The sequence below is a fragment of the Alosa pseudoharengus genome, unplaced genomic scaffold (assembly GCF_046254945.1).
Source record: "Alosa pseudoharengus isolate Yale_2024_CS ecotype anadromous, Long Island Sound unplaced genomic scaffold, YU_APseudo_1.1 YU_APseudo_1.1_scf_2, whole genome shotgun sequence".
In the NCBI taxonomy this organism is placed as follows: domain Eukaryota; kingdom Metazoa; phylum Chordata; class Actinopteri; order Clupeiformes; family Clupeidae; genus Alosa; species Alosa pseudoharengus.
This window is the reverse complement of record NW_027468663.1, coordinates 32,961,566-33,033,040: the sequence shown is the minus strand read 5'-3', so window position 1 is coordinate 33,033,040 and position 71,475 is coordinate 32,961,566. Positions and strand designations below refer to the sequence as shown.

At 40.5% G+C, this 71,475-nt stretch overlaps 4 protein-coding genes across 8 annotated transcripts; 3 read left to right on the top strand and 1 right to left on the bottom strand.

Moving 5' to 3' along the window:
- Window positions 1-8,609: 8,609 nt before the first annotated feature.
- Window positions 8,610-27,992, top strand: osbp (oxysterol binding protein). Of its 4 annotated transcripts, none has more exons than XM_076294665.1 (17): window positions 8,610-8,708; window positions 9,817-9,987; window positions 11,865-12,073; window positions 13,914-14,076; window positions 14,753-14,864; window positions 15,392-15,590; window positions 16,632-16,746; window positions 17,006-17,060; window positions 17,161-17,328; window positions 18,239-18,484; window positions 18,830-18,950; window positions 19,481-19,584; window positions 20,060-20,155; window positions 20,458-20,645; window positions 21,522-21,751; window positions 21,928-21,966; window positions 25,700-27,992. In XM_076294665.1, exons 2-17 carry the CDS (start codon window positions 9,854-9,856, stop codon window positions 25,840-25,842), a joined length of 2,322 nt encoding a protein of 773 aa, XP_076150780.1. In that variant the 5' UTR covers window positions 8,610-8,708; window positions 9,817-9,853; the 3' UTR covers window positions 25,843-27,992. The 4 variants fall into 4 exon arrangements, with proteins under 4 accessions (XP_076150780.1, XP_076150779.1, XP_076150782.1 ...); XM_076294664.1 differs by having other exon boundaries at window positions 17,003-17,060; XM_076294667.1 differs by lacking the exon at window positions 21,928-21,966.
- A 5,763-nt stretch (window positions 27,993-33,755) lies between these two features.
- On the top strand, window positions 33,756-41,399 carry cldnd1b (claudin domain containing 1b). Its single transcript, XM_076294662.1, has 5 exons — window positions 33,756-33,898; window positions 34,603-34,967; window positions 35,227-35,334; window positions 35,680-35,817; window positions 38,571-41,399. The coding sequence occupies exons 2-5, from the start codon at window positions 34,673-34,675 to the stop codon at window positions 38,789-38,791; spliced, it is 762 nt and encodes a 253-aa protein (XP_076150777.1). The 5' UTR covers window positions 33,756-33,898; window positions 34,603-34,672; the 3' UTR covers window positions 38,792-41,399.
- Window positions 41,400-41,595: 196 nt separating this feature from the next.
- On the bottom strand, window positions 41,596-51,022 carry LOC143134336 (N-acyl-aromatic-L-amino acid amidohydrolase (carboxylate-forming) B-like). Of its 2 annotated transcripts, none has more exons than XM_076294661.1 (7): window positions 50,938-51,022; window positions 43,713-43,948; window positions 43,245-43,440; window positions 42,963-43,056; window positions 42,749-42,856; window positions 42,462-42,574; window positions 41,596-42,035 (listed from the first exon to the last, which is right to left on the bottom strand). In XM_076294661.1, exons 2-7 carry the CDS (start codon window positions 43,946-43,948, stop codon window positions 41,820-41,822), a joined length of 963 nt encoding a protein of 320 aa, XP_076150776.1. In that variant the 5' UTR covers window positions 50,938-51,022; the 3' UTR covers window positions 41,596-41,819. The 2 variants fall into 2 exon arrangements, with proteins under 2 accessions (XP_076150776.1, XP_076150775.1); XM_076294660.1 differs by lacking the exon at window positions 50,938-51,022 and adding an exon at window positions 48,731-48,807.
- Window positions 51,023-63,265: 12,243 nt separating this feature from the next.
- tacr3l (tachykinin receptor 3-like) lies at window positions 63,266-71,206 on the top strand. Its single transcript, XM_076294659.1, has 5 exons — window positions 63,266-64,019; window positions 64,384-64,572; window positions 65,047-65,197; window positions 69,104-69,300; window positions 69,811-71,206. The coding sequence occupies exons 1-5, from the start codon at window positions 63,652-63,654 to the stop codon at window positions 70,106-70,108; spliced, it is 1,203 nt and encodes a 400-aa protein (XP_076150774.1). The 5' UTR covers window positions 63,266-63,651; the 3' UTR covers window positions 70,109-71,206.
- The last annotated feature ends 269 nt before the right edge of the window (window positions 71,207-71,475 follow it).

The window sequence follows — 71,475 nt, the reverse complement described above, 5'->3', positions numbered from 1 at the left end:
CCTTATCATGTTACTAACGCTTTTAAAACAGTTCCACAACACTGAACTACCCCTGACTATAACAAATAAAAATGCTACCGTTTTATAGTCTGTTCTTTTACTTTTGTTTTGTAAATCATATTTCTAAAATGGCGTTGCTTCACTGTCATATCTGTAGACTATACAGTTTTAACTGAAAGGCAGGAGTTGTACTTTTATACTCACCTCTTAAGATACATCCAACCATGTATAAAATATGCCTTCAAAATATGCATTAAGTCTTCATTTCAATGGTAAGGCATCAAAATAGTTCCTCAAACAGTCAGACTTAACTGACCTCTTTCTCTCAATAAAGCCCTCCCTTCTTCCGCACTGTTGCCTACCTAAGGCGTAACAAACTGTAAATTATTGACAAGACTTAGTTGTAATTCACATCACTATAAAGTGACCATAAACAAAAATGAAAGTAAAATGTATCAGTGAAAGATACGGTACTGTCCAAAGGAAAATAAAAAAAAAATTGTACTGCCATATCGCATGCCACTTAAAATATATTTTGTATATTATACAGAATGTAGGTCTAGCATTTTAGGTTTGTATAAAATGTAGGCATTTCAAAACTACAATACTTTCCCAGTTATGATGGATAAACAAGTCAGCCAAGATTTCTTTGTAAATATTGTGTTCTTCAATTACATGTATGTGAGCACAGATACCTCCACCAGAGAGACATTTCTGTCTGATGCACCATTGGGCCAGTTGCAGGGTGGTCATCTGGGGGCCACTGATGTTTCGTTCCTTTAATCCTGAAACATCTCAAGGTGGTGGAGCAGTAACAGGGACGTCTCTCTCCTGACCCCTGCTGCTCACCCCCAGGATCCATGATGTTCCCAGGCCTTCTTCTGAATTAAATCTTGAAGCTGTGCTGTCTCCTCTGCCAGATCTTTAAGTTTGGTGACAGTGACTAAAGGTTTGGTTCTGCAACTCTCCTCTACTGGGTAGGTTTGTGGTGTCCATCCTGCTTGGGTGCACACAGATGCCAGTGCTGAGTGCTTGTCTGTCTTCAATGAGAAGGCAGTCTGATTCCCTCCTCCAAAGCAGCAGTCAACTCGTCCATAATCACTGTTCTATGAGAGCGTGTGATGTTTTTGCCAGTTGATAGCCTAGCCAAATAGCTCTTCATTCCATATGAGTTATCAAATGGACCCAATATGTGTCCTTCAGCTCAAAGACTGGATAACACCAGATTCGCAATTGAGAATGGGTCTGGATTCAGTCAGTTCATTTTCATTTTTCAAGGGGCATAACCAGTGTTCATTAAAGGGCAATTTTTCACATGATCTCCATTTCTGTAGGTCACAGAGTACTTTTGGTACAGAAAAAAGCAATCGGTTTTATCTAGCTTGAGTTGCTGCAGCCAACAGCTAAAGCAGCCAGGCAGCTACAGTGCTACACTCTGTAGTGGAGTATTCTAGTTAGCTGTAGTGTATACTGTGTAATGTAGTCTTGTTAGCTGTTGTGGGTACTGTGGTCAACCCCAAATGTTAATACGTATCCTTGCCTAATTTTTAGTGGGTATACTGAGATGGCGATGCTTTTTAAGAAGGTATACTGAGATGGTGATGCTTTTTAAGTGGGTATACTGAGATAGTGATGCTTTTAAAGTAGGTTCATGAGCCCCCATGTTCATCACCAGAATTCTCCTTTAAACCAACTGATTCATTAAAAACCTATCATGTTGTCCCTCTATAATGTTTGGCCATAGGATAATTATTTTTTTCCATTCATTTTCTCATTCTTTATTAACTATAATACCACCCAAGTTGTATACCATTGCATGCATTTCTGGCTGTTACTGTAGGCCACACTAAATGATAGATAGATAGATAGATAGATAGATAGATAGATAGATACTTTATTGATCCTCAAGAGGAAATTCAAGGGTCTCAGTAGCATACAGACATAACACACAACATGCACTTACAGCAGAAATGGTAAACATAAGTATAAGTATAAACATATAACTAAACTCCACTGTACAATAAAGACAGTATAGATAAGAAAGATAAGAAAACTAACAAAACTAAATACTAAATACACTATATAAATTAAATTAAGAAAGTCCAATGTGCTTGAGGGTGATCAAGCATAAGACGCTTGTAGTGACAGGGCCGGGACTGGTGAGGTGCTAAAGGGAGTGAGTGTCATGGTGAAGGTGCAAACAATAGTCCAACCATAGTCCTTAGTTATGTGTGCCTGGCAAGGTGCTCAAGAGAGGGAGTGTCATGGTGAAGGTGCAAAAAGTAGTCCAACATTAGTCCAACAGTGCAACAGTGCAAGAGTAAGGTCTAGAGACCAGCATAAATAATATAGACAAATAGGAGAGTAAAGTATAATGTAGACAAGGTAAAATAAAAAACTATTTCAGTGCAAGAACAGGTTGAGGTAATAGGGTTATAGCCATTCATTCATTCAGTATTGTATCAGAAGCCTGACTGTAGCCATTGATTATGTGTGCTAATATAGCATGAAAAACAGTGTAGCAGAAAAACAGTAGTGAAAACATTAGGCTGTGTACATTAGTAAAACAGTAGTAAAACAGTAGTAAGCAGTAGTGGGCAGTCAGTACTAAAAAAAACATGGACATGGAGAGGGTGGAGAGGCAGACAGGCTAAGCAGAGAAGTCTATCTCTCCTCTTCCCTTTAGTGAGGCATTGAACAGTTCAATGGCCCTAGGAACAAATTACTTCCTCAGCCTTTCAGTTGTGCATGGCAGTGAGCGAAGTCTCCAGCTGATCAAGCTCTTTTGGTTTATGATAGTGCTGTAGAGCGGATGACATTCATTGTCCAAGATGTTGATCAGTTTGTTTAGGGTCCTTTTGTCAGATATTGAAGTGATGCACTCCAGTTTGGCTCCCACTACAGAGCCAGCCTTCCTTACCAGCCTGTCAAGTCGCCCAGCATCCTTCTTCTTTGTGCTTCCTCCCCAGCATACCACTGCATAGAAGAGGGCGCTGGCCACAACAGACTGATAGAACATCCTGAGGAGCTTGCTGCACACATTGAAGGACCGCAGCCTCCTCAGGAAGTACAGCCTGCTCTGTCCTTTCTTGTAGAGTGCATCAGTGTTGGCTGACCTGATATGGAGGCTAAGAGACAGAGAAGTTGAACATAGGTATGCCATTCAAACTGGAAATATGAATTATCCTGTGGCCAAACATTATAGAGGTATAACATGGGGGGGTTGCCTTTCACCTGTAGAAACAAACATGTGCGTTCCTAAGGCATTTCTAGAGACATAGAAAACAACATTGAGCTAATGGTAACTTGGGGACAAAACACAAGTTTTACGTGATGTTGACTTTTTGTAGAACATTATTACGAAATTAATTTCAAAGTATCTGCATTGTTCTGAACATTTCAACCCTCTGGAAAAATTGGTCTTTTATACCTATATATAGACTATATCTATTATTAGAGCTCCAGTCCAGAGATATGCATATCAATTTCCCAGTGCTACCCTGTATTAAATTCAGTGTTGCACTGTCAGGCCATTTTAATTCCACAAGAGGGTGCCAGAGCAGTACTGAAAACACTGACCGCTCCCTATAGTTTGTGACTTTTGAGGATGACATTACTGTATTGACATGGAATGGTGGCTGGAATATGGAGCTAGGAAATCTGTGATGTATTCTGCCGCTGCTCTGACAAGGGATTTAAAACCAAAAATATAAAACATTTTTTAAATGAATTCTGCATTTGACTGGCAGCCAATGCAAATGAGCTAGGAGTAATGTGCTCTGTTCATTTGGTTTCCTGAAGTCTGGCCACTGCATCATAAACAACTGTCACATTGGAGTGGGTAGACCACATGCACATAACACAATATAGGCCTTCATTTCAGCAATGAACTTTAGCAGTGATGTTAAAGAGAAACTATGCAGTTTTCGCTTTTTGCTTGCAGGTTTCTCTGCAGAGCTCCCACAGCTTCAGAGTATATATTTTATGACACTACTCAATCGTTCAGTCTGCTGTTTCCTCTTTCCCTGTTCCTCTGACAACGGTCTCAGACAATGTCTGAGAAACTCACCTTGTTCTAGCCGGTGCCTGGTGTGTATGTGTGTAGTGCAGTAAAGCAATTCGTTACATCGGGAGGCTGCAAGACTTTCTGTCTCTGAGTCTGTCAGTCCGCCGGCCCAAAGTTGCAAGGGTGGTTTTTCTGCTCATACTAGGGGAAACGAGACGGACACCATTCGCCCCAGAAAAACTCATATAACCATTCCAATGACTCCAGAGCTGTGAAGTTAAGGTAAATTATGCAAAACAAACTGCACAGGTCCCACAAATACTGTTCATGGTGTAGTGACAAACCTGGGACAACAAGTACCAAAACATGATTAGTTCATAGATTTCACATGTAATATACATTTTATACAACCCCACCCCCATCTTGCCTGAAATTCTTGAATTGTGTGCATGTGTGCGTGTACATGTTTATGTTTATGTGTGTGTGGGTGGGTGTGTGTGCGTGCATGTATGTGGTTGCCTGTTTATGTGCCTGTGTGTGTGCATGTGCATGCATGCGTATATATGTCTACTGTGTGAGTATGTGTCATACGTAGGATTACTGTTAATGTATGTATGTGCGTGTGTATCTGTTTATGCACATGTGTGCATATGGAATGGGTTTACATGACCCCTGGAGGCAAACATACGCAAAAAATTGGTCATCCTAGGCCCTACGGTTCTCAAGATATTCACAGAAAACTGTGTCTGCCCTACCCTCCTTTCGGGGGGTCCAGTCCAGCGGGGGGGCTACAGATCAAAACGAAAAGCGATGGTTCCATGCTATCCATGTGGGGTTACATGCCCACCAAGTTTCGTGTACCCCGGTCTTTCAGTGTCCCGGGAATCCTTGTTGGTGTACGGTCACTAAATGTACACATAAATTATTTTATTGTAAGGCCCCCCATGAACGAAAGTCCACGAAACTTGGCATGCATTCGGAGGGTGTCATAATGATCCTACACTTTCAATTTCGTGCAGTTTTGACCATGTCAGCCAGAGATATTGTGATGAAAACACCTAATGTTTTGCTTTTTAATTTTTAACTAGGTGGCGCTATACATGAAATAAGTGGTAATGGGATAGGTTGACATGCCCCCTTAAGACCAACATACAAAAAAAGGTGGACCTCCTAGGCCCTACGGTTCTCGAGATATTCACAGAAAACTGTCTCCGGCCACCTACAGGCCAGTTGGTGTATAGTAACATAAATTAATTTATTGTGTGGCCCCCCGTGAACGGAATTCCACGAAACTTGGCGTGCATTCAGAGGGTGTCATTATGATCCTACACTTCCAATTTCGTGCAGTTTTGACTATGTTAGGTCACAGATACCTGCGATTACAACACCTCATTTTTACTTTTTTGTGTTTAACTAGGTGGCGCTATACATGAAATGAGTGGTTATGGAATGGGTTGACATGGCCCTTTGAGATCAACATACAAAAAAAAATGGTCCTCCTAAACCCTACAGTTCTCGAGATATTTACAGAAAACTGTGTCTGCCCTACCCTCCTTTCGGGGTGTCCAGTCCAGCGGGGGGGCTACAGATCAAAACGAAAACAAGAGGTTCCATGCTATCCATGTGGGATTACATGCCCACCAAGTTTCGTGTACCCCGGTCTTACAGTGTCCCGGGAATTCTTGACGGAAATCTGAACATGCGAAAAAGAAAAAGAAAAAAAAAATACAAAAAAAAATCAAGACTAAACCTATATGACCGCCGCTTCGCTGCGCGGCGGTCATAATAAAAAGAACAAAGGCAAAAGTAGTAAAAAAGTCATAAAAGACAAGGTAGAATAATTATCAAGGCAGATTCAGAATTTGTAACTCAGCGCAGTTAGCAGAAAGCATCTGAGAACAGTTAAGTCTAGATTTAAAACTGGCTACAGTTGGGGCCTTTTTGATGTCATCCGGAAGTTGGTTCCAGAGCTGAGCCGCATAGCAGCTAAAAGCTGCTTCACCATGTTTAGTTCTAACAGTAGGTTTTACTAACAGGTTTTTCACCTGGGACCTTAGAGAACGAGAAGGTGTGTACTGCTGAAGCATGTCTGATAGGTATTTAGGTCCTGCTCCGTTTACTGATTTATAAACAAGCAATAGTGCTTTAAAGTCAATTCTGTGACTTACTGGAAGCCAGTGCAGGGACTTAAGAATTGGAGTAATGTGGTCAGTTCTTTTAGTTTTTGTTAGAATCCTAGCTGCTGCATTTTGTATCACCTGAAGCTGTTTAATAGTCTTTTTAAGAAGGCCTGTGAACAGTCCATTGCAGTAATCAACCCTGCTGGAGATAAATGCATGAATGAGTTTGAATCGCTTTCATGTGGCTGTTGAAATTTAGATCACTGTCAATTAATACACCAAGATTTTTAACAGTATCCTTTGCCTTCTACCCTTTTGTGTCAAGGAGAGTGGCAACCCTAAGTCTTTCCTCCTTTTTACCGAATATAATTACTTCAGTGTTTTCTTTGTTCAGCTTGAGACATCCAGGTGTTGATTTGTTCTATACACTGACACATAGATTCAAGAGGACCATAGTCGTTTAGTGACAGAGCTAAGTAAATTTGTGTGTCATCTGCATAGCTATGGTATGAAATCAAATTATTTTGGATGATTTGTCCAAGTGGGAGCATATAGAGGTTGAATAATAGTGGCCCCAAGATCAACCCTTGGGGAACACCACAGGTCAAGGACATTGGTGTTGAGGTACAGTTTCCGATGGCAACAAAGAAGCTCCTTTCTTGTAGATATGATTTTAGCCAGCTGATAACTATGCCTGTAAATCCAACCCAGTGTTCTAGTCTGTGTAGTAAAATATTGTGATCAAAAGTGTCAAATGCTGCACTAAGGTCCAGTAGCACTAGGACTGATGTTTTACCTGAATCTGTGTTGAGGCGTATGTCATTGAAAACTTTAATGAGAGCTGTTTCAGTGCTGTGATTTGCCCGAAAACCAGACTGAAAGTAATCAAAATATCCATTTGATGTTAGGAAGGTGGTTAATTGATTAAAGACTACTTTTTTTTAATAATTTTGCCAATAAAAGGTAGATTGGATAGGGCCTGTAATTGTTCAGCAAGGAGGCATCCAGGTTATTCTTTTTGAGAAGTGGCTTTAGTTGAATTGCTGCTGGTTGCTGGGAACCTCCTCTTTTTTTTTCTCAAAAATGGCTGACATTGAAACAAGCACATTTTATGGAAGGAGATAAGGAAAGAGAAGCCAATATTGTCTATTTATTATGAGATATATGTTCTTGTTAATAAAAATGTCAGGAATCATATGATTAAAGTTGAAAGAAGTGAAATTATTTACATTTATAAATGATAGTGCCTTAATGAACGTCCATTATAATGGACACCAGGACAAAAATCATAGGATTTTTTGGAACATTTAGGAGAGAATTAGGCTATGGAGGAGGAGATTTGGAGCTCTCATGTGATAACAGAGATGAGGACTATCAACCTATGCCTCAAGAAGTTGGGGAAGAAGAGTAGGACTAAAAAAAAAGAATGATCACAGATGAAAGAAAAACATGAAATAATTGATGAATGAATGAATAAATAGCCTAGCCTTTAGGTTTCTCCAAGTTTACCACTCTAAGCGATGTCATACGTTTTTTAGGCTAACTCATTTTTGCCACTTACAGCAAACATCACCTTACCATCTGCTAGCTGCCTGTGTCCTGTAAAAAAAAAAAACACGATCTCTGTGGACAACCCAGGCTCCAAAAATGGCCACAAAACAACTTTGGCAAACCTTGCCCATAAAAACATAACAAACTGTTCCAGCAAATCACCTAAGAGATGCTGTTTAGGAGAGTTTTGATTGCTGGAGGGGGAGGAAGTAGCAAGTTAGCTTTCTGTTTTGTTTGAACGTCAACAGAAGTGACGTTACCCAGCTTAGACTGTCTTTAATTTAATACCACTACAAACATGATTTGTTCATTTTTGTCTATTTTTGTGGTTACCTTTTCACACTAAAACGGTCCTTTTGTCTATAAAATTACAAATAAAAATTAAATAAATATATTGTAAGATGTTTTTAAATCCTAAATAGATAGATAGATAGATAGATAGATAGATACTTTATTGATCCCCAAGGGGAAATTCAAGAAATAGATAGGAAATTAGCCTACAACAGCGTAGGCTATGTAGGCGGACCATAAGGCGGACACATTTTTTCTTGGTTCTCATAGTCAAGGGGCTGCTATGACATTCAACTAGAAGGCCTTAACTACTTACTTTAACACAATAATTGTTCCTGGATTACAAATTTCCCAAGATGCTATATTTATGCAAATTGCAAATGCAAATATGTAGATTTAATCTAACTAATGGAATTATTTGCATACATTTTAAGAACAAAAACTGAAGGAATTAAATGTCTGTCATATTCAGAAGTCGAGGACCATATCGTCTTTACCCCACATTAAAGTCAGACTGAAAAACTATTTGACTATATAGGTTTTGACACAATAATATTTAACTAAACACGATTAAAACCTACGAAAAACGAAATCACAGGAAGGGATTGCAAGGAGAATGTGTCTCATTCCTGGAATGGTGTGGGCGGTGTAACAGTGCAGGGCAGTCTGCACTCAGAATTGCACGCGAGTGGACATTACCAGGCTGACTTCCTTCTTTCCACGGGATTGTATGTTGACAGGTAAGTGGAAATGGCAAGCCTCAGTTACATCAAATATGATGTCTTATGAATACATTTCGATTATTGGAGTCCTCCCTTAATGTTTGCCGCTGAATTAAGTCAATAAACAGAACTGTCAACTCCTGATAACCCAGGTTGGTAGCTAACTAGCATACTGTCATTTGAAATATCTCCATCTAGCTAGGAGGCACGTTAGCTAGCAAGGCAGGGAGCAAGAACCGGAGCTAAGATAACCTCGGTGCTTTAGTGCTAGTAGCCAAACAGTTACCAGAAAGCTTACTCGTTGGAATGCAACGTTAACTTCAATAAAATTAATCTGTACTCTAAGGATTTTAACCAGACGCACCAGCAATTTAGTGTTATAATTGTTGAGAAAATGTAATTAAGCCTTGATATTTTCTGCACACACCGACCTACATTGGTAGCTGACGTTATTAGGTTGTCATTGCCGCTAACCCCCTGTACTGATGTACTCTACTCCCAGGCCTGCGACTTTTTAAACAGGCCTCACCGCTTGTTCAATACAAATGTTTCCCCTGGTAGATCATGACATTAATCTAAAACATAACGACACTCTCAGTGAATTAACAGTAAAAATTAACGGACCGTTGTATGCGTTCACCTACCACGACACGTAAAGCTCATTCGCGTCAAGCGAATAGTTAACGTTAACCTAGACATGGCAGAAATGTCGCTCGCTAGCCATGTTGATATTAGCCGTCTTTGTACACGTAGGCGAAATTCTGTAGGCAGAGAAGTAGATGACAATCAAATCCTTCCATCCACAGGCTATCCGTTTAGCATTTCTTGCAATATCAATATAGGTATTACAAAAGGTTTTCAGTTAGCCAATGTTGTTTATCAAGGGATAAACGTGTCACAACAGTTATTGGTTGTGAGATTTTCAACCTGAAGCTGAGCACCAAAGCCCACTGTTGTAACATTATCATGGTTTTAAGGAAGGTGCTTGCCACGTAGAATTGTTACCCAGTAAATTGAGTGGAATAAGTTGGCTGAGAGCGGGCTTTACATTTGGTAACAGATAGATCTTAGTGTTACATGGAAACGACAGTCAACGAGCACTGTTTTGGACACTTTTATTCTGCAGGCCTCAAAACCACATTGTGAAGCCACGGGCTATCGTGATGTCGGAGCCCAAGGCGCCCACTCCGACACCAGGAGACACTTACAAAGGCTGGCTTTTCAAATGGACGAATTACATCAAGGGTTACCAGCGACGATGGTTCGTTCTGAGCAATGGTTTGCTGTCATATTACAGGTAAGTAAAATATGAAATACATTGCGTTGTTTATATTAATAACAAGGAAAGTGTAAAGCTTCATAGACAGCGAGTTTAGCAACACGCCATTTGTGTGGTCTACTTACGGTCTATGAGTTTTTCCTCATAGAGGATGGGTTTGCAGCTATTATGTTTTGTCACCTTTGTGAAATTGTGTTAGTGTGTCTTCATGTGAAGCCAGGGCATTAAGAACTGCATGTTGTTGTGTTAATGTGTGTAACACAAATGCAGTTTGGCTAATAATGGCATTTTAATTGGTCGCATAGACTTTGCTGAAGCAGATGTCCTCAGCTTTTATTTGCAAAGCAACAATATACAGAGTTCAGTGTCTGCATCATTAACTCTGTCCAGAAACAGCAATTGACAGCTTTGCTTGCAAAATAGTCTATTTTGCCATAGCTGTAGCTGTTTTGCCAAGTGACTTGGACTGCCAGGCCGAATCTATACGGCCCTCTGAGTCTGCTCGGCATATTTTGAAAGATCTAGTTTGTACAGTATCATGTGACTACAGTCTTAAGTGGTCAAAGTAGTTCAGCAGGATCTAGAGCTTGTTTAGATGCTCTTCCTGCTTGGCATCAGAGCTGCGACTCAACTCTTGTGTACAGTTTCAGTGCTTGTTTTGTCTGGTTGGTGCTCCAGTTTGACTTACATAACTTGAATAACGTTACTTGCTGCAACATTATATAGAATGGTTTTACCTATAAAGTCAAGTAGCTCATTGCATCACATACTGCTCTTCAGTGCTATGCAGTATGGCCAAAACCTGATTTAGTGTATCTCAGCACTTTTAGAGCTATCTCTGTTCTGCTTAACTATTGCTTAATGTGCTCCTTTCTTTTTTGACTGTTGTGTTAAGAATGTTCCACTATCTCAGCAAGTCTTAGGCACTTTGGATCCTGTGTGTACAAGGCTTTTCTCATTGGCTGATTAAGTGTGAGAATTGAATTGAGTACTGTAGTGCTCCCTTAGTTGACACTGTATCTTGCTTTCAGTACTCAGGTTCAGTGTCCAGTTGTCTGCATAATTCAGTCCAGTCCTTAATTGAGCCACTTTAGCTTGTCCCCTGTGAATGCTGGCGCTGGACAAGTTTGTGTGTCTGGCTGGCATGGAACTAATGTGGCCATTGAGTGATGTAGCTCTGTGAATTTCTCCAGGGTTGGCAAAGATGGTTCACGTGCTATATTGCCAGTGTGAAGTAGAGGAAGGGTAGGCCAGGGCGATATATTGAAATAATCGGATAAAATAGAGTGTTGTTTTCGACCGTGAGAAATGCCTATATCAGAAAGGGTTTCTCAGCTGTCTCTCAAACATCAGCGGCAACACCTGTCTGGAGTTATCATCAGTTTACAAGACTCTCTACTGTTTTGGTGGTGACTTGCCGAGCTATGCTGAAACACCATGCAAGCAAATATTGATTACTGTAATGCTTACTAGCCTAGGTCACTTGAGTAGGCAGTCTAGGTTCTGAATAGATCTTTACCTACTACTACTGTCAGTCATTAAACATTGAACTAGCACTGCATCAGCTTTCTATCATCAGGATATAGGCCTATCTATTTTCATGTGCCTCGTTATCCTTATTAGCCTACATTAGGAATGGACCATGTTGTATTGTTATTGATATCCCAGTAAAATTCCTTCACATTATTGCCAATTTGTCATAATAGTGATATTGATGATATAGTTGATGACGTGTTTATATATATATATATATATATATATATATATATATATAGATATATATATATATATATATATATATATATATCTTTATATATCTTATCTCACTGTGAACCATAACAACTTACTCTGCCTTTGATATTTCAGCTCCATTGTCTGTCTGTCTTCCCCTGCAGGACCCAAGCGGAAATGGGCCACACATGCCGTGGTACCATAAACCTAGCCACGGCCAACATTGTTGTGGAAGACTCCTGCAACTTTGTCATCTCCAATGGTGGGGCACAGACCTACCACCTGAAGGCCAGCTCTGAGGTAGAGCGCCAGCGATGGATCACCGCACTTGAACTGGCCAAGGCCAAGGCTGTCCGGATGCAAGCAGAGTCAGGTCAGGAACTGGGCTGGGTGGGGTTGGGGGGGGGGCAGTTAGACATCAATCAATACAACTTGAATTGGATGCGCAGAGTGTTTTTGCGCTCATCAGTGCTCATCTATTCAGGGCTTTACAGTGTGTCTATTTTGCTTGTATTTGTGGGTAAGAATGTCTGTGGGTCTGTCCGAAACTGAAGGCAGCTGCATCGCTGCCATCCACTGTCTAACAAGTTACTTGCCATAGTAACAGGCATCAAGGTACCAGGTATTAACTTTGTTTTGGACGGCCTATCAAGATAGCAATACAAAAAGCAGTTGCCAGGTTACCGACAGCTGATTTAATCTGTACTCTAACCTCCACCATGTTTATCAGCCAATGGGTCTTTGGCCTGAAAAACATTTGAAGAGATTTGTACAGTATTAGTCCATAATAAAGCTTCAACCAACTAAGTACTCTGGCTATTCGGAAAGTCTACATTTCTACCACATGTTTATTGCCTCTATTCCTGTCTCATGTCAATGCGTCAAGTCAAGTCAAGTCAAGTTTATTTATATAGCGCATTTCATACACAGAGGTCATTCAATGTGCTTTACATAAACAAAAGCAAACCGTAATAACAAATAAAATCATAAAAGGGCTTCTTCAAATTCCTTTAGAATTAACTTTATTTTACTCAGGGCCCATGTTAAGTACCGCATGATTCAATCTCTGGCTACCTTTTATAGGGATTGATTATTAACCACAAGACCACAGATATCCACAAACTAAGGACTATTACTGTTCCTGAATCTACATTAACATCAGGAGGGAAAGATAATTTAATCTCCTAGACTCTGGAACTAGACAGCGTTTTATTTTGTTTACCTGTAGCTTTTTTCTGTGGCTGCAGTTCTGATATTGGGTGTTGGTTTTTATTACTTCTTTTTGTCAACTTGTATAGTTTGCTATGAAATTCTGATCTTTCTGGGACCTATGCGATTTTCGGTCATGATGCTGTTTCTGCGGACTCGGCAAACTGTATCTAGTTGCCTGCTGGTCTTTACACCTATTTATTTATATTCTAAGAGTTGATAGACTCCTCCAGGTTGTATACTATCACGTAGTGTTGATATGGCCAAAGTGCTTTCTATCCCTGATTTATTGGGTGTCCTTGCGACCTTTGAACTGTAGCTGAGATCTGAATGGTTGTTCTGTATTGTTCTATTTAAAGGTGCAATGAAAACTATAGAATATTATAATTTTATTAGTACTATAAGGAAAACCACTTGATGTTTCTCAGTTTCTGGTAAATACCATCTTGGATTCAAGTCATTGTTAATCAGGTTATTGTAAACAAGTAGTTTTCTGTCTGGTGCTCTTTTGCCGGTCGCATTACAATTGAAATGGCACTGACAAGCCAAAGGAAGTAATATCAAAGGTAATGGATAAGGGACAATGTGTGCTATCTGGAGAGAAAATGGGTACTTTTAGTAAGCAAAGAAGGTTATGAATTATAGTGTAGTGATAGTTGGTGTAATCAACTATTTTGGTTTGGCCACACAGCCAACATGTTGAAGTATGTTGTTGGTGCTCATAGGAACGTAAACATTTGCTTCGCGTGCACATAATTAACAGGTCACCTTATCGGCCAGGCACATCGGCAAAAATGTCCATATCGACTGATGCCGATAATTAAGTTATGAAGCTTTTATCGGCAAATACCGATGTCAGGCCGATATTATTGTGCCTCCCTATGTGTTTTCATCTGTCACAAGAATCAAACTGTAAATATTTACACTGTATGTGTTACCTGGATATGACTCCTCGTGGTTTTATTTCTTATTTGTCCATACATTCACTCTCTCCTCTGCCACAGATGACTCTGGCGATGAGTGCTCCATGACCCCTCCCCCCGCCGGTCAGAGCGGGTCGTCACGGAACTCTGAGGTTCAGTCCACGTTGCGTACACTCGGCAGCAAGGTGGAGGACCTCAGCACCTGCAATGACCTCATTGCCAAACATGGCTCGGCTCTGCAAAGGTCAGTTATATTTCATTTCTACTGACCGCCAGAGGCGGTGTTTTTAGCACCTGGATTTACATCACATTCACGTGCAGGAGATGGTAATCCAGGTGCTGAAAGCACCGCCTCTGGTGGTCATCCGAAATTCATAGAACCACGGTTACATACGTAACCATCGATTTAGTCTCCTGGTGTGTCTTTTCTCACCATATCTTGTCATTTTGGCCTGGGTGTTAACTGCAGCTATCAGCGTGAGTTGGGCCAGAGGGCTTGTGGCCACAAAAAAAAAAATGCAAAGATGCAGCAGCTGTAGCAAATCCTGTTTTCACTGTGTCGGTTTTATACACCTAGGGCCTGTTTCCCATACACAGATTAAGCCTAGTCCCAGACTAAAAGCTTTTTTCAGTCAATCTTATAATTCAAAATCTCTCAAGAATCGATCCATGTCGGGGAAACGGGCCCCTTGTGTAGTTGTGAACTTATTTTCTTTGGGGCCTCCAATTAATTCTTTCTGCAACCAAATGCAGGAAATTGGTGGTTTGCGTGAAAATGTGTTTTCTTTAATTTTTGGAAAAGTCAACATTTTAGAAATTGAAAGATTACATGTTTAGAGGTGATTGACAGGTAGGGAGAAAGATGTAAATGCAAATGTGTGTGGTTCTTTGAATGTTGCCTCAATGTTTTTCTCTCTCAGGTCCCTGTCAGAGTTGGAGGGTGTGAAGCTAGGTGGAGAGACAGGTGATAAGATCCGGCAGGTGACTGAGAGGGCCACTCTCTTTCGCATCACTTCCAATGCCATGATCAATGTAAGTCACGCCCGAATGCACCAGACTCGTGCTTCCGTACCTGTGTTTTCACTCCTATTAAGGATGGTACCAACTCCTTGAACATAGACTGATATTGATATTAATAATAAAATAATTTGCTCTCATTGAATGAACTTGGAGGACAATTACAAAGAAAGTTTCCATGGACCCTCTAATAGCCTGTATCATATCACCTCTTGTCTTATGGGTTGTGGTGGTGCAGTGGCCTGGTTTCAAGTTCCGATCCCACCGTTTTTAGTCCATGACTCTTTGGATAAAAGCTTCTGCTAAATACCAGTCACTTCACTTATACTTCCTTATCATCCTGTTTTATCCAATGAGAACACTCCATCCTGAGCTCATCCATGCAATTTTAGATCCTGAGCTGTTAAAGAGGTGTCATTCCCAACTTCATGAATGGACAGATGTGACACACCAGGCCACACCAGGAGCACCCTCTTCTGTGCACTGTAGGGAGTAATTCACTCTCAGTCCTGCGCTAACTCGTTGTGTTTGTCCATGTGCAGGCCTGTCGGGACTTCCTGGCTCTGGCTCAGGCCCACAGCAAGCGCTGGCAGAAGGCCCTGCAGGCTGAGAGGGAGCAGCGTGTGCGTCTGGAGGAGACGCTGGAGCAGCTTGCCAAGCAGCACAACCACCTAGAGAGGGCCTTCAGGGGCGCCACCGTGCTGCCGCCCTCACAGAGCAACCCCGACGCAGACGGCAAAGGTAACACAGGCGCCTAGAGCTTGCCCGAACCGATACTGCCCATAGTGGAGGTCCACATAGCATGTACTGTGAAGGAATGCCATTACACTACGTAGTACTGCAATACACAGGAGTTGCTTACTCTTAGCTTACTCTTTTTTTGCTGAGACTTTCTGTGCAAAAGTGTCTGTGTCATGTGAATCTCTAAGTAAAGACTGTTATTTTTTTTAAACTACATAGTTTTGTCTGCCCCCTCATAGCCATTTACATCTCTACATAAATGGCAGTTGCTACCCACCTGGAACTGTAATAAACCGAATCAGCTATAATTAGCTGAAACATGAAATTAACAAAACTCATTATATCAGTAGTTCCCCAGGCTCTATCAATGGCACCCCATATAAAAGTATCTGTTGAATGAATAATGACAAAGATTTAGTTTTTTCTTTATTCTGAGGCCAGGTCTTGCATACACATGTGTCCATACAGACAACATGTTGGTGCTGCATGGATGGAACTGTGTGGATGAAGGCATTTGCGTCATCCGTATTATGTGCAGGCCACAAACAGACTTTGTTTGCTGAAGTATACTTTTGGGTTAAGCGGTGTAATGGCTGTCCCAGCAGGATGACATCATGGAGAGGGCGTTGAGAGACATAAAGTGCTGCATCATGGAACAACCACAGCACTAACCGTAAAGAAAATTACTCATCATTCAGACCACCACTACTTAACCGCCACTACTCATTGCAGATTGATTCCCACAGCAGTGGAGTTCTACAGTATGTGACAGAATGATATAATTTGGTGCAGCATCCTATGGTGAAACTCATTAGAATGCTACAATGCTCTGTGTAGATGAATGCAACCCAGCTTTGCGCACAGTGGGTCTTCTCACAGTGTTTCTGCCTTGAAAATAAAGAAGGAAGTTGACTATAGCTCATGCACACTGTTGGTGGACAGTTCCCTACAGCTCATGTGCACTGTTCCACTTAGCCAAATATTCAATATCTGTCTTGGTCTCTCATTCTCTTAACCCCATTTGCTTTCTTGCTGTGTCAGGACCTAGCTCAGGGAAGGGAGATGCCAGTGACGAGGATGATGAGAACGAGTTCTTCGACGCCATGGAGGACCCTCAGGAGTTCATCACCGTCCCTGCCGACCCCAAATACCACAGGTCTCCTCCCACTGTCCCTCTCTCTGACAGTCTCCACACTTTTACCCCACTCTTTCCTCTCAGTTCCTTCTTGTGGTAGTGAGTTTGTCTTATATATGTGTCTTACTGGACCTAAGTGTGTGCCCTCTGTTCCCCCTTTCTTCCCTTTTCTTCTTTCCTGTCTGTCTGTTTTTTTCCCCCTCCTCCTGTCCTGTCTTTTTCGTTTCCACTTCTTCACCCTCTTCATACTCTCGCTCTCTCACAACTTTTCTGTCAGGAGATCGGGCAGCAATGTCAGCGGCATCAGCAGTGAGCTTGGAATGGATGACCAGTCGGTAAGCGTTTGGATGTGCGGTCGCTAAATCACGCTTCAAAATGAAAATGCACACAGAAGTGTAGTATTAGCCATAACTCTCGCTTATTGGCTATCTGCAGATAGATGAACAGTCGTTAGCGTCCAATCCGGAGTCCCCTCAGTCACAGGAGCTGGAGCCCGTGAAGAAGAGGCGGACACGCATACCCGACAAGCCCAACTACTCTCTCAACCTGTGGAGCATCATGAAGAACTGCATCGGCAAAGAGCTCTCCAAGATCCCCATGCCTGTAAGACATGGCGCTCGTCTCTAAGCACTGTACTATGTATGGTTCTCAATGAGACAGCCAGTGGCTCCTTTTCTAAAGTAGAATTGCGTAATCAGATTGTCTTGCTGTGTAATGTTACTTTATCTTGTGCCATGAATAATTCAGTAGGTTTATATGTGTATTGATTTGCTTTTATAGGAGAGATTTAATAAATGTGAGGATCCTTCAGTTCATAGCCTTAAAAAAAAGTAATGATTAAGTGAACTTTTAGCAGTGGAATTGCCTGTAAAATTAGCATTGTTTATTTTGTTTTCTTGTTGTACTAGACATCTTGTTAGTTGATGGTTAATAATTCCGTTAATCTGTGTCAGTTATGTGTTAAGAAAAAAATCCTTAATCATTAACAATTATCGTAATGAATATAGAAAAGTATTTCGAAAAGTCTTTGGACCTCTTGGGTAAAGCAGATTTATCATTTCAGACATCCTCTGTTGTTTGTTAATGGGATTGTAATGCTTTGAGATTAGAGAGATAGCTGCGTAGAGATGATTAGGCCAGAGTGACTAATGACGTATGGATGCAGGTGTACATGAGGACTAGGAACAGAAAATGACTCGCCAGTGTCGATTCCACTAATCCCTCTTTTACTTCTCATCCTTTCATTTCTTTTCACCCACCTCCTTTTTAATCTTGCACTCCTTCAATCTTATCTTGTGTTCCTTATCTCCCATCCTTCTCTCTCTCTCCTCTCTCTGTCCTATTATCTACTCTCCTTGATTTCTGTTTCTTCCTCTCTGTTCTATTTCTGTTACTTCCTCTCTTCCTCTCTGTGGTGCCCTCCCTCCTCCTCTGTCCTCCTCCTCTGTCCTCCTCCTCTGTCCTCCTCCTCTGTCCTCCTCTGTCCTCCTCTGTCCTCCTCCTCTGTCCATAGGTGAACTTCAACGAGCCCATCTCCATGTTGCAGCGGCTGTCTGAGGACCTTGAGTACTCGGAGCTGCTGGACAAGGCAGCTAAGTGCCAGAGCTCTCTGGAGCAGCTCTGTTATGTGGCAGCCTTCACCGTCTCCTCCTACTCCACCACTGTGCACCGCACGGGCAAGCCCTTCAATCCTCTGCTGGGGGAGACCTTTGAGCTAGACCGTCGCCATGAAAGTGGCTTCCGCTCGCTTTGTGAACAGGTGCGTTTTTTAGGGGCACCCTCCTATATCCAATCTGGTTCAACTATTGGTGTGGCCTTAGCATAATGGTAACATGACTAGTGACTAAAGTCATCTTGAAAATCTATGGTCTATGATTGATGCTGCCACTAAGGAAATATATCTTTTTTGTGGTTGAAATTGATGATGCGAAGCAAAGGCTGCATCAGATTAGATCCACTAACCGCAACCACTTCCTGTAAACGCCCCAGCTACCCGAGTAGTGCACTGAATGCCTGCGTGGGAATCAAGACTTCTGGCTGATAAAGCCTCTGAATTGAAAATTGTTCCTCTTGTAAACGCCCCATTGAATCTGTTTCTGCATAGGTGAGCCACCACCCTCCAGCAGCGGCCCATCATGCCATCTCAGACCGAGGCTGGACCCTTAGACAAGAGATCACACTTGCCAGCAAATTTAGGGGCAAATACCTCTCCATCATGCCTCTGGGTGAGTGTGTAAATGCCTGTCTGGGTGTGGATGCTCGCACTGGGTCTAGAACTTAAGTTAGGCCCATCATTTTGGGTCCATGAGACCGAACGATTGCCACCACAGTTTTGCTCTGAATGATCCATATTTTGAGACCAACAGCATGTGACTGCCCTCAGAGGACCTATAGTATCTAGCTTCTCTGGAGAGACTATTCTCTTTGAGGGGTGCCTGCAGGAACACATTTTACACACAGACAACTAACAACCCACCCACCCTTAAAATAAGAAGATTCAAATGACCTTATTTAATGGTTGTCCCCATTTTTAGGGTATCATGTTAGAACTGGACTAATACCATAATTTCATTATATAATGCATTTATAGGCTACATTGACTTTGTAAAATGTACCTTTAGTTCATTGTGTATGTATGTGACTTAAACAGTGTTCTGTGTTACAAAATCTGTGAAGAAATGTTTTATTAAGCACAGTAATATAGGTAGATGTTCATGCTTTATGCCTAAGGTATTCCTCCCTCTTTTTGTCATAGGCTCCATTCACTGTATTTTTGAGAAGAGTGAAAATCATTACACCTGGAAGAAAGTCACCACCACTGTGCATAACATCATAGTTGGCAAGCTGTGGATAGACCAGGTGAGTTTGAACTCGTTCTTCAAACTCCTTTTTAGATCTTGTTGCATCTGCTTTCTAGGTGCAATAATGTCCCTTAGTATTGATGAGCCTCCATCTCTGACACCATCTCATTACTTATATAAATCCTGTGCCACAGCTGCAAATTGCTATGTAGTACATTTACAGAATTCCACATTCAATGTTTGTTTGTTGAGTACAGTATGACTTGAGTATTTGACACGTTCTTATAAAATGTTCATATTGTAGCCTATGTTTTTCCCCCCTAATAGCAACCAATGTAAGACCAAAAATGAGAATCGCCACCCGGACATACAGATCCGATCCGATTTACTAGCAACATATAATGTGAACAGTCAATCAAGAAAGTCAGATTCTGATATGCAATGACGAGTGGTGTCATATTATAATTATAATAATTTCATATTACAAATTAATTTCTTGATGTCCCCCCCCCCCCCCCCCCTCTCTCTCTCAGTCAGGAGAAATAGATATTATTAATCACAAGACTGGAGACCGCTGTCACCTTAAGTTTGCTCCATACAGCTACTTCTCCAGAGATGTGGCCAGAAAGGTGAGCCCCTGGCAGGAATTACAAGAAAACATGCCTTTTAAGCTAATGGACAACATCCCAGCCTTTGAAAAAGTTTGGTGTATCAGGGGAGCTGTGATTACAGTTGATAAGGATTTGATGTTTAAGATCTCATTTCTCATATAACCTGACATGGTGTATTAAAGGTTTTTTTAAAAGTCAATCATTCTCTCTCTCTCTCTCTCTCTCTCTCTCTCTCACTCTCTCTCTCTCTCTCTCTCTCTCTCACTCTCTCTTTCTCTATCACTGGCTGCCTCCCTGCCTCCTTCCCTCCCTCTGCTCAGGTAACGGGTGTGGTAACAGATAAGGAGGGCAAGGCACACTATGTCCTCTCAGGCACATGGGATGAAAAGATGGAGTTGTCCCGTGTCATGCAGAGCAGCAGGGGAGGTGAGAACGGCACAGAGGGCCGCCAGAAGACCGTCTACCAAACACTGAAGGCCCGCGAGATCTGGAGAAAGACCCCACTGCCGTGAGTGTGTGTGTGTGTGTGTTTTGTTTGTTTGTTTGTGAGAGTGAGTGCTTATGTGTGAGCACAACACTTTGCTTTATATGTAACAATGAGTCTATGATTTGCACTTTACAAACTTAACAATACTTGCCATGGTAGCAAAACTAACATTTTTGTTGGAGCTTTTTAAAAGCACATAATGCAAGCATACATGACACAATGTGTCTGTGAAGTCAAATAAATTGTCGCGTAATTGGCACATTTCAGTTGTCACGTAATTGGAGTTTCTGACTTTGACATTTCCAATCGGTAAAGGAAAAAACAGCAAGGTCGGCGTCGGCGTCTGCGCCTACACTTTTGACCCGTGTATTGCTTGGTGCGTCCGCTCCCAAAAAGTAGTGATCACTTAAGGTAATGAAAAAAGAAGGCGCACACAAGGCTTGTGTGGAAAAATGTGTATTGTAGCCGAAAAGTTACAAAACAAAACAATACACATTTTTCCACACAAGCCTTGTGTGCGCCTCCTTTTTTCATTACCTTAAGTGATCACATATCCAATCGGAACACTTTGAATAAATAGTATGTTGGTCATGATAAAGGGATCATCTGAAAGCTTGTTTTATGGTTTTTCATAATAACTTAATTTTTCAAAAAACATTTATGAATGATTTCACAATAATAATAATAATAATAATAATAGTTTTATTATTTTGTGATCGTATCACAAGGTTCCGTTTCTGTAAAGCATATCCATAGAAGCACATGTTTGATTACAAAATGTTTTATCCCCAGGCATGGCCCTAAATGAATGCTTTGCTTTTATTACCATGAAACCGCCACCATGTCTCGTCATCTGTCCTCTGCTCATCCTCACCCCCTCTGCTCCCTGTGCTCTAGGGAGGGGGCCGAGAACATGTACTACTTCTCCACACTGGCACTGACGCTGAACGAGTTGGAGGACGGCGTGGCCCCAACGGACAGCCGGCGGCGGCCGGACCAGCGGATGATGGAGCAGGGCCGCTGGGAGGAGGCCAACGCCGAGAAGCAGCGGCTGGAGGAGAAGCAACGCACCGTCCGCCGCGAGAGGGAGAGAGAGGCGGCCCGCACAGCCAGCCCAGCTGAGGAGGGTAAGAAGGAGAGAGAGGGTTGCAGTGAGTGGAACGAGAGTGTTTTTTACCACCCCCCAACCCCCCCCCCCCCCAAACAAAAAAAAAAAACTCTCAAGTTGATGTGTGAACTTGTCTTTGTGTCTGTCTGTGTCGTTCACCCCGTCCGTCTCTTGTCTCTGTCTTTCTCTCTCAAGCTGTCATTGAGGACTCCATTAATGACACGCCTTTGAAAAGCAAGTACTTCTTTTCCTTTTTGCCTCGCATTCTTTTTGCCTTCTTCATACACATAGGCATATGTTTGCACAAGAACACACACACCGATCCAAGCCTACATTTGACAAGAACATTTTCCCTCTTATTATTTTCTCTTCCAATAGTTTTAGTGCTATTTATATAGGAGCAACACCAGCCTTTATGGTATTAGTTATTATGGGTCTAAGAGTCCAGCTCATCACAAAAAAGCATTGAGCTCTTTATCTCTCCAGAGGATGTGCCGCAACTGGACAACTGGTGATAAAAACTGTGGAATTTCTGTATAGAACTTAGTTGGCAGTGGCATTTTGATTTTAGGTCATTTATCCATTTTTGATTTTGCCATATTATATCCATCTATCTACTGTAGCTGATGGAGAGGAGATTTCATCTGAACCTATTGAAACCTCTGAGAAAAGCAAGTATTTTCTCTTGGCCTGTTTTAGTTCTTCACCTTTGTTTCTCTACTAGCCTCAGTTCTTCCTCCCAGTCCAGTTCCTTATCCCTCTCTCTCTCTCTGTCGCTTCTTCAGCACTCCTCTCATGATTATCTCTCCCCGTATCACCCAGCATACTGCCTGATTCATCCATCCATCTCTCCCTCTGCACACCTCTTTGCCTGTGTTCCTACATATTGTATGTTGAGAGTGAAGCAGTTCCAAACCATACTATGCCTGACTTGGTCTGCGACACACACACACACACACACACACACACACACACACACACACACACACACACATACATACAGTGATCCAGTGTACCTCTGACCCTCTTTACACCTGATTTAAAATGTGTCTTTGGCAATATGATCAGGGTGGACAACGCAAACTACTAGTGTAAATGACCGCTAAGCCATTTTGTGGTCCTATTATGGTGATTTGTGTTGTTGTGTTGGCCACATCTGGCCATATATCTTTTGTTTTATAAAACCTAATGCATGATTAAGCATTTCAATGGACAATTCTAATGGAAATGACATAGGCGGTAACAAAATCTGAACACTGTGTATGATCTCCTGGACATAGTATGAAAGTATGATAGACATGGTGAGGTGTCTCTGTTTATCAATCAAGTCATATTTTATAATCAAATGTAAACAGGGCCACAGAGACATAAGATGCTGCTATTTTTTACTGATTGATCAAAAGGATCCAAGGGATTGTTTTTCAAACCAGACCATGTATATAACAGGTGCCAGGTTCAAGGCTTACCCATGTTTTTTATTAAAGGGTAAAGACCCCTGTCCTGTCATTTTTATAGTATGCTTTTGCCAGTTAAACATATTGTTTTCCTGCTCTGTACTAGCCTAATGGCACCAGACTTGCTCAGTTGTTGTTAAGAGTTTCCAACCCTAAAATTGTAATAGGCGTAGACAGTGAAATCACTGGTCCAGCCAAAGTTAACACAATCACATTGAACAGGGATTCCTAACGTTACATCCTACTTTACCTAACCTTTACAAGCTGATAATAAACCACATCAGCAGTCAGGAAACAATGTATTTACCTTTACTGTAATTAGCTCATGATCTAGCCATAGGTGCTGATATAGTATTAAACTGAAACTAAGTAAGTATATACTCTTTTGATCCCGTGAGGGGAAATTTGGTCTCTGCATTTATCCCAATCTGTGAATTAGTGAAATACACACAGCACACAGTGAGGTGAAGCACACACTAATCCCAGCGCAGTGAGCTGCCTGCTACAGCGGTGCTCGGGGAGCAGTGAGGGGTTAGGTGCCTTGCTCAAGGGCACTTCAGTCGTGGATGTGGGCGTGGGAGAGCAGTGCTCAACCACTTCCCCCGCCCACATTTTTCCTACTGGGGACCGAACCGGCTACCCTTCGGTTACAAGCCTGAAGCCCTAACCAGTAGGCCACGGCTGCCCCACTGTTGCTAAACAAAGCTCTTCTTGCCCACCTGCCATTAGAAAAGATATGTCCAGTGTCATCTCTGACAATAGTTGTTGGATCAGCTTTGATTATGATTTGCTGAATTGCGTTCTAAGCCATTGTAAAACACTGTAGTAATAACTATATTAATGCACCATGAATTGAAATGAGTTGCTTGAGATGTCTTGACAACCATGTCTTGCACTAGAAAAGATTGATAAATTGATAGATGGATATAGATTCATAGATAGATTGATATAGATTCATAGATAGAATGATTTATTTATTGATTGAATGAATGATCGGAAAAGATTGCGCCTGTTTGAAATTAAATATACCGCTGATCATTGTACATGGTCTATCCGAACAAACTGGCTCTGGAATCAGCCGTTTCCTTTTTCAGTCACTGATACATTCCATCGTAATTTTACATCTCTAATGTTGACTTATCAGTTCTTTACCTATTTTGGCATTAATGTCCATCTCCCTTTCATTCTACTCCATGTCTACCTTCATTTCTCTGACCTTCAGTTGATATAGAGGAGACCACATCCTCTGACATCTCATCATCAAGCAAGTAGTCCTCATTGTTTTTCACTGAGAGTTAGGCACTCCTTCATATCACTCCAGCACATTCATTGTGATCACAGCTCACTTGCATATTTCTTTTTTTGCTTTCCTCTGATTTTTACATTACCATCACTTCAATTTTCTTTCTTCCTCTCTCTTTCTCTCTCTTCCTCTCTCTTTCTCTCTCATGTCTGTCATTTCTTTTTTAACCATGCAGCTGAGACATTGCCTGGCCCATCGTCATATCAAAGCAAGTACCAACCCTTTACCTTTCCATCCTCACCCCTTCACTACTCTGAGAAATTGTACTACACATAGGTCCACATGCATCAACACTGCGTATGCATTCAACTCAGGCTGAACACTTTTCTACCCATGAAATGCTTTTACAGAGAAAATGCTTGTCAGGAAATGCTTACCTCTGTGCATTGTCTTTAGATGGGGTACACTTGTCAGCAACACCAAGAGGAACTAACGTTGATACTAGCCAAATAATCAGTGCATGAATCACTGCAATTAATGTGCACATGTTGTTGTGCATATTACTGTAATCACTGAACTTCGCAGTTGGCAGTTACAGGAGGTGATTTAGGAGTCGTAAGCCAATATTAGAATTTGTTTTGCAACACTGTCAGGCAGCAGGTATTTACAGTAAGCTGAGTAATTGATTACATACTCATATTGATACATACACCACACAAAAACGATTAGCTATTATTATTAATGTGGCCTATAGGTTGTTAGGTTGGACTGGAAGAATGCCTCATTGGTCTCACTGAGGGACCTCAGATTGAGGGTTTGTCGTCGTCGTCCCCCCCCCCCCCCCCTGGTTAGTTTGTTTTGTCATACATGTCCTTGTATTTTCTCCCCATCAGTCGATGGCATGGAGGGGCCTTATGGATCTCCGGTGAAAAGCAAGTAACATTCTCTGTGTCCCCTTTGTCCATCTGTCTTCTGTCATCAGACTGTCTTCCTGACTGTCTATCTCTCATGTGTACCTGCTTTTGTTATGTCTGAGTCATGTACAGTCCTCTGGTGTTGATAGGCTAGATTTTGTTGGACTTCCTATCCCACCCACTATCCCTGCACATAGCTACACCCAGTGAGGGGTACAGCAATGTCACAGTGTCCCTGCCTCTGTGGTTGTGGAACCGCAGACATGTCACCCTCCGTGATCTCATCTTTCCAACTCTTTACAGCCAAAATAGAGCAGCTGACTCATTGACCCCCCCCCCCCCTTGTTCTGTTTTAGGTGTCCACCAAGACAACTATGAGGCTCTGTGGTTTGATCACTTTGACGACCCGTTCACTGGGGAGCAAACGCACCTCTATAAGGGGGGCTACTGGGAAGCCAAAGAGCAGGGCAGCTGGGAGAACTGCCCAGACATCTTCTAAGCACATCGGAGAAGTTGGGATACCCTGATGTCCGGCACCGCCGCAGAGGACCACCTGGACCACCAGAGGACGACCTGGAAGTTTCACTGCAAAACTATCTACAACCCTGACAGCATCGCACCATTTCCCTGAAGTCTCACTGGGTTGCTCTGTTCCCTTTTGAGGGGGAGGGGCTGCGAATATATAAACAGTGAATTGTTCATGCAGCAAGACTGGAGCCTCTTGCTGTGCCTTCATTACCTTTTATATGAGGCAGAAGAAAAGAAAAAATACTCATGAGTAACAAACCTGACTACTTCATCGTCTCACCAAGACCACCACCACATCCTCCCCTTTGTTAGCACATTTTCCTCTATTCTCTCTCTCTCTCTGCATCTCTGATTTAGAATGGAAGGGGTCATGCTCCTGTAGATGGACCTCTTAGATACTAGAGATTATAACACTGTTTTTTGCAAATTGCATCACTTTAATGTACAGTATGAGTGAGTCTGGGAGTCTGCAGCCCACCACACTTCTGACTGAAACTCAACAGCTCACGCCCTGCTCTCCTCTTTCATTGGGTATGGACTTTTCCCTGAGAAGAGGAAGGGGGTGCTGCATATGAAGGGATTAAAGATGTGCTGTATGTATGTATGTATGTATGTGTTTCAGAACATCTCTTGTCAGTTTAACTGTCTGTCTATCTCCTGCCTATGTTTGCACACACACCTTATGTTTGGTGCAAAAATGAGACCTCCACACTTGCTGTCTGCCACCTTCATTTGGTTTGCCCATCACATGCCCTATAGGGGAAAAACCAACATGCAAGCCAAATCCAAATATTTTATTTTCACCCCCAGGTGTGCTTCTACACAAGCCCGGTCATTTTTATATTGGGTCTTCCTTGTCATCCAATGGGAAAGACTAAATCTCCCTGGGCAGACACTCCAGTAGATATGTGAACTGCCAAGGCCCTGGCTGATGTGGATGCCAACAAAGGTCTGTATGCAGGCACGAAGAGAGACCGCCAGACACAATGCAAAGATATAGCTCCCTTTTTTCTGGTGTTTGCTTTTCATTATGTCATTGCTGAAGTGTCTTTGATTCTTAAGTGTGATAGTGTTTGGAGCTGTGAACACCTAATGTAGCTTGTGCAGCTTGGAGAGGAATCAGAAAGAGACGATGACATGTTTATGGTCAACTGAAGTTGTAACAGTGCTCAGAGGGCCACGGCAGTGTGATGTGTGCCTTGACAACATGTTGCAGAGGAGCTCGTCCCTGTGAGCAGTGCCGCGAGGTGGAGTGGTGTTGGGCTGCAGTCACATGTCTCTAGTGTGTACAAGTCTTATTTGTACCATACCCAGGTGTACGTGTGTTGGTTTGTGTGATTTCTGCCGAGTGTTGACAACTGTAAAACAAATTTGTGTGTGTGTGTGTGTGTGTGTTTCTTGTATGTTCTGAGAAAAAAAATCACATTATTTTCAAGTGTACTTAAGAAAAAAAACACAAAGAAACTAAGAACACCAAGCAAAGCTAAATATTGCAAGTGTGTATGTGTGTGTGTATATATATATATATATATATATATACATATAATGAAGTAATAATTATAATATTAAAATGATATGACACTCGTAGTTAGAGCTAAAAGTACAATAATGGCAATTTTGATGTCTTTGGAAGGTGATTTTATTTTGACTTTTGCTGTCATTCATGTTTTTCTCTGGTGGGGTGAACACTTTCTTTTCCTCTGGTATGTGTAACAGAGGGCCTTTTCATATTTAGACCATTGGCTTTCTATGTGTGGGGTCCTCCCCCTCCCCCTCCATTTTTTATTTAGATATGGACAGTGAATGGTTCTCTGCTGTTTCCCCGGTTTTCCATTCTGCTGCTTCATGTAAGAAATAAATAATGATACATTTGTGAGTTTACATTTTTTCTGTCTTTTTGTTTTTACTTTCTTTGCATTTTTCATGGGGCTTTTCTCTTCTCTCACCTTGTCATTCCATTCATTCTCTCCCTTCTGTTTTACACTGTGTACGCTTCTTTTTTTCCTCTACATTTTATTTGGCCTCTGCAGCCTCTGTGTTGGTGCAGCAAAGTGCCCAGAGTGCACCAGTGGCACTAGGTGACAATGGAATAAAGTCAGACTGGAGGAAAGGTTCATAAGACCCTGTTGTTGTTAATGTGTGATTTACTCGCTGTTTAACTAATACTGTAGATATCGCCACAAAATTTCCACAGCTTTCACATTTTATAAGTACAGAAACTTTAACACTGGATAAAGTCAGGTTCAAAATTCTTTATTTTTCATTTCTGACATATTAGAGTTAAATATTATTACAGTGGGTGTTTTGAATTTGTGTATTTTGAATAGATCAAAATACTGCCGACAGCCATTTAAAAAAACTACTATCTTCATATTCACAACTTTACCAATCTCTACTTCAGTTGTACTTACAAACACTAACGTTTCCAGTTATACTCCTACAGTGCAACCGGAAAGTTTTCAGACCTTCAGTCCTGTACGCTTCTCTCATCTTCACAAAGGAACTCTGGATCTCATTCATAATGACCATTGGGTCCTTGGTTACCTGTCTGACCAAGGCCATCCATCCCGGATTACTCAGTTTGGCTGAGCAGCCAGATATAGGAAGACTTGTATGTTCCAAACTTTTCCATTTGAGAAAGATGGAGGCTATACCGTGCTCTTGGGCACTTTCAATGCTGCACAAATGTTCTTGTACACTTTCCCAGATGTTGGTCTTGACACAATCCTGTGTCGTAGGTCTACAAACAATTCTCTCGGCTTCGTGGCTTGGTTTTCACTCTGACATCAACCCTCAACTGTGAGACCATACTGAATACAAGGATATAAAGCAGTAACTGGTTCCTGAGTAACTAATCCGGTTTAGAAATTGCAACAAAATTCTACATGGGCTCCAACTTTGGGCCGAAATTATAATATTCTCATGTAAACTATTCATGTCAGTACATGCATTTTTGTAAATTGCTTAGCCATAGACCATCATGGATCTTATATTGCCAGATTCCAGACAACCCCACTTACACAGATATGAATATTTCTACTGGCGTGCTTAAAATGATATTAATGCAAAAATATGAAGAAAAATAATAATGAGACTATAGGTTTTTAATATCAAGGTTGATGATGCAGTCAGAGTTGCTGTTGAGTTTTTTTTTTTTTTTGTATATATAAATCCTGACATAAGACATATGCAAATATCATCACCATCATACTTTCCCAAATATTTCCATAGCGAAAGTCTAACCTCTGAATTTATTTTCAAAGTGCACCAGATTGAAAATGTTTGCTTTATCCAATGTTAAGGAGCTTTATCGTTAATATTTCTATACTTGAAATGTATGTTTGATTATGAAATGTATGTTTAAATGTAATTATTGCATATTTCATATAAGATAATGGCCCATTTACATATTTACACATAATATTTAAGAAAACTTCCAATACAAAAAATATTGACATAAATAGCTGTGTGGGGATATCTATTAGATTTTAGTCTATTCACCTGTGATATATCCCTGCATAAACATATAATATACACAGGGTGATAACACAAAAAACTACTACCAATGCACCTTGCCAAAAATCATATTCCCCTCAGACTGTACTGACCAACCCCTCTGGCTCAAGGACTAAAAGAAGTGTTATTAGATCAAATAAACCCAGTGAATCATGTGCTCTTTAATGATTAAGTAAGTATGATGGTATCTGACATCCTATGGCAAAAATATACCAGAAGCACATCTTTATTTTAATGAATGAACTAAAATTTTGTGAACGACTTGAATCAGAAGCAAAAATAATGCCGTAGCAGCTGTCAACTGTTAGCGGTCATATATGCAAGGCAAGACAAGTTTATTTATAGCACATTTCATACACAGTGGTAATTCAATGTGCTTATAAACAAAAACAAAGAATAATAGTAAATAAAAGTATAAGAGCAATATTGTGAACAGTCAGAACAACAAGATTTTGTCTTTAATTGTCTTCCATAATGATGACGATCTCTTGACAGACCGGAAAACCTATAATACAATGGTGCACAAGACGAGCAACACTGACAAGTTTTTTTTGCGGATGACATTCAATAGACTTTTAACTATGCTATTTTTCTATTCTATTTATCTTAAAGATGATCTAAGTGATGTTACGCCGTTTCTAAGCTAAAACATTTTTTTTCACATAGAGCAAACATGACCTCACCATCCGCCAGCTGCCTGTGCCCAGAATACACTGTAAAAAAAAAAAAAACATGTTCTCTGTGGACAGCCCAGGCTCCAAGAACAGCAATAAAAACAACTTGGTCCAGCTTGGACCATAAAAACATGAAGTGTTCCAGCCAATCACTGACGAGATGCACGTTTAGGAGAGTTTCAATTACACGGGAGGGAGGGGGAGGGAGTGGGAGTTAGCTCTTTATTTTGTTTGAACTTCAACAGAGGTTGACGTTACCCAACATTGCTTAGAGCACCTTTAACATTTCACGTTTCCTGTTTTACTTGACCTATTAAGGGGTATTTTGTGGTCAGTAAATTAATTGGTAAATTATGTGGTACATGGGTGTAACATTTTCCTTACTGTCCCAATCAATGGTCACCAGATAAGGTTTCTGGCCACCTCCAGTAGGCAAAATTTACAGGGGTAGCATGTGAATGTGCTTGACTTAGTATTATGTTTTGTCTATTACTGCTACTGTTGAGTAGAGGTGCATATTATTAAATTGAATATAAACAAGATGTACAGTACCACAGAGCGGTAGCCTGACAAGCGTCTAGATTTCTAGGCTAACAGAGCGGTACAAAATGTGACCACTGCCCAGTCCTGCTCTCCACAAAAATAAATCACGTTTGTCAATTTGTCTTCATCCCCTATTCTTGCAGCTTTTGTGTATATAAATGAGTGTGTGCGTGTGTGTGTATGTAAATGAGTGTGTGCATGTGTGTGTGTGTGTGTCTGTGTGTGTTTGTTTATGTGTGTGTGTGTGTGCCTGCATGTGTGTGCATGTATCATTATGTTTGTGTTTGCGTGTGTTCATGAGTGTGTGTGTGCATGTGTAGTCACAATGTAGCCTACACATATATTAATAGACCTCTGAAGTTCGCCTACAAAAAAGCAGCCATCTTTGACATCCGGTATCTGGCTATTTTTCCTATGGGAAAATAACATGGGGATTTTGAATTATCGCATCTTTTAAACTCTCGCGGGGATGAAATAGTCTGAAATGGAGACGTTTTCCTGAACACACTTTTGTCCTCTGCCTTCGAGTGGATACTGTGATCTCGGGTACGTGAAGGCGGCACACTTAGATTATTGCTACCCCAGAGCTAACTTGCAATGCAACTTGCCATAGGTAATTAGCTTCAATTAACAACCGGATCTCCTTATATGGGCAAAGATGGCCGTTTTGGTTCTTTTTTGTAGGCGAACTTTAGAGGTCTATTTATGGTATGGTCCCCAATGAACGGAATTCCACGAAACTTGCCATGCATTCAGAGGGTGCCATAATGATTCAAATTCCTTGCAGTTTTGAACCTGTCAGCCAAAGATACCTGCGACTATAATGCCTCGTTTTTGCTTTTTAATTTTTAACTAGGTGGCGCTATACATCACATGAGTGCATATGGGATGGGTTGACATGGCCCCTGGAGGCCAATATACAAAAAATAATAGGTCATCCTAGGTACGGTTCTCGAAATATTCAGAGAAAACTGTCTGGCCATCTACAGACCAGTTGTTTACAGTGACTAAATGTACACATAAATTCATTTATTATTGTATGGCCCCCCAAAAACGGAATTCCATGAAACCAAGGGAGGAGAACTTACCATGATTTCAGAATTTAGCCTGATAGACAATGATACCCCTGTAAAAACTGTATAAAATCTTACATCTTCCTTGTGCGGCTTGGACACTCTGCCTTTCAACTTCTTCAAATCTGTCTTTCACTTTCTTGCTACAGACATGCTTCAAATTGTTAATATATCACTAGTCTGGCATTTCCCCCAAGTCTCTGAAAACAGCAACTGTAAAGCCCTTACTCAAAAAGAAGAAAAGGATGTTTCAATCTTGAACAACTACAGGCCCATAACTGGTTAAGGTTTTTAGCAGACGCTTTTGTCCAAAGCGACATAAAAAATAACAACAATACAAAGTTAAAGTTAACAGTAGCCTAAACTATTACTACAATTGTTTTAAACCAATTAACCGATTATGATGGAAATGTCCAGCTGAACAAAAGCCTAATTTCACATTTGCTGTATCATGCAGGACCTTGGACAAACAGGAATGGCTTTTTTAATAATTTAATTTGTTTGATCATACAATAATACAAATGCATTGATCTAATCAACGTTTTTCAGCAGATTTGTTTTCATCCGTTGCTTGGTGTACTGTAGGCCCATAGGGCTAACCCATAGCCTGGGCTATTGCACAACATAGGACCTCAGGCTTTTTCTTGGTTTTATGTGCAACAAATTGACAACTTTTACTCCGGCTAAAGATTTAGTTATGCTTGTTTTCACAGCTGTTGTAAAACTGATGACACAGGCAATTTGCATGATCTGTTGCTCTATATGCCTACAACAAAACGCCTACCCACCCAAGCATGCTTGGCTGATGGAAAACAGCTTGCTTTGTGGGCAATATACATTAAGAAGGACAATCCTCCAAAACAGACAAAACGTGTGTACAGTTAGGACACAGTGGATAGCACACCTCAAAAGGTTTCTTGCATGTTCTAGTTCAGAGGTTTCCAAACTTAAGACTACTAAGGCCCAGTTTAATTTCTAGACATCTTCGGCCGCCCACCCATTTATTCACAACTCTGAGATGAGACTATAGCCTCAAAAAACCTTATTTTCATCACAATTACACATGTGTCATGATGCAATGAACTAAGCCTACTACAACCATATCACTTCATTATGAGACAATTTAGTGTGTTACCCAATGACTGTTTTTTTTGTTTGTTTGTTTTTTTACAAGGGCCTCTGTGATGTGATGTTTGAGACACACCCACTTGAAACACAAAGAGCTGGATTAAAACATTTTCCCCAGAGGTACTCCTGAGCTCTCATGTGGGAACAAAACCTGGGAAACTTGGGGAATATTTGTTATCAGTTTCCCAGTTGTAGAATCATCATGACTTTGTAGTTCAATTTGGCTATGCTGACTTTGATGTCCAATGTTAGTAGGCCTATGAACTTTGGCAATTTGCAGTTTGTCTCTTGACAGCATCCTTCTTTCCCATGTGCCTCGTGCATACTTTTGAGCAAATAGGCCTACATTTGTTTATTAAGTAATGTAAGTAATCTAGCCTACTTAATAAGTAGGCCTAAGTAATATGTTTTACAAGGATACAAGGAAGTATATTGTCACATGCATATAGTTACTGGAAGTAAGAAATGCAGTGAAATTATGTCTGATGTCTGGTGTCTGGTTGGGGGGGGGGGGGGGGGGTGCAGTAGAAGAGGGGTTTACCCGGTTTAGTAGATTAAGTGGCAAGGGCTGCATAAGAAAGGTGGGGGTGGGGCACCAACAAGGAGCACCCAAGAGCAACAGAGGCAAGGAAAAACTTTTAAGTTATTAAGTAATATGTTTTAACGTTTGTTGTGTCGTCCATAGATAGGTTTCTGTAGGCCTATCTATGTTGCATGTATATCGATACGGTGTCGTGACTGTCGTCCATGTTTTCCCCCATAGACCAGTCCATAGACTGTAAAAAAAAATAGCTGTTCCCACATTCCGACTTCAAAGAACCATAGATAAGAACCATAAGAACGCGTGCAGTTGGAAGCTTTATAATATCTATGGTCGGAAGAATGACGCAATCACCATAGACTGGGAACGCACCCAACAAAAAACTTGCATACTAGCACCTATGACTAGCACTAGGAGAGAATGTCCGTAGACGGGCTCTGCTACTAGTTAGCAAGTCAGTAGATAGTTCCACAAATTATTTAGACCTAGCTACCCGATTCAGGCTATGATACTGCATTTGTGAGGTTGTGTATGGTCTACATTTGCGATAAGGTAAGATTATGTTATTCAAGAAAACAGATGTCTGTGTCCATTAAGTTATGTTACGCTACGTGTGGCCAACTAACGTTAACGTTTTTGTCAGCTAACAACAGATGTTTCCTTCAAAGTAAGCTCGATATCGCTGTTTTAAGCACGTTAGGATACCAGACTGGTCGTATAATAATTCTTGTAATAGCACTGTTTGCGTGCATTGCTTGATTTATATGATCTCTTTATAACTATAACAGTACCAAGGCGAGCTAGAGGAGTTAGCCGCTAACGTTAACGTACAGATAGCTAACTCATCTATAACGTTAACGTTAGCTTGCCTCGCCTTAGTAACGTTAATGTTAAGGTTAAGTTATAACGTTAGTGGTCTCAAACTCAAATTGACCTAAGCACCACTTTCCAGGTGTTTTTTTTTTTTTCTATTGGAGGTGGGGGTCTTCAGTTATAGCTAGTTGGGCATTGTCATTTAACATTAGCCTATGCCCGTGCTTTTATCAAGTGACAGAATATTAGCAACTCTTTCTTTAGGCCACACCTGTAACTTGTAAATCATTTGTTTACCTTCTTCCATTATATTTGACATTGACGTTTACTTTTTAATAATGTATTGCGCAATGCAAGAGGGTAGAGTCATAATAGCTTGGATACACTTGGATGTGGTCGACGGAAATGTAATTCCATGTAATGTTCTTTTTCTCAAAATTCAGGTCAGTGCCAGCTAAAGCGGACATCACAAAACCACCTGCAAGTTTGTGAACACATTCATCCCTGGCCATTATGGTGGACAACCGTTACGCTACGGCTCTTGTGATTGGGTCGGTGCTTAGTCTGCTGGCCTGTGTATACCTGTCGGTAGCGGTGGGCACGCAGCATTGGTGTCAGTACCATAGCCCCCCAATCAGTCATGATAGCAGCAATGCCTCTGAGCTGCGGACCTTAAGGGAGGACTTTCTTGGAGAGGAGATGGACGAGAAGACGTACAGCGACCCGCTATTTCGCCTCAATGGAACGCTTGGTCTCTGGTGGCGCTGTGTTCTCGTGCCTGTCGATTCTCATTGGTACAAAGAACCAGGTAGAAAAGCCTTAGAAACTTCTTCCAGTAGGCCTACAACTTCTCTTTGAAAGGGATGGTCATTGTGAAAATCGATTGACCAACAGAAAGTAGCCTAGTCTTCAGAAAAGGACCTTGTAAAAACCAGCAACTTCTTATTTTAACTAACCTAGTCTTACAAGCATATTTCATAAAGTTAATAAGGTTTCTTTTGGTCAGAATGATGATGTTGCTGATGGGTCTTCACTTAAAATGCTGTTTGAACTACTTGTTTCCTCAGAACCCAAAATGGTGACGCAGTGTGTGAGTTTTACTCTGCCACAACAGTTTGAGGCCAAGTACAGAGAGCCTGGGAACCATAACACTGGAGAGGACCTCATCCGCACCTGTGAGTCTAAGCACTATGACACACACTATTTTGTCAATAATCCAAATATAATATGCTGGTTTCCCATTTATCCTAGTAAGCATAGTCCCGCACTAAAATAACTTCAATGAAAATCTCTCTTTTTATTTGAGGACTAGGCTTAATTTGTGTAAGGAAAACTTACTTGCCCAACAGCTTTTGCTCACAATTACATTTGAGACCCTGGCCATTAGTTTTTGAACTGGCCTTTTTGGGTGGTCTTAGTGGAAACCAGTCTGAATCATCTGGATCATTTTAGTTACCTAGTCCAAAGCCACAGGCCTGGCTCATATGTAAGGCTGATTGTTCTCTTTTCTTTGTGTTCAGATCTGTGGAGGTGCCAGTTCTTGTTGCCTCTGGTGTCCTTAGGGCTGGTGTTCTTAAGTGGCCTCATTGGAGTCTGCGCTTGCCTTTGTCGCAGCCTTACCCCAACATCAGTTGTTGGAGTGCTACATCTTTTGGCTGGTGAGAACTACTGCTCTCTTTCTTTTGAAACCCTGTCTCAGAAAGAATGTGAAAATAAACTTGGATTGTTAATTATTGTTTAATGTCTAATACTTTTTATGTGATGCAGCATTTTCGCAACACAAAACCTGGCACAAAGCATATTATTGTCCCAACGCAAATCGTATTCCTATTATACACTCGAGTTTTTCACCTTGTCCTTCTCTTTTATTACACGATGTGCTCATGGATGTGCCAATTAACAACCTAAGGTGTGGTCTTGGCGTATTATCTAAAAATTGCTATCTTATACTATAAGATAAGACACTGAAACGCATTATGCGTAACGCAACTCCTCTGCAGGATATAATATTTGACCTTTTTTTATTCAGTCATTTGAATATTATTGGGGTGATTGTGTTTTTTTTTTCAGGCTATGTTTTCGATGGTAACCCATTGTCAGTCAATAGTGAAAGTAATTAACTGTGTATACGGTAACTATTTTGTCGTTGACTATTGACACCACGGTGAAGTTAGTTTTACTTTGCCAATGAGTTCAAATAATAGACGAGTACAGATGCGTGTAGGCTACACTCTGCTAGGTAGGGGTGGCACGGTTCATGAAAAAAAATCCAAACCATTCGGTTCGCTTGTCTCTGTTTGGAGCATGTGTGCATCGTACGGTTTTGACAGTTCATGTAGTAGTAGTAGTAGTAGTAGATAACTTTATGGTCCCCGTGGGGCAGTTGGGTTTGCGGCACAGTCGCAAGGCACTTCATGACAGGACATCAGACATATGACACTAAACAAATAGTCCATACATCAGACACAGACATACCATGAAGAACATACATCACACACTACAATACACTATACACCCTTGGGTATGACCAGGCCAGCTGGACATCTAGCTTATTTTGACTGATTTAAAGCTTTTATGGCTTGTAGTATAAAAGAGAATTTGGATCTCATGCATGCTTAATGTAGCCTCATGCGCATATGTGACCACAGACAGTTTTTTTTCCCTTTCGCGTGAAAGCGGAGGTGTGAAGTGATGCAGATCATGTGTAGAAATGGCAAGTGGGAGCGATAACGAAGGCAGCCCGGAGTTGGAGGATGCACCAGCGTCACATAAGTCTGGTGTGTGCGATTATTTTGGATTTATAAAACGGTAGAGTTCTGCGACTGTGTGCAAGCCTTGTGCAACACATAGCCTATTGATTCTGCTATTACAGGCCGGGAGTGGCTAATCGGGAGCTTCGGGAGGATTGGCTGGTCTGAATATCGGGAGCTTAAATGTATTGTTTCTGAAGTTCATTTGCTGTGCCCTCGTGGCACTTCAGCAGCTTAGGCTGTGCGGTCTCAGCCCCTTACTTGCAGTTGGAAAATGTTGGAGTTCTTATGTCACTATTGGGAGGTGTAGGCTATTTGAAGCCGGCCACTTCAAGGCACTTGTGCTAAGCTAGCAGTGGGTGCGTCAAACCAAGTAACTACACGCACGGAGATCAGAAGGGTATGTATAGACTTATCTAACTCTGGAGAATACGGGAAATAAGCTTAAGTCCCAAAAAGTCGGCATGTTCCTTTAAGACCAGGACCTGCTTTAGAGAATATGTATCCAAATAATTTTCAAATTGTGCCAAGTCTACTCATACCACAAAAATAAAAAAAATGTGATTTCAAATACATCATACAAGTTTTGCTAAAATAGCCTCAAAACAAACTAAAATTAAGCGGAACAAATCCTGAAATCCTTCATACAAAATAGGAAAAGTTCTGTATTAGGAGCAGTGTTGCCTCAATTACCTTGAAAAAGTAATCTGATTACTGATTACTCCTTTAAAAAGTAACTTAGTTACTTTACTGATTACTTGATTTTAAAAGTAACTAAGTTAGATTACAAGTTACTTTATTAGTTACTTTCAGCAGTAACATTTACAACTCAACAAGTCTTTTGCAATTGTTTAACCCTCCATGGGCAACATTAAAGTCACAGTTACAGTGCACAACAGTGCAGTGTGCAAGACTAACATTATGTTTTACCCTTATGAGACAAGGGTACACTTTCATGTAGTCTGATGTCAAATGGGTCTTAAATGTTCCTTTTTGGGGGGCACTGACTCTGCCCTGACACTCCTGTTCCTAGATACACTGAACTGATTAATTTAGTTCGGGAGACTGAAAACTGATAGGTTGATTTATTGAAACAGGCCAGGATGCTCTCTGTCTTAGACACTTACACACTAAACTCAGATGCACACACAATTTGAAGTCTCGGTCTGGCGTGCGCCCTCTTGGTCGCTCTAGATTTCGGGAGATTTTATCTAATTTGCGGGCGTCAGGGAGCCGTTATCAATATGCGGGAGACTCCCAGAACTTTGAGAGACTTGGGATGTCTAGCTAGACAGCACTTTGTCGCCAGCACAGAGTGTACAACGTACCTTAATGTTGTCATGTTTAGCTGACACAAACTCAAAATAATGACTATATAGCTAAAATGCGCATCTCTCTCCTCCCCTCATTGTTGTTTACGTTTGTGTCGCTGCGTGGTGAGACAAGAAGTAAGCAAAGAATATATCTTTTTACTAAGGAAAACGACAAAAAATAGTAACGCACAGTGACTTGGATAAGTAACTTTACTGGTTTGGAAATAGTAGCGTGTTAGATTACTCGTTAATACTAAGTAACGCATTACTGGCATCACTGATTAGGAGTCCCGTCACACCTATGCAGCAATACTCATGCCAACCCTGTCCTGCTGATACCTTCCTCAGGTTTGTGCTCCCTAGCAACAGTGTGCTGTTTCCTGGCGGGTATGGACCTGCTGCACCGCGTCTCACCGCTGCCAGAGGTCGTGGACCGCTCTCTAGGCTGGTCGCTCTACCTGGCACTCATCTCCTCGCCACTCCAGATGATGGCCGCTGCCCTCTTCCTGTGGGCCGCCTGCAGCCACCGAAAGAGTTACACCCGCATGACGGCTTACCGGGTAGCCTAAGAAACGGCAGCATCAGCAAACCTGCCCAGACCATGGCCCTTAATGGGAGTGGATTTGTCAGCTGTCTTTTTCTAGAAGAGCTTCTCTCCACAACTATTCACTCTGGGGTTACTGAAGATGTGAACAGCTGTAAGCTTCCACAGCATTACTCTTCTAGTCCTTTTTAACTTCCTGAAACCCTGCTTTTAATCCTTCATCCCTTATTCTGTCCAGCTGTTCTTTCACTTAATCAATCAAATAGGTAATTTATTAATCGTAGTCTGGGGTTAAATTTGAGATCAGTTATCTTATGAATAAAATGTAAGATACAAAAATAGGGAAATATTTGCAGGGATACGTTTAGTTCTTGGGTTTGTGAATGTGCTACAGGGTGATTGATGGCTCTCAGGTATATGACTAAAATGTAGCCAGAGAACTCTGCACATCTGTGCTTTTTGTTCAGCAGTAAATCCCTTGAGCAGTTTTAAGTTTTACTGGTGCAAGGGAACATCATGGAAAGCATCCAAGCAAGAGTACACCTCCATAGCAGCAGCAGACTGCTACCATGAGGGTATTTATCCCATAAAATTCAGCTCTATCATTTTTAACACCAAGATGGATGGAATGGTTAGACCGATTAATACATACACTCTTAAAATGAATGTGTTGTCCCTATCTGGACACAGAGATGTGTTAAAAAACAACGCTAGTTGTGTTGTTTTTAACGCAAGTTGTGTTATTTTCAACACATATTTTGTAACAAATTAAAAAAGGAAACAACACAAATTGTTGTCCTGATCTGTACACAGAGATGTGTTAAAAACAATACAAGTTTTTTCAGCACATTCGTTTTAAGAGTGTACAAATACATCAATGTGTTATGCACACAATTGAAGACCGAAAAGCTGTGTTTATGTAATCTCACTTAACTTCTTGAGTCTTTAATTTTTTTAATGAAATGTGTTTTTTACACTTGTTAAATCTTGACTCGATTATGTTGATGACACTATTGGATAGGGGTGTCACGATTTTGATTTTATATCGAAATCGATCGTTATTACCTCTCAATCTCGAACTTCAAACTCAAAGGTAGAATCGACGATGTAGCCACACCCCCAATGTCACGTCCAGCATGTATGCCATGCCAACACACACACACACACACGAGCTGAACTGCGGCGTCTAATATTAGGCTGCAGCCAGTTAAATATACACATCAACCAACCGAAATAAAAGCTCCTTTTGCTACTCTGAGATCATGGTGTGAAAGTATTATTCCGTTCATTCACGTCAATTAACATCAACTTAGCCTACTCAAGTAGGCTCTAGTTACGATCCAAAATTACTTTAAGGCTTAAAATGCACATTGATAAGTACATATTCCATGAAGACTAACCTTGGGTCTCGTCGTAGTGTGCTGAAACAATCAAATTATCATTCTGTGTTGTTTCATTTCACTATGTTCATGTCTCTGTTTGATGTTTTCTGTTTACAACCTCGCGGTTGGAACAGTTTCAAAATAAAAGCCCCGAAACAGAATAGGAAAAGGCCAAAAAAGTAAATAACATAAGGAATTCATTAATATTAATATGTTTAAAAAAGATCGAAAATAGAATCGAATCATGACTTTAAGATCAAAAATTAAATCGAATCGAGGATTTGGAGAATCGTGGCACCCCTACTTTTGGATGGGACTACATTGTGGGTAGTATGTGGTTGAGTTGAATGAAGTTGGAGATGAAAACCTGCTGAATAGTGGTGCTATTGACAAGCCAATTACATTATTGTAGCACTGCTAAAATAGGACCGGCTAAGAACACATAACATAAGCACACCTGAAGTCACTTAGTTATAGCATGTACCTATGTTGATGCTTAATTGTGTGGTGGAATGTTAAGTGTGTGTGTGTGAGTTCCTGTTTCTGAAGTATATATCTTTTATTTTACATTTTCCTTTTTTGTATGTGCATTTTTCCCTCAAATGTGCTTTCATACCCTTACAGGGATAAAATGCAGTAACATTGGCCTTCTCATTTTGATATTTTAAGCAAACGATGCAGTAGAGTTGTTTTAGTCCTTATGTTTCTTTCTTCTCTAAATAGTTTTCTGCTGTTTTGTGGATATAATTCTTTTTGGTTGCACTTTTTTGTTAAACATCCTTTGTGGTCTTGAAACTGTACTTGCTATTGCCTATTTGGGTTTGTCATGTGGTTAATATTTCACACACTGTGGTCAAACATGTGTATTGAATGCCTAGAAATGGACAGCACACCACTTTTTGCTAATGTTTTCAGTATTTATTGAGATTATATTTGTTTTTGTTTTCTAGCTGTGCCACTCCAGTTAACCTGTGTCTTTTTGTGAGATCTCTACTTGGTTTTGTATATGTGAGTGTGTTTTCACCAGTCCAGACTATTGTAAATGTGGTTGGAAGCCTGATAGAACTTTGGAAAAGTAGACAATAAGTCGGATTTCTTCTGCGTGCTGGCAATAACCTAATATCGGTTTGACAAATACCTCACTTCAAAGAGTTTACATAATCTGAATAGTGAGTTTTTGTATGTGTTTTTATACTTTATACAGTTCAAATGAACACTGTTGTTAGTAATAAATACCAGGCTTGCAATGTTTCTCACCATTTTTGTGTCTTTTTTTCTGGTCCAGCGGATAGGCTTTTGGGTGTTTTTCCATGATCGGGGTATTAGGGGCTTTTTAATTTTATACTGGTTGACCTCTTTAGACAACAACATAGTAGACCTAATGCTGATGCTGTAGCTTCTGCAATATAAAATGGAGATTAATGTATTTGCATTTGAAATAAGTAGGCAAATAAGACAATATTCCTGTGAAATCACAAAATATTGCAAATTGTAGGCACATTTCATATAATCTGAGATTTATTTGTGAAGTGCAATTAGAAAAACTATCTACATTTACACTTGTTTCCCCTGAGGTGATGTGGTCAAGTTGGCCAATATACTGTGCAGCGTGAGTGGAGCTTAGTTTCAATATGTGCTTATGCATATTTTTGCATTTTGTTATCATTAAGCTCATCCACTTGTTCCCCTGTCCTCAATCTGCACTTTCACTGAGGGAATCTTCAGGGTGGTCTTGCGAGCCAGGTGGAATGCGATGCCTTTCTCATAGTAAGCACATTCATTTATAAAGAAGGGATAGAGACACTCTTCCTCCTTGTAACACACAGTCTCCCCGGAGAAGCATTGGAACATGGGATCACCTGGCTTTAGACAGCAGAAGTCCTGGTCCTAGAGGGAGCAGAGATTGTCCATTATGTAATGCTTTCATTTCAAAATGTGGCTCCTGCTCCATTTACTCATGTACCAATGTAACTGCATTGAATTTCATGCTTTCAGCATTAATATGCTGCATGTAGTGTTATCTCTTTGCCGTTACAGTGTCAAACTGGAAATGGTGCCAATAAATTCATTAATAATATCATTTGTTAATATGATTTAATAAACATTGTTGAATATTGTTATTGTATCTATAGTGTGGATAGTGTCTATAGTGTATAGAAGTGTTGAAATTCCATGCCATTAAACTAGAATATTCACTCCAGCAGTTGTTCCATGAAAACAGCTGATGCTATTATATTGATCTGGCTCTTTAAGAGTAAGTCCCCTTTAGTCAGCAACTATCTAAAATGTGTCCTGAGATGTTCCATGTCACACCTGCAGTTGAGGGTGTATGGCAGCTGATATTTGTTGGCTGTCAGGATCTCGAGGATAATCAATGCTCTTATGGAACAGATGTGCCTCCACCTCTCCACCCTCTAGCACAGCACCTGGGAGAGACATCACATCACAGTAAAAGACAAAGCTCTGAAGGGTTGTGTTCAGTGTCCGTTGTTTAAAGTGCACAATTACAGAAATTGACTAACTTCTCTTTCAACCCTGTACCATCAGCTTCTAAACAAATCTATAAATATGGTAAGTTAAGATGCAACATATTTTGGTACCTGAATTGAAAAGGCTGATCCATTCTATTGCTAGCTCGAGGGCCTCCTTCATATAATTGTATATGTCAGCTCTGAGCACACCATGTGGTTGTGGACCCGCTTCTAGTGCTGTAAAAGACCCACAACGTGCATAACTTTAACTCATAAAGCATTTAAAAACTAGCTAGCACAAACATAAATGTAATGCAGAGTAAACCAATGGCATATAACTTACAGAAGCCATTCTTGCCCACAGAATCCATGGAGTATGCTTCATTATTGGGGATATTTACCATGAACAATCTTACTGGCACTGAGGTCATTTTCATCTGCAAATTAAGTGGAAATTAAAGTTGTATTGAATAAATTAAATGAAATTCCGATTCCTGCGAGAAATCATATTGGAATGTATTTCTTAAAAGAAATGAGTACGCCTATATATCAATATGTCAATATATCAAATGTACTGTATATCTCTGAACAGCAAATCGCAGACTCAGGGAAATGTTTGCCTTGCCTTTAGATATTTGTAGATGTGAAGACTGATCCACTCATCCAGAGAGTAGGAGATGAGTGTAACTCCCATGTTTGACGTGGTATTATGGAGGTCACACAAGATATCAACAGCCTCTTTGCTATCTTTTGGACCCAAGAGGGCATTTAGCTCATGTGCTCTCCTTAACTCATAAGGAGAGCTGTCTGTGATTGGGGTACTATTGGGAAATATGTAAGATAATTATTCAGGAAGAAGACATTGGTCAGTAGAATGGAGACAGATGTTTGGTGTGGTATAAATACTTGTGTTTGTTTAATGCACACAAAAGCATTTCCAATTTCACGGTTGTAATAAAAAGCAATGAAACTTCTCAAAAAGTTGTGTCACATTCTGATACATACATGAATTGTGGGCAAAAATATAAAGATATCAGGGTGTATCTGCTGTCAGGCCTAGGCTGTCTGTAAAATCTCCTGTGCCCAGTCTCACCTGAGGATGGCGCTAGTGAAACAGCGATTGAGGTCTGTCTCACTGTATCTCCTGCACTGCTTTATGGCCTGAGGATTGGAAAGCACCAGCATGATTGGTAGAGGCCACGCCTTTTCCCCTTCCTCCTTCTGTCGCCTTGCCATTTCCTGCACCAGGTACACGCCAGTCATCTCGTTGCCATGGGTACCACCACAGATGGCCATGCGATGCAAGGCAGGCAGAGTTAACAGCTCCATCTGAGAATACACAACCAAAGGCAGATAAACACATACATACATAAGAGATGTGCATACACACATACATAGACACATTTGCTTGTTATTTTTTCAATAAAATTATTTTTTCACACTTTGTTTTAATTGGATACACAACCACAGAAATAACACTGAATGTATTGCACAGAACCCTTGAGCAAATATTGTCAGGAGTTATGACTGACATCAGGTGAACCATTATTTTCATGCTCAAGCTATGAAAAAGATTTCATATGGAGTTGATGTAACCTATTGATATGTTGGGCCATTTCATCTCAATGCTATTGAGAGCACCTCTAATGCAAAGTATGTGACTGCTTGACCCTTACACGTTTCCAAGGAAACTATCATATACAGTAATCTCTCAGACATATCCCTAATCCCATTTAGATTGCACTTGTAATATTTCAAATTACTGTACATGATCCTGTAATATTGCATTATACCACAGGTCATACAGTTCACTGTGCCTTCATTTTTTTTAAAGACTCAAACATAACCTATCCCCTGAATGAAGAAAGTTCCTCCATCTACCCCCTACAAAATGAAAAAATCAAATGAAAAACAGCTGGGATCCATGTGTGACAAAAATTCTATTTCTGTTTGTCTTTCTTCCTTATACTGCTATGAAATTTGCTGTTCCATCACAGCAGGACAAGAACTCAGCCTTCCCTTTCAACAGGGTGTCTAAACCAAACACAGTCAGCCTTCTCTCGAAACAGGGACTCAGTCTTACAGATATATTGCATTTAGATCCAGTGTCAGCAGGTTGTTACATTAGGCTATAATATGATAAACCGATTCAAGCAATTGTCATGCTGATCTCATGACCAAATTATTTAGACACCATATTTAGGTGTAAGGAACTTAGTCATTAACTTAAAGTCTTCAGTTAGTTACATAGTCACATTGGGAGGTAGAGCAACCTTTGTAATAGTTAGAGGTGTTTCTGGCATTTAAGTATATACTCTTTTGATCCCGTGAGGGAAATTTGGTCTCTGCATTTATCCCAATCCGTGAATTAGTGAAACACACACAGCACACAGTGTACACACAGTGAGGTGAAGCACACACTAATCCCGGCGCAGTGAGCTGCCTGCATCAACAGCGGCGCTCGGGACACAGTAAAGACACAATTTTAAACAGAGTTCATTAAGACACAACATATCACAGGATAAATAATTAACATTAAATAGGTCTTGGTTGCATACACACCCTTTCTTCCTCTTTCTCCCTCACACTTCCTCCCTCCCTCTTGGGACCTTCAGTTCAGACCTATTCTGTTCCCTATAAACCCATTACCTTTATATTGTTAGCACAAATTCTACCAGTTGAGCTGAAGGATGTTATTGATTGATGGTGTTTTGGGCCCCACCATCGACTTCAAGGCAGCGCTGCCTTGCCTAACCCTAACCCTGACCCTAACTCAGACATGGGTAGTATTTTAATTAGATGTATTTTAAATACATATTTAAAAAATTTTTTTACCAGATCTACTTCATAGGAGGCCAAATGTACAGAATTATTAGCCCTCTGCCAGCCAATCAGAAAATAGTATTTCTTGTCTTTTGGGGATACATTCTCAGTAATACACCTTGTAGTTTCTTGTAGTTAAGTTGGAATACCATGATTATTGTGTGGGTATTTTTGTATTTTTGCATTTTTCACATCAGTATTTTGTATTTTATTTTATTACATTTCATGAGCCAGTATTTGTAGTTTGTAACAACATAGTTTTTGATGTATTTTTGCCCACCTCTGCCCTAACCCTAGGGCCTTCCAGGCAGCGCTGCCTTGAAGTTGACGGTGGGGGCCCAAAAGACCATATATCGATGTTATCACCCAGGATACACAAAGACACACACACACACACACACACACACACACACACACACACACACACACACACACACACACACACACACAACCAAGTCACTGTTGATAAGTTCACAAATCCCCCCTCACAATTAGCGCCAGAACTTCTCTAAACTAATAAATGCAATGAATTCTCATCTTTTTTCAAAGGTAAAATTGACAAAATCAGACTCAACATATCTACTCAATTACTAATTCAACATCTGGAACTTCCAGCTACAAATAGAGGGAAACTTAACTTGATGTCAGAGTTCAGCTTGATAGACCACGACACACATGAAAAAACGGTACAGAAGCTCAGCTCTTCCACATGTGGCTTAGACATTTTGCCAACCAATTTCTACTGTTTTTCACCTTATAGTAGCAGATGTCCTTCGCATGGTAAATTCATCACTGCTGTCTGGCATTTTCCCTAAGTCACTGAAAACAGCTGTTGTAAAGCCACTTCTCCAGAAGAATAACCAGAAGACGCCTCCATGCTAAACAATTACAGGCCCATATCCAATCTACCTTTTATTGGCAAAATTATTGAAAAAGTAGTCTTTAATCAACTAACCACCTTGGCTAACTTTAAATGGGTATTTTGATTACTTTCAATCAGGTTTCCGGGCAAATCACAGCACTGAAACAGCTCTCATCAAGGTTTTAAATGACATACGCCTCAATACAGATTCAAGTAAAACATCAGTCCTAGTGCTACTGAACCTTAGTGCAGCATTTGACACTGTTGATCACAATATTTTATTACACAGACTAGAACACTGGGTTGGATTTACAGGCATAGTTATCAACTGGCTGAAATCATATCTACAAGAAAGGAGTTTCTTTGTTGCCATTGGAAACTGTACCTCAACACCAACGTCCTTGACCTGTGGTGATCCCCAGGGGTCGATCTTGGGGCCACTATTATTCAACCTCTATATGCTCCCACTCGGACAAATCATCCAAAATAATTTGATTTCATATCATAGCTATGCAGATGACACACAAATTTACTTAGCTCTGTCACCAAATGACTATGGTCCCCTTGAATCTCTGTGTCAGTGTATAGAACAAATCAACACCTGGATGTCTCAACATGTTCTTCAGCTGAACAAAGAAAAAACTGAAGTAATTATATTTGGTAAAAAGGAGGAAAGACTTAGGGTTGCCACTGTCCTTGACACAAAAGGGTTGAAAGCAAAGGATACTGTTAAAAATCTTGGTGTATTAATTGACAGTGATCTAAATTTCAACAGCCACATGAAAGCGATAACTAAATCAGCTTTTTACCACCTCAAAAATATTGCCAAACTTAGAGGGCTGATGTCAAAAGATGATTTAGAAAAACTCATTCATGCATTTATCTCCAGTAGGGTTGATTACTGCAATGGACTTTTCACAGGCCTTTCTAAAAAGACTATCAAACAGCTTCAGGTGATACAAAATGCAGCAGCTAGGGTTCTCACAAAAACTAAGAGAACTGACCACATTACTCCAATTCTTAAGTCCCTGCACTGGCTTCCAGTAAGTCACAGAATTGACTTTAAAGCACTACTGCTTGTTTATAAATCACTTAATGGAGCAGGACCTAAATACTGTACCTCTCAGACATGCTTCAGCAGTACACACCCTCCAGACCTCTCAGGTCTCAGGAGAAAAACCTGTTAGTAAAACCTGCTGTTAGAACTAAACATGGTGAAGGAGCTTTTAGCTGCTATGCGGCTCAGCTCTGGAACCAACTTTCGGATGACATTACAAAGGCCCCAACTGTAGCCAGTTTTAAATCTAGACTTAAGACCAAACTGTTCTCAGATGCTGTCTGCTAACTGCACTGAGTTATAATTTCTGAATCTGTCTTGAAAATTATTCTACCTTGTGTCTTTTATTTTGTCTTTTTAATCATTCTCTGTTTTTTAAATGATTTTACCTTGTGTGTTTTATGTTTTCTTTTTATTATGATCTTTACCTTTTGAACTATTCTTTGACTATATTGCCCTTCTATGCTTTTGTTTGTTATTACAGTGCATGAAAATGCACTGTTCTGTTATCCGAAGTCTTCTTCTTCTTCTTCTTCTTCCCACCAAATTTCTGCGTCTAATTCAGCTTCAACCGTTTAACGTAGAAACTTTGTTCAAACTTTGTAACGTAGGTCTTGAAAAGGAAACTTAAGGAATGTATTTTTCAATTTTGTAAACTTTATACTTTTTGAAATATTAATAAAACACAAGCTTATTTTTCCCCATAGACTTTGTATGGTGACTATGACATCATAATGGGCTAATTAACTTGATTTGCACCTGTATCAACTTCCAGCTGCTCAACTAGGTCCCATCAAAAAGCTAGTTAAACTGATTGCACCTGTATTAACTGCTTTCTGCTCAATTAGGCCAACTCTCTCTGTGTATCTCCATTCTACAAGCATATAAGGCACACTATTTAACTGTTCAGCCATTTCAACTGTCAGTTGTTATCAACTATGACTTCTGCCAACTGTTATCCAATAAAAGTTTGTTTTGCATTTTATGTTAATATACAGTATGTTTATATTTTCATGCACTGGTAATTTCCTCGAAATTACATTTTCTAGTTATTATTTGGTTTTGTTTATGTAAAGCACATTGAATGACCTCTGTATATGAAATGCGCTATATAAATAAACTTGACTTTACTTGACTTGACTCATTATAGTGTCTGTTAATTAGTCAGCCATATCTCCCATTCAACAAAACGTGCACAGATTTACACAAAATACCTTTTTGTATCCACAGCAAAACATGACACACATACATGAAAACAAAATTGGTTTGAAGTTGTTATTTCTAAAGGAGAACTATGCCATTTTTTTTAGCTTAATTTACGTTAACTTAAAGGAACACGCCACCCAAAATCAGTAATATATGTTCTTACCTTAACTTTCACGAGTTGAGTCATACCTCTCCCGCGCCGGTAGGTGCACTCAAACGCTCTGTCGCGCGGCGCGAATGTGTTAGCATGTTGCTATGCTAGCGGGCTCTGCCGTGGCCGTAGAGAGAGGAACATAGCAGTAATCAAACACCTCCACATTTTCCCTACTTAAATACAGTTGCACGAGTAGTTGATAAAAAATGTGTACGTCACACAACATGAAACGTGGCGATTTTCCAAGCGAATAAACAGGAGAACTACAATGTGTGGCGCAATAGCACTTGGAGTACTTCGACCTAGCGTGGTAATATTATTAACACCTAATTGTAGATCCTATCCACCACAGAGTTTAGAATCCATGCTGGATCGACCCTCAGCCTCTCCCTCCCCTCTGAGCGAGAGAGAGGCACACACACTAGAGATGCGCTGATGGGCTATTATTTCAACCATAACTGCATAGCAAAACTTATCATCTCGGGAAACTTCCGGTTTCTGAACTGGTTGCAGTTCCTGTTCTGGTTCCACATGAGGGCGCTCACGAATAAGTGCAGAATGAATGGAGGTCTATGAAGCTGTACCCCTCAAATCCACTTTTCTCGGGATATAATTTTTTGGCCAGAAATTGGAATGTTGCATGCGAAAGAAGGGGCAGACAATATTATATTTTTTGAGTCACTTATTTGTTCTAAAAAGCCTTTCAAATGCGTCAATGACGTCATTCATTAGCAGCAAGCTAGTGAGTTGTGGGCAACAACGACCCAACCTGTAAGAAATCGAAAGGACGTAAGTACTCGTTCATTCAACTTTTGACCTATAATCCATATTGATCTTGCAGAAACCACAATCCAATCTTCGATTTTTCAACGACAACCAGGTGAAAGAGACACATTTAGCCGTCTAGCTCCATAGACCCCCATTGTTTTTGCACTTATTCGTGATCGCCCCTAGCGGAACTGCAGCAGATTGCAGGTACAATGGAGTTAATAGGGAGTGATCCGGCTCTCCGTAAACGGGCTCTGGTGGTGCGCTACCTCGCGCTACCTGGCTAAAGTCCTGGCGCGCCAGCAAGATCTACGTCATTTTGACGTCACGGTGTCGCGCTACCGGTCGGGTGCGTCGAGTATGTACAACGCCTCGGGCCGGCCCTGACTTGGCGCCTACAAACCTGATTGACAGAAACCTGATTTACGTTTCAGCATATTCTACCTTGGGCTGTGGATTTGGCATTAGATTCACTGCTCATCAAGGTGTTGTTTGTAAAATAACAGAACTTGAAATTAATTGCATGTGTTATCTGGAGATGTTTTTCTTATTTCTCAACATCAACAAACACATTCTCCCTTACTCTTATGGCCAGCAGTCCTCTCTACAGCTATGCAGCAGCACAAAACATACATTCACTGTTAATACCAACTCAACTCATGTCTCACTGGCTGGTTAATAGGTTACTTCCAGCAGCGTCTGATTTCCACTTCAGTTTTGTGGAGTTAATTAACTTGATCACACTCCAAAGACTAGGAAACATTCAATATTTCAAATATACTGGTATTATTGTAATTTCCCATGACACCCTGTAACACTCAATTGTATCTAGTCCCCTAATTATCCCTCAGTTCATGCCACTTAACATCCAAGGTTTGTTTGAATTGTTCTGTATCATAACGACACATTTCTATGGAGAATTATCATCTTTGACTGAACACCATATTGTTAATGTCTGGTGACATGTATTAATGTAACCATTTATATATACTGCAGACTGACCCAAGACAGACTAAGAAAACAAAAGGTTGGTCAGTAAACTGCCTCACCATATTAAAGGACCTAATACACAGAATGTCATTTCTTTCTTCTCATTATGTCAACCTCTCTGTCCTACACTCTCTTTCTGTCTCTGTCTGTACTGCTTATCTATTTTACAAACCAAACTTTGAACTCAAACAGCACCCTCCGAACTTGCATGTTGCCATACTGCACTAAAGTAAATGCTCTCTCTCTTTCTCTTTCTTTCTCTTTCTCTCTCTCTCTCTCTCTCTCTCTCACACACACACACACACACACGCACACACACACATAAACCTGTGAGTCCATTCACCCAGACAAACAAGTGCATGCAGACCCACACTGTACAGTGCATACCCAGACACTGCAGCACACAGTAACGTGTCTGACAACATCCAAAGCAACCTCAGCTCACCCACTGCACTTACCTTCCTCTCTGTCCCAAGTGTCTTCACGTCTCCACCTCCGTGTGTTCACTTCCCAGTCCTCTCCCAAGCACCTCCCTTCTCCCCACTGCCCCAAGGTCAGATTTCAGGCCATTCAAGATTTGTGATGTAACATTAACCAGCATGCTTCCTGTCAGCAAACCCTGGCCAGTCTGCTGAGTCATTCCAACAAGGGGACGAGGGATCCTGAGGCACAGGGATTGTTAATAAACAACTCGAAGAAGATCATTGGCGGTACTTTTTCTCTTGGGTCATGGAATCACAAGTTACCAAATGGACTATGGGACTCTCTCAGAGAGATCTGTGAGACCTCATATGTTTGTGCGAAAGATATATATAGACTTTGATGACACTCTAAAGACTTGATACTTATACTGGCATTTACGCAGGCAAAAAAAAAAAGTAATAAACTAAATGTTTGGGAATCAGACTTGTGACAAAAAGGCCAGCCAGTTCAATCCCTTCCTGGTAGGAAAAATGTGGGCGTGGGGAGTGGTTGAACCTTGCTCTTGAGAAAGACACCTAAACCCCAACTGCGCTCTGGGGGCTGCCCACTGCTCTGGGTTTCTGTTTGTTCACTATTCGTGTGCTGTGTGTGTGCAGAATTTCCCTCAGGATTAATAGTGTCTATCAATATATCATTTTACAATGATAAAAAATCTGAATAAAGTAAATATGACACACATGCATATATGAAACACTATGCCTGTTTAGATAAATCCATGTATATTTTGAATAAACCAATTAATAAAATAAAATTAGTCTCAATAAAAAAAATTGCACATTCACCTAATAGTCAGGGGGCCTATGTGGTTTCTGTGGGTTTGAAATGTTAATTTTTGGTGAGTGGTTGGACTGTCTTTAGAGGTCATTGAACATGGAGAAAAATTATGTCTCCATTTTTTTTTTACCTGTTTCAACCCTATTTTTTGAAATTGTATAATACACTGTAATTAACACCATAAATTTCGCCTAAATTGAAAGCGAGTAGGACACATTTCACACTGCTCCTGCTTCACCTATCCTTTTAGCAATTTCCACTCTTTTTCATTCTTTTATTTCATTTACAAGCTAGTTTAGCAAAGACAGTGAAACCAGTGCATTTAAATCTGAAACTTTAGTGGTTAGTTTTTTTACTTTAAATGAGCCAGCCAAGTCAACGAGCAAAAACTGAACGGCAATTCACCTTGAAGTTGGATTAAAACAAAATGTGCTCCTCCGGCCAGAGACCCAGGAGATCATGCCGAACATGTACTGAGCTAGAACAGAGGATTTCTACTTTGGAATCAAAGATGCATGCCCTTCCATCAACGACAGATGAACTACGAGAGGCATCTCATGAAGTGAGTACAGCAACTACAGGAAATGCAGAGAATGTAACCCAGCAGTCTAATATCACTGCTAATAGAGCAGATGAATGCATCGACCTCACAAAGGGAAATGTGAGTACAGAGCCTTGGCACAGGCAAGGTGCCAGACCAAAAAACAAAAAACATAATACAAGAACTGTAATTACCTCAACACCAGTAAATTCAGATGTTAACTTCAGGCCTCGTATCAGAAATACAGACGATTCAGCAAACTACTACAGGGCTTGTGGTCCTAAGGGAAGCCCACAGCCCCTAACACTATGGAACAGATTTGAATGCCTCCGGGACGTGAGAGAGGAATTTCCCAGGGAACAGACCCAAAGCAGGCAGCAATCAAACCACAACAATAGAAAGATGGGCACAGACAAGAAGCAGCACTCGACACCTATTCATCCCACAACCCTCGTTCTAGGCGACTCTGCTGTGAGACATATAAATGGGGAAAGGATGATTGTATGTTGTTTCCCAAATGCTTCAGTGTCTGACACAAAAAACAAGCTTGCAGAACTGGTGTCAAAATATGCAACTATCAAGCGCATCATTGTGCATGTTGGAGCAAATGACATCTACAGAGAACAGCTGTATGTCAAAGAAGATTTCAAGGAACTTGGGCTCACAAAAACATGCTTTTCAGTTGGGATGAATTTTATTGACAATTTTAACCTTTTTTGGAATCGCAGGGAATACTTCAGACCAAATAGCACAGAGCCGAGTTGGACTGGGGCCAAGATCTTAACCGAATCTCACCTCTCTCTCCTGCACCCAAAATTTTTTCTGCCAACCTTGAGCCGAGCCTCTGATAAGCGCTCAGTGGCCATAAAGACGGAACAAGCGGATGACATCAACAACTCAGCTAAACCAAAACACACCAAAGCACAGGCTGAAACAGAGATATGCCCAACCTCCCCTGCTGTGGGGCCCTCTGATAACCACCCGCTAGCCTCCACTGAAATGCAGACCTTGGAGAAACATAAACAACCAGCTCAACAATGCCAAGCCATGTCCACTGGACAAGATAAGATGGGTGCTGCTAAAATGACTCAAAGTCAATCACTGGCGTCAAACTCCCTGGAATCAGCAAACAAATGGATGTGATGAGCATGAGGAGATAGCACCTATCAAAGCTGCTGAGAGGCTATCAGAAAGGAAGGGTCATGTTGTAACACCAGTACCAATACCCCTCCCCACCTCCGTCGTCTCCTTGTCACCACAAAGACACAACAACATGGAATACACTACTGGAATACATGCTAAAAGCGGAGCATCTGCAACAAACTTCCCAGAACCGGAAACAGAGGGAAACTAAACTTGATGTCAGAGTTCAGCTTGATAGACTACGAAACACTTGAAAAAACGGTACAGAATCTCAGCTCTTCCACATGTGTCTTAGACACTCTGCCTACCAATTTCTTCAAAACTGTTTTTCACCTCATAGCGGCGGATGTCCTTCAAATTGTAAATGTATCACTGCTGTCTGGCACTTTTCCTAAGTCACTGAAAACAGCTTTTGTAAAGCCACTTCTCAAGAAGAATAACCTGGATGCCTCCATGCTAAACAATTACAGGCCCATATCCAATCTACCTTTTATTGGCAAAATTATTGAAAAAGTCCTACGGACTTTCCCCTCAAGGTGGCGGCAAAGATGGCAACATTCCCGGAAAGGTACTGGCTTGATGAAATTCATTCTGGACTCTCTATTCGACCACATAAAGACCTCAGGATACTTTGGTTTGGCTTTAGGGACCCTCTACTCACTACCACGTAAGTGTTATGTTGTTTGGAACTGTAGAAGAGGTATAAAAATAGCGTTTTGTAGCAGCGCAATTGAAATGCCCCGCTCACTTCCAGGCTACGAGTTGTGACTGAAAACTGTACAATCGAACTTTCTCAAAACACATCCGAATGACATAATTTTGATGTCAACTCAACGTATGTACCCCCAATCATCCGGAAATCGATCTAAAGTGCATTTTACTCCGGATAATTCCTTTAAGCCCTCCCTCAAAAAACCTAGCCTTGTATCAATACTGGTCCTCCTGGACCTCAGCCTTTGACACCATAGACCATGACATACTACTTAGGCTGAAAATGTGATAGGCATCAAAGACTCAGCACTCGCTTGGTTTAGATCACAACCTCCTAACCGTCAACAATTTGTACAGGTCCATACTAAACCATCTACCCAGATTATGGTAAAATATGAAGTGCCTCAAGGCTCAGTACTGGGGCCCCTGCTGTTTAGCAGATGATACACAACTATACCTCTCCATAAAACCTGATGAATTAACCCCGTTAGCCAAACTTGACTATTGTATAAGAGATATAAAGACATGGATGACAAATCATTTTCTGCTTTTGAACTCAGATATCATGGTTTTGGTTCTAAAAAGGTCATGGTTTTAGGTTCTAAAAAGATGAGGGATATCCTATCCACATCACAGGCTACATATAGTGATCTTCCACTGACCTCATCCACAAGTGTTAAAAACCTAGGAGTTATAATTGACCAGGACCTAGCACTAAATAATCACATAAAACAAATCACCAACACTTCATTTTACCATTTAAGGCACATTTCAAAGATAAGGAAGTCCTTATATCCTTACCAGATACCGAGAAATTAATCAATGCTTTTGTCACCAGGATAGACTATTGCAATGCTATTGCAATGCTATTACGCTGGCTGTAATTATACCTGTCTAAAGAGCTTACAGCTTATACAAAATGCAGCTGCTCACACAAAAAATATGAACATATTTCCCCCATCCTAGCATCTTTACACTGGCTACCTGTTAAAAGTCATTGACTTAAAAATATTACTTATATCTCTTGGTTGGTTGCCTGCATGGACACCTCATGAAGACACTTTTGTCTGCTTCTGACAGAAGAAGCACTTATCTATGCTGGCAGCAGCTGCTCCTGAACAAGTGTACATAGTCCCTCTAGATGGACTTGATGCAGTTGCAGGTGTCGCTGCAGGTTCAGAAGATGGTCTACCACGTCTTTTCTGAAGACACTGAGTCCTGCGTGCTTCACATGATTTCTAGTAGCGAATCTTAGCATTCTGCAGATGCTCACTGTTACCGGTGGATTTGTAGCAGTTCCTGTGCCAAACTGCTTTGTTCTGTTGTAAAATAACTGCACTGTAACGTTGTAATCGTTGGTTGATCTGTGATCACCATCTCCATATTCTCTAATGGACAAAAAACAAGAAATTTGCCATATGTCTCTAGTGATGGGTCATTCACAAGTCCACACATATCTGCCACTGGATACATAGCCCAAATATAATATAACCTAACCTAACTAGACTGTACCACCATGAACTATGAAAATGTGCTTGCTCAATAGTGTTAATTTCGTCAGACGAGACGAGAGGAAATATGTTCGTCAACAACCTTTTTTTCCATGACTAAGACGAGACGATGACAAGACGGCACTAATGTCCTGAAACACTGACTAAGACTATCTTAAGATGCATTATTGTTGACGAAAAAAGACGAGACTAAAATGTTTTGCATGAAATAAAAACTAAGATAAAATCTCTTTTCATTTTCGTCTACAAAATGAGAAGACAGAATATCTAGCTGTTACGTTTTCAAAATATTCCGAATGAGTTCATACGCAGCAGCTTTCCTGTAGGCTAGTCTACGTGCTGTTGCTGCAACCCTGTGGCTGCAACACGAAACTACATGGAACAAGAACACTGGAGATTTCTGCCAGAGTTAGCAAGCTAACTAAGCGAATGCCACAATGCTACATACCCAGAAGTTGAAGCTTCTCTCATACAAATTAACATCCCCCAGAATGTCCATACGAAAATGTTCATCATGTAATGTCAACTATTTAACTAGTTAGACTGATGATGCAAAGTTTGCTAGCAAGTAAGCTAATATGGAAAGTTCGCTAGCAAGTTAGCTATGGCTAAGATGGAGAGTCTGTTTGGGGAATGTGTTGTGTTTGGGTGCATATCGCCATCTAGCGAAGCGGAGTCAAACATTAATACTTTGGCCTACGACAGTGTTTCTCAAACTTTTTCAGTTTCAGGACCACTTAACTAACCCTAGCTAAAAAAAAAAAGATTAGACCTACTTCAACAGTAGCCTATAATTAGTCTACACAATAGGCCTACTCACTGAACCACCTTGCTTATTGTCTTTGGACTTTGCTTATTGTGTGGATTCATACTGTATGATTTAAACTGGCATATCTTACATAGACAGTGTTGCAGAACTGTTTTTACATACAACTGGTCTACGAATATGACAGTGGTCCAGTCAAATCTTTTACTGTCTATGGTCAAATCCCAGCCGAGCTATAACTGTAGCTCGACTTACCTGTGCATGTAAACATACTGACTGACAAAAAATCAGAATGAGTAATTATAACAGACGAGCAGCCCTGTGGACACACAATATTGTTGGAAAATTGAGATGTGTGAAACACCATTTGACTCAAATGGTAATCAGAAATAATTTGTTTAAAAAAAAAAGACTAAAATGTGTTGACTAAAACTGACTAAGACTAAGATACCTTTAGTTTTCTTTTGACTAAAACTAGAGTAAAATGACGAGACTTTTCGTCGACTAAAACTTGACTAACAAAAATGATATTTGAATGACTAAATATGACAAAGACTAAAAAGGACATTTCGTCACAAGACTAAGACTAAGACTAAATTAAAAATAGGTGACAAAATTAACACTATTGCTCAAATGTAGAAGGTCACCAATATCACCAACCATGAAGAACAGAGCACTATGTGCTTCAGGTTATTCGATATTCTAAATTCTATAACTGCCAGCCATCACAGCCAACTGCTAGTGTCTCTTTTTCTTATACTCTCTCTTACACACACACACACACACACACACACACTCACCTGTCTGTTTGTCTATATGATCCTTTTACCCTTTCTTATCTTCACACTTACATAGGCTACGGAAGGCCTTACAGACTTTAGCTGGTACTAGCTATGTAAGTCTATTAAACTTGATTTAACAGAGATCTCTGCACTTTGTGCTCTGAATGGGTGTAGACAAGAACTGGCTAGGCCTACACTCAAGCACACTAATAGGCATGAATTGATAGTATTGATATTGAAGTATTATTTTTTTAAGCAGACAATTTCGAGAATTTTAGACACAATTTCTTGTTAAAGAGATCAATCATCAGCCTAAAAACGTTTTATAATGTTGTATTGTTTATGTGGTCCACTTTTGCACACTACCTTGTAGAATATCTTTGCTTTTTGGCACCAACCCTATGCTATAATACCAGCAATGTGAGGTTTATGGACAAAACACAAAATTTGACCTTTTCTGAATTTGACCTTTGATTTGGGTCCTTCAAAACCTTCAAAAAAATGGAGATTAAGAAGAATTAAGAACCCCTAGAACAAAGATATAATACTCTCCAAAAATTAACATGTGAATCCCACAAGCCCCCAAATTAGACACATAGGCCCCCCTACTATAATCCATATCAAATAAAAAGGACAGTTGAAACATAGAGGTTGAATTTGAGATGTCCCTACAACCATTCATATGGAAATCCCTGTGTAAATTAATTTGGGCCCAACCACTTCATGGTATAATTAATCGACATTGTATCCTGACAACTCATTTGGCAAAGTGTATCAATAACAGTGCCAATTCTATTTCCTCTGAGTGCTTGTCTGTTTAAATGGCTCTTTCAGAGCACTCCAGATGGCTTTGGATAGGAGGTTCTGCCAGATAACTAAATGTCAGTGGTTTCCTGGTTAAGCTGGATTGGTACAAAGCATTGGGGTGCCAAGACTGATGGCAGTTATAAAGCTTATTGCTCCACAAATTCTAGTTTAGTGTGGAAACCAAATAAATGCTTTCAATGATTTGCTTTTTTTCACACCAAAAAAGCAGTGTTTTAAATTCAGCAAATCTGTTGGTCAAATGTTCAACAATATGTGACTGTGAGTTCCAAATTGGGTTTAAAGTCTGCCGATTTTTCAACTGTAACTAATGTGCTTGCAGCAGGGTTGTTGTTTACCTTAAGTAACCCCCTTGAATGATTAAACAAACACAAGTTTTTGCTTATCTTCCTCACATCGTGTTCTCTGACATGGGCCTTTAAAATCAAATTAGCCTATCTGTGGAGTCTTGAAAGAAAGGTAGTGGACTGGATGACTTTTCATATTCCATTTTGCCCACCGCACTGGTATTCACTGCAGATGTAGGGGAGCTATTGTGCTCTGGTAAATGGCAGTGTGTAAGTGATGTCCATCTAGGGCTGTTGTTCCTATAGTCTTGAGAATACATTTATTTTCCTAAATTTATTTGAAAAATGACCATATTCTTCAACCTCTGTTTCCTCTTTGTATTATTGTAAGTAGTCACATTCTATGTACGATTCTAAGTATGATGTGCCTCATTCACCAATATCTTTCAAAGTGTTTTCTCAAAGTTGTTCTTAGGAAAAGCCTGTCTTTGCCAGTAAAACAGTTTGTAATGTCCTATGCCATTCCTTTACGGTAAGGGTACATGAATTATCATGAATTCATGCATGAATTAATTCATGAGTTATGCATTACTTCATTCCTTTATCTCTTATGAATCACTAGGAATTGACATGACTTCATAGTCTCTCATTCATGACCTCATGCATGAACGAACAACACAAAGCATTAGGTACGATGAGTACATCATTATGATTTATTAAGCATGATCATCATGATTACATGAATGTAAGGTTAATTGCTCATGAGTTCATCATGTTTGTGGCCCCTCAACTAAAGTGTTAACAATGGCATGTGTTTAGAGAGCAGCACAAGTTGTGCTCATATCAGTTTATGTGTTGTTCATATATGAGGTCACAAATGACAGAATATGAATATGAATTCTGATGATTCATGAGATATTAAGGAATTAAGTAATACATAAATCATGAATTAATTAATGCATGAATTCATGATCATTCATGTACCCTTACCGTAAAGTGTTACCGAGACTTCTTGAGACTTCTCAAAGTCTCTCAAGATCGTAGATTCGTACGTGCATTCATATCCATTTTTTTCTATGGGGTTCTGATCAGGGGCCAGAAATGGCCATGGCAGAAGCGTCTTCAGTTTCTGTTGTTCATTTCTGTTTTTTGGTTCAATGACCTGCTGGATGATCTAGTCATGACACACTTTTAGTGTACTCATGGAGTTCATGATACCTTCCCCCTAATGAGGTTCCTTGGGCCTTTGGAATAAAAACAGGCCCACAATATCACAGACCCTCCACAACAGTTATCATTAGGCATGGGGTTCTTTTTGGTAGAGTCATTCTTCTATGTCTGCCAAACCTACCTTGGGTGTTTTTTGCCAAAAAGGTAAATTTTCATTTCATCTGATAATAGCACCTGATTCCAAAGTTCCTATAGCATTCAAAAACTCAAGCCATTTACATTTGTAATTAAATGGCATCTTTCATCATTGAAAACAGAGGCAAGCCCAATTTTTTTTTATTTTTTTTTTATTTCTTGATAAAGTAATGTGTAATATCGATATGTTCTCCCAACGGTTCTTTTAAAATGTAACATATAACTGAACATTCCAGCGGGCATCTGGAATACCTCCTAGGTTCAAGCGGCCAAAACAGGGCTGCCAGAGCTTATTTTGCAGCTCAATTCGGTGGCAGTGTGTACATACAGTTATGGAATTTGTTCTTCCACTGTGCATGGGGACAAGATTAACATGGGCATTTGTCCAAGCAACTTTTTCACATTTCCACTTGATTCAAACTTCCTAATTATTGTTTTAAGTGTAACTAAGCTGTAACATGTAACAATTTGTATGTCCATTCCTTGACACATAGCACATTTTCGCTTCATTTGAATTGTGTATTCTCTGGTCTTTCCCATGTTGAAGAATGACTAGGGCATTTGACCTCTGTGTCACTTTATTGTTTACTTCTAAGTGAAACAAAAAATCATGGATTACAGCTACATGACTCAGACCTGGTCCTGACTGCAGTGAAGCTCTATAAACAAGATTTTTCTTTGGTTGAATATAAATGTATAAAAACAATTCTGGGGGTACCAATAACTGGAGGACATGTCTTTTTGTTAAAAAAATGTTATTGATATATGAACTTCCCTTCAAAGTTGGATTTTTCCTCATGTGAAATTAAGATAAATCACTAAAATCACTTTTTACCTGTTTTTGTCAACTTCAGTGGTGCCAATAAATGTGGAGGGCGCTGTGGCACTAAGATTTAAAGGATTGTAGCCCACAAGATGCATTCTACCATTCTGGCAAAATGTTAATATTTGAACTCAACTGCCAATCAAATTACTTCATCCTGCCATGCTCCTGAAGCAACATGTTGATTAGCTGGAAAAGAGCCACCGTGTTGTACAACATGTCTATGTGCAGGACCAGGACTGTGCATAAAGACAGGTGTGCTTTGAGCACACACACACAATGGACAGATAGAGGACAGTGAGGAGGCATTACCAAAATGTACGATACAATACAATCACAGATCACACCTTTCATATGCAAATCCAAAGGCAGTATAATCAAGTTTTTCATAGCCACATGAAATTAACTTGTCAAAATTGCTAGTTCAAAACTGACTCCTTTATGACACTTCCGTCACAATAATTCGTACCTCTGGGTCTCTCTTCCTCTTCATTTTGCGCCCAGTTCTTCAGTTTTTTCTCACCGTGTTGCTCATCGCTCTCCGTCTCCCCGCATTAGCTCAAGCTGCGGGAGACTAATGCTTTAATTAGTTCTGTAATCCTGTTAGATGAGTCACACGAACACCGGGCTCTGGAGACAATTTACCAGATTGACAGAGCAACTCGCAGCCAAATAGATGCACAAATGAATGCATAGAACTTGCATAGAAAGACTCACACAAACACATATGCACACACATTGTAATACATTTAAATGTATATGCATTTGTACTTTAGGTTCACATAGTCAACTGAAAAATTAGTTATGATATGTCAATAAAGAAGTTGTATACAACTAGCATTACAAAAACCTTTTGTGCTGATTTTTTGCAGGTGCATTTCTGTGTTTTAAGAGGAGCAACAGAGTCACTTGAACCACACCACTATGTAGATTGACTGTCAGATTATCAAAACAACGTTTGCACTACAAGAGTAAAGTATATCAGGTAAATACTCAGTCATTATGAACTTAGTATTGCTGTCAATGTGGTGCTAAGGTCACAACACTTATTTGGAATACAGAGAGAAACACTGAAAAAGATACAGAAGAGATCTGAAACAGGAACCTATACAAAAGTCATTGGATAATTTGTGTTGAAATCAGCAGTAAAAATGTATAGATGTGATGTGAACTAAGATGAAGTCTAAATCCATGTAGAGGATCTGGGTGCCACAAACCAAGTTGGGATCAGGGGCGTCGGACTGGGTGTAGACTGATTACCAGTACTGATTACTAGGGCCCTAAAGGGAGGGAGTCTGGAATGCATGGGGGGAGGGGGGGGGGGGAGTGGGAGATGAAACTCTTCAGTTCATGAAAAGAACACCAGTGCCAAAAGTGTGTCAGTAAACAGATCTGGCAGCCTGATCATGCACAGACCATAGAGTGATGCCTCAAATTAAGTAGCGTTTCGCCACACTTCAGCCTAAAGAATTGAAAACGATGTACCCAAGGCAGGTGACTCATTAAAGGGTTTACACACACCCAGAGAGAGAGAGAGAGAGAGAGAGAGAGAGAGACAGACAGACAGAGAGAGAGATGTTCTGACTAATGCTCCCCCTTGTGGTGGCAGCATCTGTGGAAGCCCCATGGGATTACAGCCACATAGAGGGATGAAAGCCTTTTCTGCACCTGGTCCCCTATCTATCAGTGAGCTTTATCCTGCCTCCCAACCTGTATGCCAGTCAATTAAGTGTGTCCTCTTGCAGGATATACATTAATAAAGTTGTTAAGAATGCTGCTTGCCATGCCTGTTCTTATACCAAACCGTGGCATTATGGTATAAAACTCCTAAAGAAACTAAAGAATGTCATATCTAAAGAAATATCAACAGACTAAATTCACAGGGTAGCCTATATCTGTTTTGTCAATTTTGTCAACTATGTTGTTTTGTGTTCAGTGTTTGAGGTGTACAATATAATTTGACCGCCTAGCTAGAACTCCTTTGATTTTAGATTCAAGTCTTCCTTGTCAAAATTCTTCTGATTAGAGCCATTCAGTCTGGTGGATTGGTATAAACCACGAACCACTTGCCACTTGAGGACATGACTACCCCCAGCAATAGCGCAGTTTTAGGAGGGATGATCTGTTATGACAGCCAGCATCAGAGGCACCAAGTACTTTCCAAATAGACAACAAGATGAGCAGGAGACACTTGGGTTCCAGGACAGATAGCTTGAGGCTTAAGAATGCAGACAAGCTCAGTAGTTCCTGCTGATTCGCCACCTTTGTCTGCAATAACAGCCAAGCAGCATATGTGTCTTTCATTAACTGATCACTAGGAGAATGAATCATTATCTTTGAATGGCCCATAGATCAATGCTATCTCTCTGTCTTGAAAATCTATGATCAACCACGTGCAGTCCTGAGATAACAGCATGACCAGATGGAGAACTGTCAACTGTCAAGGCTTTGATTATTGGTTTTAGACATAGCCATGGCCAGTATTCCTTTGATGTGATCCACAGTTATTGAAGCAACTTTAATACTTCTCATAATTTCGATAGTGATGAATCTGTGTTGATCCATCCATGTTTACAAAAAAGGAAGAGAAGATGCTGATGACTGCGGCTTTTTTGTCAGTTGTTTGCATTCCATTCATAACCATTTAAAACATGTCACCTGTTCCTTTTGTGATAAATCGGCCGTCAGGTAAGGCGTAATGAGTAATTTATGAGCTTCTACCACCGCCCTCTCACATGTGCGTGTGCACGAGTGCTTTCGAGTCGCGAAGTGCTGAAGCGCTCCTCACTGATGATGAACTGTTACTGTATAAGTAAGTCCAATATGTTCAGTCGAGGATGTGCGATGTAGTCATTACACACGCTGTGTCTTGAGGACCCCATTGATCAGGTGCCAGGGACCTCAGTGAGGCGTAAGCTGTGAAAGCCACAACACGAAAAGTCTGGTAGGCGTCGGTGTTTCGGAATTTTACGCAGCGGCAGGTGGGCATTTTTTTTTCACATTGGGGACAAACCTTAATGACTAAATGTACCCAAGAATGCAGTCTGCAGTATTGGACACTTATATAGCCTATCCAACACATCTGGCAAAATCTATTTTTTGATGACAATATTTCACATAAAATATTTTGTGCCCCAGACTAGAGCATACTTTGCAGGGGAATGGCTGGGTCATCGAACGGATCTAATATTACGCGTAACTTCACTAATCAGTTTGTTCAGCCTCCATGGCGAGTTGCGCTTTGGTCAGTAGCATACAGTTCAGTGTTGGCAGTTGCTGTGTTTGGAAATCTGATTGTCATTTGGATCATTTTGGCTCATAAGCGAATGCGAACGGTTACAAATTATTTCTTGCTTAACTTGGCATTCTCTGATGCTTCGATGGCTGCCTTCAACACACTTATTAATTTTATTTACGCCACTCACGGCGAATGGTATTTTGGAGAGGCATATTGCAAGTTCCACAACTTCTTCCCCGTCGCCGCTGTGTTCGCTAGCATCTATTCCATGTCTGCTATAGCTGTTGACAGGTAAGAACACTGAATCTCCAGTACCTTCACAATGTCTGTCAGTGTGCTTGGTCCGTGTATCATAATTGCATTTGAAGAATAAGGCTGGTACACTGAACGTCATGTCTTGTGCATACGACTCACATAGCCTAATCTTGATTGTTGCCTGCAATGCATAAAATTATATTCTCGTTTAGGACTGTAAAAGATGAACCTTGTTAATAGAGAACCAAGGATTTCAAGCTCTTATTATATTAAACAGAGACAGCAATAAAGATGCGATCTGTAGTTTTCAATTGTGTGACCATCTGTATAGTCAAATAATGCTGTGTGTGTCTCTGTTTTATAAGTGTTGTTTATGTATGTTTTATGCATATGCATATAGGTATATGGCTATCATACATCCTCTGAAGCCTCGTCTGTCAGCCACTGCTACTAAAGTTGTGATAGTGTGCATTTGGGCGTTGGCTGTTGTGTTGGCCTTCCCCCTCTGTTACTACTCTACCACCTGGAAGATGCCCCAAAGAACATTATGTTATGTGGCGTGGCCCAGACCCTCCAATGATCCTTTCATGTAAGACACAAACTCCTCCCTCTCAGTTCACCACAGTGACTGTTGGCACAGCAATGCATCATTATATGCTATCTCACAAATTAATTCAATTTCCACACTGTTGTGATTGGGGCTCACGATCAACATATCCCTGATATCCTCCTGGCTTACTTTCCCTCATGCATATCTTTGTAATTTCTCCAAATACTGATCTAAACCATTTTGAAACCGTTGTGGAAGATAAATGTCTGTGTGGCTGTTCCATAGTTCCTGTCCACTTACCTTGCCATGACTTTTCAACAATCCATTGACACTTTAGACACACAGTCATTTGAGTCCACAAAGAAAATCAATCCAATTTTTTGGAAACATTAAGAGCAAATAGATATCACAGAGACATCAATCACTTTCGTAATAAGAAATAGAATCATTGATTATCAAAGTTGTCATACCTATATGTCATACCTAACCACCTGTTTCTCCTTATCTGCACAGGTATCATATTATTGTGGCTGTGTTGGTTTACATGCTCCCCCTGGTGGTCATGGGTATCACCTACACCATTGTGGGGATGACACTGTGGGGTGCAGAGATACCTGGAGACTCATCCGATAACTATCATGACCAGCTATGCGCCAAAAGAAAGGTAAGCAGTGCATGCCTCGGAGACATTTCAGCCCTGAGCAGCATGTTGTACCCTGTAATCATGTCAGCCTTGGTATAGCCTATGTAAAATCCACTTTTTAAACAATTCATTTGATCTCTCCCTGCCCTCTGTCATTCTATGCTATCCAGAAAAAGACTGACAGAGATTTGGATTATTAGACAGGGAATAGATGTTTTTAATTCCATGATTGATGTAATGGCAGTATTTAGATTTAGTTTTGTCCAAACTGACCCCCAATTGAATGCATCAAGATGAATATATTCTGGTCTATTTTTGTGCTTGTGATCCTGTTATGCTTTGACAGACTATTGTTGGTGCTCTCTAGGGCTCATTTTGCACAAGGATTAAGGTCATTTATGTACGTATGATGAATGTCTATGGGGACAGCTGCGAGGGTTTAAAAAAACACTTTCTACTGTATGTTGATTCTAAATCAGGGATTACCCAGAAGTTCTTTATTTCTGAGTCAGGAAAATGAGTTTGTATTAATGACAGTGTTGTCTTCCTGAAAACTAAAGCCATTGTTTTTGTCTTAATGGATTAGTGTGAGAATTCACTTTAGATTTTTTCCACCTTCTAGCTCCCAGGAGGACATTTTGTTCATAATGTTCTTAATCTCTGCCTAGTTTATTTGTTGGCCCTAGAGTTGTTTTACACAGTTTTGCCAGTTGCTTTTGGCGAGTAGAGTGGCCAGGAAACAGGAAACAGTGTTCTTCGAGTGACAAAGTGGAAATGGATATATCCTACCCAAATAATTCTAAGATCAAAGCACATAGTTTCTTGCTGATAGTTGAAGTCAGGAAAAGGAGGTTTGGGATGTGAAGAAAGAGACACACTGTGAGGTGTTGCTCCGGCACACACTGTTAGGTGTTTGTCCTGCACAAATGATGAACGTGGAGTTGTTTGTCCTTTTACTCCCTAAGGCAGAACTCCAGTAAAAGGAAAACCTTTAGGGCTCCTTTCAGGCACGAAAGTAAATTCTTAATGTATTCTGCGGCATTCTCATCAATACCATGTGGACCAGCAGTTGTGTCAGGTTTCTTCAAAAAGAAAGGGCACATTCAAATGCCATTAATCAACTTGAGTCTGGTATAGTATACTAATTTACATTCATTAATGTTGCATTCTTTCCAATAAAGAGACACTACAATACAAATGCAGTGCCCCAAGCACACACTGGCCAAATAGTATCAATACCATTTGGCACATGCCCACCTAGCTTCAATGGGCACAAGCCCTCTGTTAGCCTACCACAACACTGCTTTAACGGTCTCTTAGAGCTTTGTGTTTAGTCCATCTATAACTATAATAATAGTGAGAGAAAGGGAAAGGAGGTACCTGAGATATGCATTCACATTTGCTTATAAAATATATTTAAATTTGAGTTTGAAAAGCCCAGGCCTTCATGTTAGAATGATTTAAAATGTCTTCTCATAAATTGATCAGTGCAACTTTATTCTGAATGCTACCAAATTTAAATTGTAACCGTGTTTCAATATAGTTACTCATATTTAGCATTTGAAATACATAATCCCGTATTCGCTTGCTGATTATGGCATGTGTGGTCTGTGTTTATGCAGTATACTTTAGCTTTCCCACACCCCTTAATCTCTGTCTGTATTCATGCAGATGGTTGGCCACTGTGACCTGCCGTGATGTTGGGTGCGTCATTGCTAACCTTTAGCAGCTTAGTGTGTCTGTCTATGACAGGAACGCACCATGACCTCCATTGGCACCTCAAGACCCATTAGGGAGGCCAGCCTCCCTTAGAGTAGTGATGTGGATCCACCCAGTCATGTCCCGATGAATGAAAAAAATTAAAGTTGACAGGGAAGCAGGGATTAAAGTTCTCTGGCACCGTGCTTGAATTCATGTGGGGCAGTCAAGACCAAATTCCTTGTATGGAAGTATACTTGGCCAAGAAACCTGATGTATATGTGTGGAGCTAGTTCTGCAGGACATGCTCAAAGCTTGTCCCTGGAGTCTCTGTACTTGTACAAACCTCCTAAAAATACCCAAAAAATCTCTCATATAGAAATGGCCAAAAAGCCTCATTCATTGACACTGTCCCGTTAAAATATTGTCTAAGATTATGTTTTATGTTAGATGTGATGTGAAGGACTGTAAAAGCAAATGACTGAGAATAAAAATCAGATGCTTTCATAGGGGATATATGCAGAAAGCACTGACCTGATGTGATGAATATTTTGAGATACTTGACTTTTGATTTCCATGATCTATAAGCCATTCTTATGAATATTAAGATCAAGATTAAAAAGCTTGAAATAATCACTTAATGTGTAATGAATGTAGAACATATTTGGAAAAATAATTATTTTTTTGAAATAAATTTGAAATACATTATGGAAAAGAGCTTTTCACACACACTTAGGGAATGTAATACTTAGGCTATGTGAAGACTAGGTGTAGCATGTTTAAACACTGAGCATATGTGTGTCTGTACTGATGGCTATTGATTTCAAATGAGAGAATGTAGCCTTTACATTTCCACCGATGCACTTTATCCACTCATCGCTATCAGCTTTGGCCAGACCCATGAATTTTAACTTGCGGTTGAATGGCTCTCAAAGCAGTGGCTTCAGTGTTTGGCGTCAGTGCACAGGCGCCTTTCATGTGTAAATGACTCCATTCTCTTTTGAGGGCATTGCAACCCTGTCATATTTTCTCCTCTATTTCTGCTCCAATCCTGGACAAAGGGGAAAAAAGTGTGAGTGTAAAACAAGCATAGGCTACATCGAGTGGCAGGGTATGACTGCCGAAAACTCTGGCATGGAGTGGCAGGGTATGACAGACGAAAACTCTTTGCAGTAATTGGCAGTCATGAGGACCACTGCTGTTTTTGTCTGTGACGACAACTGCCATGCTCTAATTTGTGATTTTTTGTAAGAGACTATTGGCAAACTATTATCTTTGGCAGCAAGCCTCTCATTTTCAACTATGGATCCAAATACAGAGCAAAGCTCTTGGCCAGATGTTCTGAATCCTTAATGTAATGAGCCATTTAACAGATGTTGAAAAAACTAATCACAGTCTAATGAAGAGCAATTGAAAGGTGCTGTATTTTAATATAATCATCTAAGGCTGAGTTCACGGTGAGCTCTTAGCAATGTATAACATATTAAAAGTGTACATATTTAGACCAAAAATGGCAATTGAAATGAGATGGCACACGAAACTGCAATACAGGGCAAAGTGTGATACATTGGATCTGTAGATAGCCTCCTCTGAAATATATATGAAGAGCTCTTCTCCAAAATGCTATATCCAGCTTTTTCCTAAATATTTTTTTTAGATTTTGTTTTCCAAGTAATTTCAGTGGAACTGTAATTGGGTTTTGGTTATTTGATTTATCTTTACTCAATCAATCAGCATTGTGATGCGTCTTGCTTTGTTTAAGTTCTGGTGTGCAGGTGCATAGACTCCAGCATTGCCAAAGAAGTCATCATGTGAATGTGTCTTTTTTTCAGGCCTTCATGGTGCAATTCATCTAGTGTAGTTATTATCTCCACTTGTTGTTAGGCTACTCAGTAAGTGTCATTATTGTAAAGCATCTCAGGGGAGGCCATCAGACACCATCACACACCATCTGCAGGGTTCTAATTTAGTGAAGAGTGATGATGTCGCCTATAGAGAAAATCACCAAAGCAATTTCAGCTGCTTGTACCCTCCCTCTTTCCATACCCTGTATCTCTCTCTCTCTCTCTCTCTCTCTTCTCAGTGAGTACAAGAGCAGCTTGTTTCCTAAAAATCTCTTTGTTTCTGTCGTCTGCATGGAATCCAGGGAGATACTAGTCTGGAACGCCATCGTTCACCAACGTTTCCATCGGTCTCTCTCATCTACCATATCCGCTTCTTCTCTTTAAGGTGGTGAAGATGATGATTGTGGTGGTGGTGACTTTTGCAATCTGTTGGCTGCCGTACCATGTGTATTTCATCGTGACTGGCCTGAATAAATGGCTGAACCGCTGGAAGTCCATTCAGCAGGTTTATCTGTTTGTGCTTTGGCTGGCCATGAGCTCGACCATGTACAACCCCATCATCTACTGCTGCCTCAATGGAAGGTGAAAACACATTTTCACTCATTCCTCCAGAAGCACACACACACACACACACACACACACACACACACACACACACACACACACACACACACACCCACACACATACAGAGAGAGAGAGAGAGAGAGAGAGAGAGAAACATCCCTCTAATTAAGGCAAATACACAAAATCTCATAATCTCCTGCTTTGTGGCAGCCTTATGCAAACTGTGCCCTCTCCAGAAACTGTTCCATATTTCACCAGCAGGGGGTGCAGTGATTTTGTGGGTGGGGCACACAGAGTTTTGTAAGCACAAGTTACAGCCCTGTGGCCACTCTGAAATGGAACGCTTCCACGTGTGTGTGTGTGTGTGTGTGTGTGTGTGTGTATGTGTGTGTGTGTGTGTGTGTGTGTGTGTGTGTGAGTGACTATGAGATCATTACTTGAAGAAATGAGATAACTCATCTGCAAAAATGACCTTAAATGGTAATGATGTAAAGGCCCCTATGGGTAATTGTGTCTCTTGGCTCTAGGTTCCGGGCGGGGTTCAAGCAAGCACTCCGCTGGTGCCCGTTGGTGCATGTGTCAAGTGCAGATGAGCTGGAATTGCGTGCTATTCGCCTGCAGCCACGCAACCAAAGCAGCATGTGCACGCTGTCCCGTGTCGACACCAGCCTCCATGGCGATGACCGGGGCCGCAACCGTGACAAGCCTGGCAAATCGCTTGGTCAAGCAGGCGTCGCCAACGGCAGTACTAAAGAGGGTGAGTCACCTGCTGTCTCTGATCTGCAGGGTCCACAGGAGCACATGACAGCAGGGCACCTCCGCTGACGAGACTCAAATGCTCATGGTCTTTCATGGTTCTTCATAAAGACCCACTCCAGCAAATGTCAACGTTTAACCATTTAACCTTTTCCACATGCTCAATAGATGTTTTTTATGTGTTAAAAGACATATCACAAGCAAAATGAACAGTAGCCTATTTGTTGTTGACTGACTTGTGGAGTGGAGCTTTTCCAATGATTTTGGAGAATAGCTTTCCTAAGAACACATCTGCACATTTAGCTTTGCAAGATAAGAAAGTTAACGTGTAGCTATCTTACATAAAAATAACATGTTTTGCCATTAGATAACATGGTCACACCTACTGAGTAGTACTACACAACATTGCAGAAAGTGATAGAAAGTGAAGACAGTAGGCCTATAATTCTGATGCATCAACTTGTAGGTGACCTTGGCTGAATTATTCCAATATTAGAATATTATATTTTGGAAATCAAAGAGGGGGTAGAGATGCGTACAAGCTGTTTAAAGCGTATGAAGTGATTTTCCATTGAAGAGCAATATTTGAATGAATATTCAAGGTATGAATATGTACCTTAGAGGAACTAAGAGCCTGAATGTGAACATGTTGTGAAAAATGACTCAATGTTTCCGTGCATCATTTTATCTGAATGTATAATGCTGCTTTTGATGTAGGAAGACCAGTATGTGTATTGTGCCAAATCTTTTTGTGAATATGAATCTGAATAAAAAAGGTGAATGAAACAGTGGAACAGGCATATGAGTGTCTGAGATTTTGTTGTGGCATTTTCAAATCCGTTAAAGAAGTGTTTTAAATGCTAACTGAATAGGCCAGTTATTGTACCTTATAAAATGTGAATGTCCTTAATACTGTGAGAGTGTGTAGGCCTACTTAAAGGCTTCTAAAATCTTTATAGTCTTGTATGTGATGTTGAGGTTTTTCTTGATTTTTTTTTTAAAGTTCTACACTTTCTGTATGTTAAGTATGTGCAGAGTACAGTTTCATTGTTGGCATTTTAGTTAAAATTGTAATTTGAGTAATTCTGGTGTTAATCTCTTGTGTTTGTGATAATATGGAGCTGTTTTCGTAAGTCAATAAAGGTGTTGCATTCTGAAAAATGCATTGAACTGCATTGATCACCGTGACACTGCAACCAGGGTTGTTTTTGATTAGCTATAAAAGCTCCAATTTGACTGATTAATTCAGCAGTTTCATGAGACTTCTATTTAGCCAGCTGGCAGCCTCTCAGTGAGAGGAAGAGATGAGATTCCCTAGGCCTAGTACAATCTGCCTGATGAGGCTTAAGTGCGGAATGAAGCTCAAGATGGAGAGCTCCCACACTTTTTAAAAAAACATTTAGATTGAATTATCTGTCACCTTCCTGGTACAGCAA

Bases quoted from the DNA above. Each gene is read 5' to 3' on its own strand.
- osbp (XM_076294664.1), top strand. From the start codon at position 9,854: ATGTCGGAGCCCAAGGCGCCCACTCCGACACCAGGAGACACTTACAAA. The intron at 20,646-21,521 runs GTGAGTGTGTGT...CCTGTGCTCTAG, and splicing joins TGGAGAAAGACCCCACTGCC to GGAGGGGGCCGAGAACATGT. The intron at 21,967-25,699 runs GCAAGTACTTCT...GTTCTGTTTTAG, and splicing joins TAATGACACGCCTTTGAAAA to GTGTCCACCAAGACAACTAT.
- cldnd1b (XM_076294662.1), top strand. From the start codon at position 34,673: ATGGTGGACAACCGTTACGCTACGGCTCTTGTGATTGGGTCGGTGCTT. The intron at 35,335-35,679 runs GTGAGTCTAAGC...CTTTGTGTTCAG, and splicing joins AGAGGACCTCATCCGCACCT to ATCTGTGGAGGTGCCAGTTC. The intron at 35,818-38,570 runs GTGAGAACTACT...TACCTTCCTCAG, and splicing joins AGTGCTACATCTTTTGGCTG to GTTTGTGCTCCCTAGCAACA.
- LOC143134336 (XM_076294660.1), bottom strand. From the start codon at position 48,754: ATGACTCAACTCGTGAAAGTTAAG. The intron at 43,441-43,712 runs GTGAGACTGGGC...ATTTCCCAATAG, and splicing joins TTCACTAGCGCCATCCTCAG to TACCCCAATCACAGACAGCT. The intron at 42,036-42,461 runs GTGTGACATGGA...TGCTCCCTCTAG, and splicing joins CCATACACCCTCAACTGCAG to GACCAGGACTTCTGCTGTCT.
- tacr3l (XM_076294659.1), top strand. From the start codon at position 63,652: ATGGCTGGGTCATCGAACGGATCTAATATTACGCGTAACTTCACTAAT. The intron at 64,020-64,383 runs GTAAGAACACTG...ATATGCATATAG, and splicing joins TCTGCTATAGCTGTTGACAG to GTATATGGCTATCATACATC. The intron at 64,573-65,046 runs GTAAGACACAAA...TTATCTGCACAG, and splicing joins CCCTCCAATGATCCTTTCAT to GTATCATATTATTGTGGCTG.